The 71,001-nt window shown below is 52.7% G+C and overlaps 3 protein-coding genes across 7 annotated transcripts; 1 reads left to right on the top strand and 2 right to left on the bottom strand.

The window, feature by feature from the left end:
- Positions 1-5,257: 5,257 nt before the first annotated feature.
- LOC144953734 (uncharacterized) lies at positions 5,258-10,534 on the bottom strand. Of its 2 annotated transcripts, XM_078884319.1 has the most exons (3): positions 10,500-10,534; positions 9,690-9,857; positions 5,258-7,578 (listed from the first exon to the last, which is right to left on the bottom strand). In XM_078884319.1, the coding sequence occupies exon 3, from the start codon at positions 7,502-7,504 to the stop codon at positions 6,365-6,367; it is 1,140 nt and encodes a 379-aa protein (XP_078740445.1). In that variant the 5' UTR covers positions 7,505-7,578; positions 9,690-9,857; positions 10,500-10,534; the 3' UTR covers positions 5,258-6,364. The 2 variants fall into 2 exon arrangements, with proteins under 2 accessions (XP_078740445.1, XP_078740446.1); XM_078884320.1 differs by lacking the exon at positions 10,500-10,534 and having other exon boundaries at positions 9,690-10,484.
- Positions 10,535-11,325: 791 nt separating this feature from the next.
- On the top strand, positions 11,326-17,390 carry LOC144953736 (uncharacterized). Of its 3 annotated transcripts, XM_078884324.1 has the most exons (4): positions 11,356-11,372; positions 13,006-13,070; positions 13,213-13,278; positions 14,952-17,390. In XM_078884324.1, exons 3-4 carry the CDS (start codon positions 13,232-13,234, stop codon positions 15,970-15,972), a joined length of 1,068 nt encoding a protein of 355 aa, XP_078740450.1. In that variant the 5' UTR covers positions 11,356-11,372; positions 13,006-13,070; positions 13,213-13,231; the 3' UTR covers positions 15,973-17,390. The 3 variants fall into 3 exon arrangements, with proteins under 3 accessions (XP_078740448.1, XP_078740450.1, XP_078740451.1); XM_078884322.1 differs by lacking the exon at positions 13,006-13,070 and having other exon boundaries at positions 11,326-11,372; XM_078884325.1 differs by lacking the exons at positions 11,356-11,372; positions 13,213-13,278 and having other exon boundaries at positions 11,401-13,070.
- A 13,017-nt stretch (positions 17,391-30,407) lies between these two features.
- Positions 30,408-47,410, bottom strand: LOC144953727 (uncharacterized). Of its 2 annotated transcripts, XM_078884299.1 has the most exons (3): positions 47,367-47,384; positions 45,139-45,208; positions 30,408-32,213 (listed from the first exon to the last, which is right to left on the bottom strand). In XM_078884299.1, the coding sequence occupies exon 3, from the start codon at positions 32,183-32,185 to the stop codon at positions 30,770-30,772; it is 1,416 nt and encodes a 471-aa protein (XP_078740425.1). In that variant the 5' UTR covers positions 32,186-32,213; positions 45,139-45,208; positions 47,367-47,384; the 3' UTR covers positions 30,408-30,769. The 2 variants fall into 2 exon arrangements, with proteins under 2 accessions (XP_078740425.1, XP_078740427.1); XM_078884301.1 differs by lacking the exon at positions 45,139-45,208 and having other exon boundaries at positions 47,367-47,410.
- Positions 47,411-71,001: the final 23,591 nt, after the last annotated feature.

Here is a 71,001-nt window from a genome sequence, read left to right as displayed (position 1 = left end):
TGAAAGGCCGCAGGATTTCAGACAAAAAACGATCTAGTTTGTAGGTGGGGGAGTTGATAGTAACACAATTGGACGAAATGGTGTATCTTCTTTATGTATTTTTGGTAGGCCATATAATCTTGGTGGCCTGACCACAAGTTTCAACGAGAACTGTTTGGTTTGATCAATTAATGTGGTTGAATCAGAAATGATTTTGTTGGTTTTGATGACGAGGCTGTTGGTGGGGTCTCTTTTTATTTTTTGTATAGCTGCCATCGATGAATAGTTCTTGAATTTTGTTGTGTAGCGTATACCCAGTTACTTAATGTTAATAGCTCAGCTTATTGGAGAGTATATTGAGCACATTGATTATATTGATGTAGTTATTATTTCGTTTTTTCACACAGGTGTATTATATGGTAGTAGGGTATTTGCAGTTCTTTAGAAACTCCTCCTTCTTTGTTGTCCACACAATGCACGATCTTGATACGCGGTGGTTTGGCTGCTGCAGCTTCTTACGATTAAAATTTCCCTCCCTTTATTACTGCTAATCCTACTTCCTCCCTTTATCACTGCTAATCCTACATAATACACTAGCATAATATGAATTTGAGACCCCCCCCACCACCTACACAATCCACAAGGAGTGACTAATCCCATATCTGCATTTTCCATCAATATGCTTAATTCCAGTGTTGATATGTAAACTCCTTTGTCAAGGCGCTCTCCTCCCCCCGACCCAGCTTAAATATACGCTGCCAAGCTTGGCGGTGTTCATTGGGACACTGTCTTTCCGACAGCTCTGTTTCTTCACCTGATGACGGCTGCTTGTGTTGTGGCTGAAACGTCGTGAGAATTTTTATTGTATTATGTTTTATTATTTTATTATTTCACGAAAGCTTTAAATCGAAATAATAAGTTGCCAAACATTACAATAATAATTTTGCGTGCAGATAACAACTCCGCTTCATTGTTTACTATTACGAAACAAATACGTTGGCAAATATTACATTCATAATGTTTGTGTGCAGATAACTCAGGTTCATTGTTTACTATTGAGGAGGAGTCGATAATGGTTTGAAGCACTTCTTTAATTCACCAATGCACAGCTACACTCGTTCCACAACCCACCTCGAACACCCGTCCCACAGCGCCCTTTAACGCATCTTCAATACACACTCCCATCTGGCACGTCTTGGTCCGGGTGACGCCGTGTTTGCGTGGTGCGTGTGCTTGAGGGTGGCTCGCAGATCCCCTACACTATTATCAAATACGTTGGCAAAGATTACAATAATAATGTTTGTTTGCAGAAAACGTATTTTTCATTACTAGATTGCTAAATATTCCCTTTTTTTGCTGTTTTTTTTTACGCTGCGATGGTGTACTGCCAGTCTGTGCTGTGGACCGCTGCATGCTCATTAATTAACGTCAGTGCACTGGCACTCTATTATCTACACTGCTAGTTTGCCTTTTGGCCATTATGAGTATATGCCAGTCTATAATCTGGTGCCTGCTTCTTTACCACACTCAGTGTACTGCCAGCCTTTCATGTCGACTGTATCTTGCTTTTTCAGCTGCTGCCCGTATTTCCAGCTTTTAATGTCGACTGTAGCAATGCTTATGCCATTGAGTCGGCGACCTGCCAGTCTATAATCAAGACTGTAGCCTGCTTCTCAACTTACCTGTGCGTACTGCTGCTCTTTAATTTACACTTATTTCAGCTTATTTCTTCTATGCATTTCCATTGTTTTCATTGGTCACGTCACGCTATTTACTGATACGTACTGCTTCGAGGCTGATAGCTGTGCCATCATTGGGGATTGTTGTGCACGTCGATGTGTGTGTGTGGGTCCATGTGTGTGTGTGTAAGTCCATGTGTGTCTTACACACACAAGTCAATGTGTGTCTTAGTCGATATGTGTGTGTGTGTAAGTACATATGTGTTTGGGTCCGGCAAAACAACCCCCTACCTCCTCGTGGTGCCGGACGGGCAACTCTGTCGTGGACAGTGCTGTGGGGGGAGGACCAATGCCCATTGGCGTCTCCCCTCATGGCGTCTGTGACCACCACAGTGGCTAAACGGGGGCTCTGGACGGGTGCGAGGGGCTGGTAACCCCTCCACCTTCAATTCATTGCCACTAAACTAGGAATTAAACAAAAATATGTAACTAATAAGCTTGTGCCGGAGGCCCCGGGGGGACAGGCGTCTATGACGTCTCCCGGCCAAACCCCAATTGGCGGAGCTAGGAGATTGAATCTTCACCCTTGAGGCTCCTCCAGAAACAACGAAAAGCCAATACAGATGGCCACGTGGAATGTTCGAACGCTCACTGAGGAGGAGAGGCTGCCACTCCTTTGTCGGGAGCTGGACCGGTACCGCCTGGATCTCTGTGGCATTCAGGAGGTCCGGTGGACCGGATCTGGCTCTTGCCACCATGAGTCCTCTACTCGGGGCAGGAGACTGCCAAACAACAGGGTGTGGCTCTTCTTCTGAACAAAATAATTAAGGGGGCGTGGGAGTGTGGCGGTGAGGTGTGGGCTTGCCTTCCTATCAACCGGAGGCGAGGAGTGGTGGTCGTGGTTACTTATGCCCCCACCGAAAACGAACATCCGTGGAGGGATGCAGGCAAAGCCGATGAGTCGGATGCCTTCTATGATCTCCTGTCACAGGTGCTGGCTAAAGTGGTCACTCGGGACAGAGTCATCTTGTTGGGTGACTTCAATGCCCGAGTTGGTCGTGATGCTGGCACCTAGTCTGGAGTGATTGGAAGGCATGGGCCAGATCAGCTCAATAACAACGGTAGGAGGCTGCTAGATTTTTGTGCAGCCCATGGGCTGGTAATTACCAACACGCTGTTCCGGCATCGGCGCATCCAGACAACATCAGTGATGCATGCCGGGTCCCAGCAAGAACATCTGCTGGACTACATAGTGACGGACCAGCGGATGCGAGCCCATGTCCTTGACACCAGGACCTACCGTGGAGCTGATTTGCCCATCTGTAAGATGCGCCTGCTATTCTTCCACTCCGGTGGTCGGTGTACACCCAGGACCCCATTCCAACCTAAAATGGCCTGGTCTCAGTTAGCTAATGAAAATTGCAAGCGATAATTTCATCATCGCTTGCAGCTGGGGTTGGCATCGTCCCCCACTCCTCCTGATGTCGAGGGTAAATGGGTGAGGTTTAGGACTGTGACTCATGCAGCTGCAATGGCTGCTTTGGGTACGCGGTCCAGACCTCCCCAGAGACCCTGGCTGACAGAGGAGGTGTTCAGGATAGTTGAGAAAAAGCGACAGGCCCACTCTCATCGGCTACAGCATCCGACGCCAGAGAATGAGGAGGCTGACCGCAGCCTTCGCTCGGAGGTTCAGAGTCATAAGGCGCTGCAAGGATAGGTGGTGGTCGCGGGTTGCTGAGGAGATGGAGTCTGCCTCAGTGGCTACAGGGGCACCTCACTAATCAGTGTGCCGGGTAAGGTCCTGGCAAGGATTATTCAACATCGCCTTGCTAGGCACGCTGAGGAGAGGCTTGCGGAGCCCCAATGCGGTTTCAGGAAAGGGCAGTACTGCACAGATGCCATATTTTCTGTCCATCTGCTACAGCAGAAGTATAGAGCATTTCAACAAGACCTACATCTCTGTTTTATTGACCTGGTCAAGGCCTATGATACCATCAGTAGGCCTGGGCTCTCTGTTGTTCATGCTTTCAGTCCCTAACCCTCTGCTCACGATCATTAAGGACCCTCATGATGGTGAGCGTGACTGGGTTCAACTACGTGGCCGGGAGTCAGAGCATTTCCCTGTACACCTTGGGGTGCGACGGGGATGTCCTCTGGCTCCCACATTATTTAACATCTATTTTGACCACGTAGTTCGTGAAGCCTTCAATAGCTGTACCGAGGGAATCTCCATTTGGTACAGATATAATGGGAGGCTGATCAATGCCCGGGTGCGATCAAGGGATGGCTCCCTATTGGTCAACCACGTTATGTATGCCGATGATTTGGTAATTGCTGCTCATTCAGAGGAGGAGTTGAAGACGCTGCTGCTGAGACTGGAGCGAGCCACTAAGAGGTGGGGCCTTACCATCAGCCCCACCAAACCTAAGCACCTGCCTGAGTATTTTGTACTATCGGACACTCCACCCCCACAACGTGGACCCCCATAATGGAGCATCATCGCCGGTTGGAAACATTTAGGCTGGCCGGCCTACGATCCATCCTGGGTTTAACCAGGCTGGATTGTGCGAGGAGCTCACACATCCTTGAAAGATCTGGGAAAAGTCCCATCGGTGAGCTCCTCCGGCAGCCAAGGCTGCGTTGGCTGGGTCATGTTGCCTGCATGCCCAGCCACCACATGCCTAAACAGCTTTTGTTCGGCCGGATCGAGGGGGCTAAACGGGCGCGGCACAGGCTAGAGAAGAGATGGAGTGATGTGGTACAGGAGGACGTGGAGCTGAGTGGACTTGCCGATGACTGGTACCAGCGGTGTCAAGATCGGCCTCTGTGGAGGAGGCTCGTGAAGGACGCTAATGGGCAGTTGGAGGCAGTTGCCCTCCAGCAACAACGGAGGGCGGAGGAGAGACGCTCACGAGCTGAGCGCCGGATGGCTAAAACACAGCAAGTTGGCACAGTAGGGGGCACAGGTGGTGCATCAGCCAATCATCTCGGTCATCTCAGTCAGTCGACCCGTGGCACCTGGGTCTGCCCCGTGACCTCTTGCCAGCAGGCGTTCGACACTTCACGTGGCCTCAAGGTGCACATGGCCTCAAGGTGCACATGGCCTGGCACAAGCGTCGTGGTGACATCACCGCCACTTAGTGGTGAATGGCGGTTGTTGTTTGCGTCAATGTGTGTGTGAGGTCACGTATGTCTGTGTGTACATTGATATGTGTAACTCCATGTGTGTGTCTAAAGTCGCTGTGTGTGCGTGCCTCCATGTTAGTCAGTGTAAGTACATTTATTTGCGTGTCTGTAGGTCCATGTGTGCGTGTTAGTCCATGTGTGCACTTTATTCACTTGGTCAAGGCCTTTGATACCATCAGTAGGCCTGGGCTCTGGGTTGTTGTTTGTGCTTTCAGAGTCCCTGACCCACTTACTTTCCATTGTGAATACAGACACATTTGCTCAAAAATAGTACGCGCGCCCCACGCTTTCATTTAGTCAGTTACAACAAGAGTACATGAAACATATATATAATGCAATGTACTTGAACAGAAAATGTATATATTACTTTTTAGTACATTTCATGAAAGCGTGTTAAAAAAGTAAAAAAAAAATTCATTTTATCCGTTGTTTATCCACCAGCTTTCTTTCATTTTTATTAAACGCATCGGATTTTTGACGTTTATCCTTTTTTTGTGTGTTATTAGACGATGTGGTGTAGAGAAATGCACAGCGAGGCAGAGACAGGTCCCATTAGGTTCCTTATTTTAAAGAAAACTACGAATTGTTCTCGAGAGGAAGATGGTACCTACACTTCTAAGCTGACAGTTCGTGTCGCACAAACATCTGCAGTCACATGAATACAAGGGCATTGCTCATATTCATAGTACACAATCGATCTGTCCAGACATCCCATATTCTATACGTGACCCCGATACACGCAACTTGTTACATCGAGACTCACAGTCGGTTGATGGGTAATCATTCGTTCATAATGCTAAGATTTACAGAATCTGAGGAACCAGAAGTATATTTGCCGAGCAAACCCCATTGAGCAGAGATTTGTTTTAAGGGCGACTCGGGCCAGTAAGTAACATCAAAGCATTCCACCCAATTACAGATAAAACAAATAAATGTAATAATAGTAATTACGTTGTAAAATAGCATTCACACCTAAACGTTGGTAATTTTAAAAGAGAGTCAGTTTGAATGACAGAAGATGGCCGGATGGAGATTCCAAGAGACGAAACTTCTTAGGTGGTTCCCAAGGCTTTGGGGTAGCTACGTTAAATGAAAGGTAACCTCTGAGTGGATGACGCCGACAGCTGCACGTATTGTTGTAATGAGAAATGCCTGTAAATAAGGTGACCTCATTGGGAATTCTTTCAGACCTTTCCAGACCCACTTCAAACGTGCTGGGCCCTCAATCTGCTTTGTCCAAAAACTTCGATGATAAATTTGCCCCTTGAGAGCCTGAACAGACTTTTAAGACAAGTGTGGCAGCGAGCACCGATGAAGGCCGGCACGGTACACGAGGGGGTGGGTGGCCAGGACCATGCCCGTCCACCTTTGTCTTCCCAGTGGTGTTTAGGCACCACACCAGGTACTCATTTGAGGATGAGTTGACCTAGGGGAGGCCCAGGACCAATTCAGATAATTGTCACCGATGTAGACCGTGAAAGGGAATCAAACTCGGGTTCCCGCGCTCGTAAGACAGCACACTAACGACTGCACGATCCCTCCGCCAAAAACTCCACCCACACCTCCACATCCACAACCTTCTGGGGGTCACCTCGCCCTCCCTCAGAGTCCGAATGCTCCTCCTGCTTGACGCTGCCTCCATTCACCTGGAGGTCGGGGCCTGGAGTTGAGTCTTCATCTTCACATTCCACCTTCACTTCTTCACATTCCATCTTCACATTTTCACATTCCACCTTCACCTCTTCACATTCCCCCTTCACTTCTTCCCATTCAACCTTCACTGCTGGCCACGTTGCTAAACTCGGGTTGTCTTTTGGGTCTTGTTGCATGCGAGATGGGCTCGATTCCACCTCCTTCTCCACATGGATCTTCTCATGCCTATTTCGGTTGTCTAACCGTGTGAATAACTTCCCACACACAGTGCACTTGAAAGGCTTCTCACCTGTGTGTTGTCTCTGGTGAATGGTAAGACATCTTGAGCGTGTAAATGCTTTACCACACACAGTGCACTTGAAGGGCTTCTCGCCTGTGTGTTGTCTCTGGTGAATGGTAAGACATCTTGAGCGTGTAAATGCTTTCCAACACACAGTGCACTTGAAGGGCTTCTCGCCTGTGTGTTGTCTCTGGTGAACATTAAGAGATCCTGAACATGTAAACGCTTTACCGCACACAGTGCACTTGAAGGGCTTCTCGCCTGTGTGTTGTCTCTGGTGAACGTTAAGAGATCCTGAACATGTAAACGCTTTACCACAAACAGTGCACTTGAAGGGCTTCTCGCCAGTGTGTTTTATCTGGTGAATTTGGAGATGTGATGCCTGTCTAAATGTCTTCTCACACAAAGTGCACTTGAAGGGCTTATCACTTGAGTGTGTTTTCTGATGTTGAAACAAAATTCCTGAAGTTGCAAATGCCTTTCCACACACAGTGCATTTGAAGGGTTTTTCGGCTGCGTGTGTTTTCTGGTGAGCATTAAGAGATCCTGACCGTGGAAACGCTTTACCACAGACAGTGCACTTAAAGGGCTTCTCTCCTGTGTGTTGTCTCTGGTGAGTTCTAAGTAGTGGTAAACGTCGAAATACCTTCTCGCATATAGTACACTTGAAGGTCTTCTTGGCCATGTGTAATTTGTGGTTGAAATGAATGTGTCCAGTGTGGCTCATGTCGTATGGACACTGCTCGCATTGATTCCTTCTACCACTGGGCTGTCTTGAGTCTCTGCTTCATGTCATTCAACCTACACATTACACACAAAATATATATAACCAATATACATGACACACATTATAGAACACCTCCACATTATACACATCTACACCTTACACAATATACACACGCGTTACATACTGACACACAGTACACCCAGGGGACATGAGATGCACACATTACACACAATATACACAGATTATACACGCACACGTAGTATTATTCACGATGTACTTACAAAAAAATCAGCGGACTACCTGCTGGATCTCCTCACTGTTTCGAAGAACAAATATGACCTAAGGTCTTTGCTCATTTACCAGCTTCACATTCCTTATTGCCGTACAAATACTGGAGGAAGGGCCTTTTCTATTATTTTTCTATAAATATGTCAATGGGAGAGTGGTGAAAGGAGACTTGCAGCGGAGCAAAGAATCCATTCCCTGTGGAGAATACAAGATATATAGTCAATGCCAGTGAGTGGACTGCGGTCTGAAAGTCACCGTAAACGTGAACAAAATCAGTTAAGATACGAAATGGTTTATTACGTCCTTCCAATGATTGCTGAGCCAGAATCCATCTTCTCGGTTGAAAATGTCTCTGTGTGTATATGTGTGGATCGCCTCATGAAGGAATCTCTCATGGTAGCCAGATGGCTTGCAGAGAACCTCTGTCTTGGAGAAGTCAATGTCATGTGAGCCCACTGAAATGTAACAGTGATCTGCCACGGCTGAGGTGTTTGTCCTACCATGTTTCAGGTCTGCTTTATGTTCACGGATGCGGTCCGAGACATGTCGTTTGGTTTCTCCAATGTAACTGCTACCACAGAGGCAACTTAGTTTGTAGACGCCAGGGTACTGTATGTCTGGAACCACATCTTTTACAGACGGGACCAGATCACGGATTTTATGTACTGTGTTGAATCGGACCTGGATCTTGTGTATAATCAGGATTTTGGAGATGTGGTTCCAGACATTGTATTCTCCACAGGGAATGGATTCTTTGCTCCTCTGCAAGTCTCCTTTCACCACTCTCCCATTGACATATTTCGTTGCTTCCTTTTAGTATCTTTCACGCGATGGTCAATGGTATAGTGTATAGCAGATATAAATAGTATAAAATTGTAATGTTTAATGCAATATATAAGGTAATATACAGTATCGTAATTGTGTAGTGAATATACAGCAGTGTGGTATACAGTAGGGTGGGTAGAATAATACTTATGGCAATATTAAAGTCGAAGATATAGAGTGGTGTATAGTAATACAATATATAATTTAATGCTGGGTTTGTCTATGGTAGTATATAGTACGGGGTAGACCCATGTGATGTAAGAGAAAAAAGTTTAGCTGGAAGCATATTATATTTTTTGCGACATAGAATTGTAATGTATTACTTCCTGTTAGTAGCTCCGCTTATTGGAGAGTATATTTAGTATACTGATGATACTATGTAGTTTATACTTTAGTTTTTTAAGTGGTTGTTTAGTAACTGCAGCTACATACTATTAACATTCCTTCCCTTTGTTAATGCTACCCCCATCCCCTCCCTTTGATGCTGCTAATCCTGCATAATGCACGGGCTTAATATGACTTTGAAACCCCCCGCCCACCTTCTACGCATTTCCCATAAATATGCTAAATTCCTCTTGATATGCAAATTCTTCTGTCAAGGCACTCTTCTTCCCACCTCCCCCCTCAAACCCAGCTTAAATATACGCTCCGAACTAGGTGGTGCTTCATTCTTCACCTGAGGACGGCTGCTTGCGTTGTGGCCGAAACGTCGTGAGAATTATTTTATTATGTTTTATTTTTATTATTTTATTACTTCCCTTCTACGTGACTTTACCAAAAGAACCAAGAAGATGGGCTCCTAACATGGTTGAGCAATAAGGAGCCATCCCTCGACTGCACCCGGGCATCGATCACATGCAGTACACCCAGGAGCAATACATACATATTACACAGAAAACATATATACATATACACACAACAATAAACTATTTGACACTGTTGTGACATCACCACGTGCTTGTGCCAGGCACTGTGCACTTTAAGGCCATGTGAATTGTTGAACACCTGCTGGCTGGTCACAAGACAGACCCAGATACAATGGGTTGACTGAGATAATTGGCAGATGCATCACCTGTGTCCTCTACTGTGCCAGCTCGATGTGTTTTAGCCACCCGGCGCTCCTCTCATTTGTAGAGAGCGTCGCTCCTCTGCCCTCCGTTGTTGCTGGAGGGCGACTGCCTCCAACTGTCCAGTAGCGTCCTTCACGAGCCTCCTCCTCCAGAGGCCGATCTTGACACCGCTGGTACCAGTCGTGAACAAGTTAACTCAGCTCCACATCCTCCTGTATCACATCACTCACACATCGTCCTGTATAATATCACCTCATCTTTAGCCCATGACACACCCGTTTAGGCTCCTGTATATAACTTAACAAAAGCTGCTTGGGCATGCAGTGGCTGGGCATACGGGGCACATGACCCAGCCGACGTAGCCTCGCCTGTTGGAGGAGTTCACCGATGGGACTGTCCAGATCTTTCAAGGATTTGCGAGCTCCTCACATAAAGCAGCCTGCTTCAATCTAGGCGAGATCGAAGGCAGCGGCGGTAGTAACGTGGGCATCAGTAGCAGCTGTTGAAAGTTATCACTTAGGGCCTACAAGAACCTTGATCCGTCCCTGCAGCAACCACCACTACTACGAGCACTAAAACCACAACCAAAACAACAACTACGACCACAACTACGACGACCGCAACTACAACCACCACAACTACGACCACAACAACTACGACCACAACAACTATGACCAACACAACCACCACAACTATGACCACCACATAACAACCACCACCACAACCACCACCACAACAACACAACCACAACATAACCACCACAATCACCACCACCACAACTACGATGTCAGCACCTCTGCTCAGAGACTCACAGAGTCGACTCCCCGACGTCACTTCCTGGTTCAGGGGTCGTCTCGTGACGTCACAAGCACGTGACGCTCCCCCGCCCCTTTCCCCCCCCCCCCGCCCCTTTCCCCCCCCCCCCGCCCCTTTCCCCCCCCCCCCGCCCCTTTCCCCCCCCCCCCGCCCCTTTCCCCCCCCCCCCGCCCCTTTCCCCCCCCCCCCGCCCCTTTCCCCCCCCCCCGCCCCTTTCCCCCCCCCCCCGCCCCTTTCCCCCCCCCCCCGCCCCTTTCCCCCCCCCCCCGCCCCTTTCCCCCCCCCCGCCCCTTTCCCCCCCCCCGCCCCTTTCCCCCCCCCCGCCCCTTTCCCCCCCCCCCCGCCCCTTTCCCCCCCCCCGCCCCTTTCCCCCCCCCCGCCCCTTTCCCCCCCCCCGCCCCTTTCCCCCCCCCCGCCCCTTTCCCCCCCCGCCCCTTTCCCCCCCCCCGCCCCTTTCCCCACCCCCCGCCCCTTTCCCCCCCCCCGCCCCTTTCCCCCCCCCCGCCCCTTTCCCCCCCCCCGCCCCTTTCCCCCCCCCCGCCCCTTTTTTCCCCCCGCCCCTTCCCCCCCCCCGCCCCTTTCCCCCGCCCCTTTCCCCCCCCCCCGCCCCTTCCCCCCCCCCCGCCCCTTCCCCCCCCCCCGCCCCTTTCCCCCTCGCCCCTTTTCCCCCCCCCCGCCCCTTTCCCCCCCCCCCGCCCCTTTCCCCCCCCCCCCCCTTTTCCCCCCCCCGCCCCTTTCCCCCCCCCGCCCCTTTCCCCCCCCCGCCCCTTTCCCCCCCCCCGCGCGTTTCGCGGTCGATGACGTCACGAGACGACCCGTGAACCAGGAAGTGACGTCATGGAGTCGACTCCGTTGATCTATGAGCAGAGGTGCTGACATCGTAGTTTTGGTGGTGGTTGTGTTGTGGTGGTTGTGTTGTGGTGGCGCTTGTGTTGTGGTGGCGCTTGTGTTGTGGTGGCGCTTGTGTTGTGGTGGCGCTTGTGTTGTGGTGGCGCTTGTGTTGTGGTGGTTGTGGTGGTTGTGTGGTGGTGGTTGTGTTGTGGTGGTGGTTATGTTGTGATGGTGGTAGTGGTGGTTGTGTGGTGGTTGTGTTGTGGTGGTGGTTGTGTTGTAATGGTGGTTGTGTTGTGGTGGTTGTGTGGTGGTGGTTGTGTTGTGGTGGTGGTTATGTTGTGATGGTGGTAGTGGTGGTTGTGTGGTTGTGTTGTGGTGGTGTGGTGGTGGTTGTGTTGTGGTGGAAGTGTTGTGGTGGTTGTTGTGGTTGTTTTGTGGTGCTGTTGTGGTCATTGTATTCTTGTGGTTGTGTTGTGGTGCTTATGGTAATGGTTGTTGTGTTGTGGTGGTGGTAGTGGTGGTTTTGTTGTGGTGGTATTGGTTGTGGTTTTTGTATTTGTAGTGGTGGTCGTGTTGTGGTGGTATTGGTTGTGGTGTTGATATGGTTGTTGTAGTTGTGCTACACATCTCATTTGTAACAAATGATGGCTCAACGAAAGTGGCTTATCACCTGGAATTGTATAGCACCCACAAACTTTAAAATGTTAACTACCTCGCCTTGTATGCAGGAGGTCGTGGGTTCGATCCCGACCCTGATGCCTGCTGTATATTTGGAGTTTTCACGTCACTCATCATCACTACGGTGGCTAGGAGATGTTAACTATTTCGCCTGGTATGCAGGAGGTCGTGGATTCGATCCCAACCCTGATGCCTTCTTAATTTTTGGAGTTTGCGGTGTCTCTCTCTCTCCGTGGTCCCGTGGATGTTTTCTCTGGGTTCTCCGGTTCTCCCCCCCTCTACATTTAGAAACAGGCATTGAGATTATTTAGATGATTTGCCTGCTGTAATTGTCCACGTGATACGCCACTTTTTATCTATAATTTGTGATAGCCAGGTCGCTTATACATCGGTGAGCTTCGCCTGGTAGGATTGGGATGGCTTAGTTTTATCTGTATGTGTGTGGGTGATTTGTTTATCTTTATTGTACTGTGCGCTAATATCGTGTTTTTTGTATTGTGTTGTAACGTTCTTACCCCGTGCCCATACTGGACATCTGTGAAGAAGTGATTTACATCTCATCAGATTGCTCCTGCAGTATAAATACAACATTCTGATTCTGTTGTGATTGTTGTGGTGCTTGTGGTTGTTATTGTGGTGCTGGTTGCTGTGGTTGTCGGTAGTTGTAGTGGTTGTGGTGGTTGCGGTTGTTGTGGTGGTTGTAGTAGTTGTGTTGTGGTATTAGTGGTTGTCGTGGTGGTTGCTGTGGTTGTCGGTAGTTGTAGTGGTTGTGGTGGTTGCGGTTGTTGTGGTGGTTGTGGTAGTTGTGTTGTGGTATTAGTGGTTGTTGTGGTTGTTTTGGTGGTTGTCTACCCAGCTGAAGCCTCGCCGTCCAGGCTGTGACAGCGACTCGCTAGAGCGTGGGGCTTCTCCGCCGCTCTTCACTGATGGCGATTCTCTCTCTCTGTCTCATTTGTCCTCGGCCTGGCTCATTGCTTCACCTCACTGAAGGGACGACACTCGGCCGAGTCCTTCGCTACGTTCCTGTCCCTTCGCTGTGTCGTCGTTCTACACTGGTCCGTCTATAAATCATCCGCCCTGGTTGCCACGCGATGTTGTGCCAAACCTTCAATATGTAACTTGGATTTACGTTGTACAGTTGTTTTTCCCTTAACTTACGTCAGCGGTTCATGTCTGGCCTACTACTTCTCTGTGCAGGGCTGGCTATTTACTTTGGATGAATTATCCTCGTTCACTTTGTCTCAAGCCTGCTGTACCTCACCGGTGAGATCCTCACTTTCAGGACTATCCTTGACAAATCTTTGCAACAGTGGGGGGCAGTGTTGCCGCTGCGTTTGTTATAATTCACTTGGGTAGTTTGCAGGCAACTACATTTTCAGCATACAGATGCTATTTCAATTGCATTTGGGTTTTTTTTGCATGTATTTTTTTTAATGGACGGAAACCCGTTAAAACAGGGGCAGAATATGCAAACTCTGCGCAGAAAGGTTCGGGCAGAAAGGTTCAGGCAGAAGAGTAATTCCTGTGTGAAGCCCATTGAGCTAAAAAGTTCCTTTTCAAGGGAAACTCGGTCGACAGACAACATCAAAACATTACACATTAGCACCCACTCACTTAATCACTGACTCACCTACTCACCCACTCACCCATTCACTTACCCACCCACCCACTCATCCACCCACCCACTCATCCACCCACTCATTCACCTGCTCACTCACTCACCCACCCACTTGCCCGAACAGTTTGTTAAGGCTATACGGGGGGGGCGGGGGGGGGGGCTTTGTCATTGTGTATATATTATTTCTAATGTGTATGTATATCTGCTGTGTGTACTACATGTGTAATGCGTATTGTGTGTAATGTGTATATATCTGCTGGGTGTACTGCGTGTGAGTGTAAAATGTGTGTATTGTGTTAGTATGTCTGCTTTGTGTACTGCATGTGAGTGTATAATATCTGTAGAATATGTGTAATGTGTGTTCATATGCTTGGTGTACAAGTTTCTGTACTTGGGCAGCATGATTTTGACCAGCTCCGGTTTGCAAATCGAGGTCTCAAGCCAAATCAATTGAGTGGCATTATCTTTTCATCAGCTGCACAACGCTGTGTGGAAGCTACCTGGTCTTTCACTCCATACATAGTTTGAGGTCTTTTTGGCCACAGTTATGCCCTCCCTTATCTATGGTTGCAAAACGGGGAGCCCTCTAACTGAACATCTGTGACAGTTTGTAATTTTCAGGCTAGCCTGCCTATGATCCATCCTGGGTTTAACCACAATGATTCATGTGAGGGGTTCAGGGATCATTGAAAGATCTGGACACAGTCGCATCAGTTTTGGTGAGATGTTAACTACATTGTCTGGTATACAGAAGGTTGTAGATTCAATACCTGCCTTGATACCTATATATTTGAAGTTGGTTTTGTTGTCCCCGTGGTCAAGTGGATTTTTATCCGGTCCTACAGTTTTTCCATCCACATTTAGAAACGTGCGTTTAAAGTTTTTGGCTGCTATACATTTCCACATGATGGTAAGCTGCTTCGTTGAGATATTATTTATGGCCAGGTCGCTTGTTAAAAAAAGCTACGTATCTCAGCGGATCTTACCTGGTAAAATATTAATAGTTTGTAGTTTTAAAAAGTAATAATTGAACTCCTCCGGAAAGCGAGTCTGCATTGGCTGCGTCATGTAGCCCGCATGCCCAGCCACCGCATGCCCCCAAGCAGCTTATGTTTGGCTGGGTGTACTGCATCTAAGTGTATATTGTCTGTGTATATTGTGTTTAATGTGTGTATATATCTGCTGGGTGTACTGTGTGTGGGTGTGTAATGCATATGCATATTGTGTATATTGCGTGTAATGTGTAGGTGTTGTATAATGTGTATGTATCATGTATATTTCGTGTAATGTGTGTGTATATATTGTGTGTAATGTGTAGGTTGAATGAAATGGAGCAGAGATGCAAGAGACAGCCCGGTGCTAGAAGGCACCAATGCGAGCAGTTTCCATACGGCACGGACCACACTGGACACATGAATCTGCACCAGAATTTACACATGGCCAAGAAGCCCTTCAAGTGCACTTTGTGTGAGAAGACATTTAGACAGTCATCACAACTTAAAATTCACCAGAGACCGCACACAGACGTGAAGCCCTTCAAGTGCACTGTGTGTCAGAAGGCATTTCGACGGTTATCCCAACTTCAAAGTCACCAGAGAACACACACAGGCGAGAAGACTTTCAAGTGCACTGTGTGTGGAAAGGCATTTGCAGATTCAGGAAATGTTTCACAACATCAGAGAACACACTCACGTGATAAGCCCTTGAAGTGCACTTCATGTGAGAAGGCATTTAAACGGTCATCACATCTTAAAATTCACCAGAGAACACACACAGGCGAGAAGCCCTTCAAGTGCACTGTGTGTGGTAAAACGTTTACACAGTCAAGATCTCGTAACGTTCACCAGAGACAACACACAAGCGAGATGCCCTTTAAGTGCACGGTGTGTGGGAAGACATTTGCAGGGTCAGACAACCGAAATAGGCATGAGAAGATCCACAAGAAGATGGAGGTGGAATCGAAAAGTGAAAGTGCTGTATTGAGCCCATTTTGCATGCAACAAGAAGCAGAAGATAACCCCAGTTTAGCAACGTGGCCAGCAGTGAAGGTGGAACATGAAGAAGTGAAGTGGGAATGTGAAGAATTGAAGGCGGAATGTGGAGAGGTGAAGTTGGAATGTGAAGATGTTAAGGTGGAATGTGAAGAAGTGAAGATGAAATGTGAAGTGAACGCAAATTATGAAGATGACTCAACTCCAGGACCCGACCTCCAGATGGATGGAGGCAGCGTGAAGCAGGAGGAGAATTTGGACTCTGAGGGAGGGCGAGATGACCCCCAGGAGTTTGTGGATGTAGAGGTGTGGGAGCAGTTTTTGGGGGAGCGATCGTGTAGTGGTTAGCGCGATGTTATGCGAGCCCTGCAACTAGAGTTTTACTCCCGTCCATGGTCAACATCGGCTATGATTATCTGACTCGGTCCTGGACCTCCTCTAGGTCAACTCAGCCTTAAATAAGTACCTGTTGCGGAGTGTAAACTTTTCCACCGGGGAGACAAAGGTGGTCAGGTGTGGTGCTGGCCACCTACCTCCTTGTGTACTGTGCCGGCCTTCATAGGTGCTCGCTTACAGCATTTGCTTGAAAAGTCTGTTTAGGCTATGAAGGACATATTTTTCTTCGAAGTTTTTGGACAAAGCAGAGTAGGATGGCCCTGCACGTGTGGAGTTTGGGAAGGTCTTTAACCAGGAGCAGGACACAAATAATTCCCATAGCAGTCACCTTATTCACAGGTGTTTCCAGTGACAACTATGCATGCAGCTGTCAGCGTCATCCAACCAGTAATGAATTTTTAAATCCTTTATATTAAGTTCACTTGCTTGCACGCTTACGACCGTGCAAATCTTTCGGTCGTTTTTTAACCCACTTCCCGTGATCCAATTGAGCTGACATTTTGCACACAGACTCGTTGTGCGTGACAATTTATTTTCGTGAAAATTTTTTTCCAAAATTTTCCACTTTTTAGGAATTTTTTTTTCATATTTAATTTAAAATACCAATGTGATAAAAATGAAACTCTTACTCAAGAAAAACAGAAATGAATAATAAAATAAAACCGATGCCACGCATATAAAGGATTTATAGTGAAAAACTTTGTTTTTACGGGTTCATTTTTTATTTAATGTAGATGCCGCAAAGTCTTTGAAACCAGCTAAGAAGTTTCGTCTTTTGGCATCTCCATTCAGCCATCTTAGATCCTCATTCAAATTCTCTTAATTAAAATCACTAATGTTGAGGTGTGAATATAAGTTTACAACATAATTGCTATTATTATGTTTCTTTGTTTTAACTGCAATTGTGTGGAATGCTTTGATGTCTGCCAGGCTGAGTCGCCCTTGAAAAACATTTTCTGCTCAATGAACTTTTCTTGGGAAATACACTTCTGGTTCTTATGATTTCGTAAATTTGATGGCTTTAAAAAAATATCTAGCATCATGAACGGATGATTATGCATTAACCGATTGTGAGTCTATAACAATGTGCGTGTATAAGGGTCACGTTTAGAATATGGGATCTTTGGTACAGATCGATGGTGTGGTATGAATATGAGCAATGCCTTCTTGTATTCATGTGACTGCGGATGTTTGTGGGACGCAAAGTGTCAGCTTAGATGTATCATCTGCATCTCAAACAAATAATTGTTTCTCTATGAAATAAATAACCCAATGGAACCCATCATTGATTTAAAGGTTGCATGCATCTAAACACCACTCTTAAGTAAAAGTTCAACAGAAAGGAAAGCGTACAGCAATCCCAAACACTCTCGAGTTGAGTTATATTGGTTTTGCGGTTTCGCGCAAATTCTATTGAGGTGCCAAGTTTGGCGATCGCTCACGACTATGGCTCGACCGTTCGTGGTTGACAGCGAGATTCCTGTACAGAATGCGTAACGACTGCACTGCTCGCGATGCTGCTGCTGCTGCTGCCGTGGAAAAACACGTGGCGCCATCTTGTCGCCCTGTCTCCCAAGCGTCCCATCGTTAGTTGGTCCTATGTCGCGTGTTGTTCCCAGCCACCAGTGAGGTTCGGCCGCCTGTGATATTTCTTCCTGTACGTGTCCAGTAAGTGTACACTGCAGGAAAATACGTGTCCGGTTTTGTGTATATGTGCACTCTTTTGTGTATGTACACTGCTGTGTATGGATATTAGTGTATGCCCACTCGTGTGTGCTTTAACACTGTGAACTCTACCACTATTAGCTATAACCTATACACTAACACACTATCAACGAGTTACACCATGAATAGATCCACAATAAACAAAGGTGTGGGATTACAATCTCATTAGAATGATTAGAATCCCATTGCTGTCGTATTAGAATCACACTACTCGTATGTGTAGTGGTGTAAACTCACACGGATACGAGATTCTCTGTAAGGACTTGCCAGTTTATTGACTATTACACTTACGTACAGAATCACCGGATCACACCAGAGGTAGGTACTTGGTCCTTCCCGTGGACCGTCCTGGTACCCGCTTAACTCCTCGGCCTATCCTGACCCCCACTAAATCCCACTCCGACTCCGGGCAAGGGTCTTGGTGCCGAGCGGCGTGTCTTCCGTTCCCTCGAGTCTTCCGTTCTCTCGGCTCCCCACAACGACCCCGACCCTCTCCCCAGCTCTTTCCTGCTGATGCCCTCACTTCCACTACTCTACATCAATCCCCCCCCCCCATAAAAACAGCCGTCTCGGCTGATAACACAACTTTAGGCCTGGCAAACAACCCGCAACGCCAGCACCCCGCAATTTGTAATTATGACCAACAAGAGAAGGAGGTCCGGAGTGCCAAGGGGGAGGTGATGTCTGAGATGGGGAACAACACTGAAGACAGGCAGGATGGCGGGGCGGGAAGGCCCCCTCCCCAGGGCGGCTGGCGAAACGATGTCAGCGATTGCTGGTGGCCGGCCGGACGGCCTCTGGCAGTCAGCGAAACCGAGCGGCCCTGGAGCGCGTGTGCGCTGCAGGTCCGCTACCATGGGCGGCGTCCAGTATCGGGTGTGGCGAGGCATCTGCTGATGCAGGTCCCGTTGTCGTGGGCCCCATGCACGGGACAGCAGGACCGACTTGGAGAGGTTCTGAGGGCGTACAGGCAGGTGGATTATTCTGCATAGCGTCCTGGGCCGGGCGACCCGGCTCGTGGGACGCATCACAAACCGGCCGCTCCGTGAGTGGGGATGGACTAACTGAACGAGGTGGCACATACCTCTTTAACCTAGAGGGGTGGACTATCCATTGGCGGTGACCGTATCGAATGCGCACACACTGTGGCCTGCGGGCCTCCATGATGTCAACGGGACCTTGCCAAGGGCAGTGAAACATAGGTGATGTACCGACGGGCACTTGCGGGCAATAGAACCAAGCCTTGTCCCCTGTGACCCATGGAACCCCTGAAGCCTGATGCCTTGGTAGGCGTTCGTTAGCCGCTTGGCGACTGGCCGAATTGTTAATGGCCGCCTGTCGAGCATCGTGCAGTCTGTTGAGCGTGGCTCTCATTAACGCCGGCACGGCGGATTTCTTAAGAGGCGGCTGCAGACCCAATTGCACCTGCATAGGGGGCTTCGATTCTCTCCTGTACATCAGGTAAAAGGGTGAAACCCCGTTGAGGCATGAGGAGCCAGCCTATACGCGGCAAGGACGCCCAGAATCAGCAAGTCCCAGTCTGACTGAGACTCGTTGACATGGTGGCACAGCATGGACGTGAGAGTGCGGTTGAGACACTCAACCATCCCGTCGGTCTGAGGGTGGTAGGGCGAGGTTCGAACCTTCTTGGTGCCCAGGAGATCACAGACCTCTTTGAGCAGCCTTGAAGAAAAATTTCCACCTTGGTCGGTCAACAGCCACTCTGATAGATGTGGCCGATTGGTCTGGCAAGGGCCACGCCATGGGCCAACGTGTAAGGTATTCGACCCACACCAGAAGATACCTATGGCCCCTTCCGGAAGTTGGAAAGGGTCCCAAAATATCGAGGGCCACCAGTTCGTTAACGCGCGAAACTTGGATGGACTAGTGGGGGTCGGTCCCGCGCAACTGGGGTCTTCCGGCACGCACAGTCATGACTTCCTTTTACAAATAGGGAAACGTCCCCTTCCATGCCTGGCCAATAGTGGTCGTGCTTGAGGGTCAACATGTTTTGTGGACCCTCAGGTGCATCAACTTTTCATGAACCAACCTAGTTAATCTCCCTCATAGAACAACAGGAACCACCAGACAATATTTATCGAGCTCAGGGTCCCTGCGCATGAGTAGGCCGTCGTGTAGGGCAATTGGCGGAGTGGTCGGCTGAGAGGGGGTTTGACCGTCAGGCCTAACCCGGTGTCGCAGCTTGAGCAGAGAGGTATCCTGCATCCGCAAGCGTGACCACTCCTCTCTTAGGATTCCTAAGCCGAAGTTGATGGGCAGGACCTCGGTCGTCCTAACCAAACTGTGCCCCGACGCTACTCGTATCCCTACAGCGACTCGATCCCGTTGAGCACACACACCCCCCTCTCCTGAGGCTGCCTAGAGAGGCCATTGGCATTTCCGTGCTGAGTACCCTTCCTGTGCATGACCTCGAATGAGTACTCTTGGAGCACTTTGAGCCACCGGGACAGCTGGCCCGAAGGCTGATAAATGTGCAATGAATATTGTAGTTCCGCATGGTCAGTACGAATGGTAAAGCGTCGACCGTATAAGTAGGGTCTATACAGTGGCACAAAAAAAACAATGGCCAACAGCTCTCTGTGGGTGACGCAATACCGCTGCTCGGTGGGTGACAATACTCGACTCCCAAATGCCACGACTCGCTCAACACCATCCACCACTTGGGCCAACACCGCCCCTATGGCCGTGTCGCTGGCGTCAGTGTCGAGCACAGACGGCCGTGAGAAGTCTGGATATCCCAAGGCGGGCACATCTGTCAGGGATGGCCGGAGCGCGACAAAGGCCTCTTCCTTCTCCGTGCCTCAGCGAAACTTGTCCCTTTGCGGTGAGCGCGTGGAGAGGCTTTGTGACTGTCGCAAAGTTGCGCACAAAGCGACGGTAGTAAGATGCGAAGCCAACAAAGCTTCGAACCTCAGCGACAGATGTAGGGGTCGGCCACGTATGGACGCACAACGTTTTCTCTGGGTCCGTGGCCACACCTGACGCGCTAACAATATGGCCTAGATACTTAACGGAGGGGTGCAGCAAATGGCATTTCTGGGGTTTGAATTTCAACCCAGCAGCACACACTTTTGTGAAGACTGATTCCAGCTGCAGCAAGTGTTCATCAAATGTATGGCTGAAAACAATGACGTCGTCTAAATAAATCAAACAAGATTCCCACTGGAGACCTGCCAAAACCATCTCCATAAGACGTTGGAACGTGGCAGGGGCCACATGGGGGCCCGTAGGAAGCCTATTAAAATGGAACCCCTGAGGTGTGCGGAACGCGGTTTTGGGTTTGGATGCCTCGTCCAATGGCAATTGCCAAAAGCCCGAAAGCAAATCCAGGGTCTAAAAGAACCGCACGCCTGAGAGGACATCAAGCGAATCCATCCGAGGCAGGGGATAGGCATCTGCCACGGAAAGCTTGTTTAACTTACGGAAATCAACGCAGAAACGAGACTCCCATCCCGTTTCTTGACCAGAACGATAGGGGCTCCCCACGGGCTATTGGAAGGGGAGATAATGTCCACCGCCAACATGTCATCCACGGCTGAGTGGACATGCTCCTTCTCCCTTGGGCTAAAGCAATGGGCATTTAAGCAAATGGGTGCCACATTCTCCATCTCTATGTGATGTTCTAGCAAGGACGTGCGGCCGATGTCGAATTTGACTAAACACGTCGGTGAATTTGTTGATGAGTGTTCGAAGCTGGCGCCGCTCTGGGGACAGGAGAACGTTTTCATGACAGAGTGCATCCACCCAGGACGTGTCGTATTTTCCCTCAGGCAGCACAGCCACTGCCCACCCCCCCTCCAACGTGGCCTTGACCGGTGGGAGGGCCGGGGACGCGTTTGCCACAATGGTGCCCGCCGGGACTGTTACCTGTGTAGGGCTGTTACAGAGAGCCCGTTATGCATGGCAGCCTATGGTAAACAAACACAGTAGGCGGGGCTACATGTGTGCACAAGCAGGTGCCCTCTGCGACGTCCGCGCCAGACACCCTGGGGGGTCGATTCGGTCGTTATGATCCCCCGGAGCCCCACCTCTCGGGGAGGGGTTGGGTATAAAAGGGGATTGTATCGAAGGGCTCGGGAGTGATGTTTAGCTAAAGAAGAGGAGGCGGAAGACGTCTGAGATAGAGCCCTGGACTCCCCCTGGTACGCCGTCCTTATCAGGACCGGGCCGGTTCAAGCCGTCTACAACATCCATCGTCGTCACCAGCGCTTCCACGCTGTTACAACTGCGGCATCCGGGGCCACGTCGCCTCGGGGTGCCGCTCTCCTGGGCAGCGCAGGACGACACCTCAACGGGACGCCGGCCCTCGTCACAAGCTCCACCATCATAATCCGGCGAGTCGCGGCACCCCTCACGTTTGGCCCACGCACACGCCCGTCGCACACTTAAACACCGCAGCGAAGGGGGGGCCAATATCGCGTACCATGGCACCAACACGCACCGCTCTGGGTACTCAGATTGAACCCAGCCAGTGGTCCGTGTTGGCCCATCGGGTTGTAGCCGCGTCGTCAGGGTCGTCGGCCGTTGTGGGTCACATCGATGGGGTCGAGGTGCGCATCCTGGTCGATACAGGAGCATCGGCGACCATTATTTCGGAGTTGATTTATAACATTCTCCCTGCCCAAAGCCGTCCTTTGATGCCTGTTAACGTGCCATTCTTTGCTGCTAACGGGGGTTCACTTGGCATCATCGGACAAATTCGAGCCCAAATTTGTGTCGGGGATATTAAATTATCTGGGCCGATTTTTGTTTCCTCCTCGCTGGCGGTTCCGTGCCTGCTGGGGACGGATTTCCTGGCCAAAATGCCGATTAGGATATTAATCGACCAGGGATGCATTGAGCTCCCATCGGGCCGACGCATGGCGTTTTTGCCATCCCCCGCTACGAGCCGGACGGCGTTCGCGACGGTGCCGGCGTTCGTAGATAGAACGGTGCGCGTTCCTCCGGGGGCGCAAATGTTAATTCCTTTGAGACTTCGGCGGCCCTTCGCTAAGGGCATTGGGGCTCAAGGGGTTTTGCTGGGACCGTCTAGGGCCGGGGTCAGTGGACCTAATTTACTCCCGGCCCAGACCATAGTGAGAGGGGATGGAGAACCCTTCATCGCGGTCCTCAATGTGGGCTCGCAGACGGTGGTGGTCCCACAGGGGACCGTGCTTGCTCACGCAACGCCGGTGCCCTGTGAGGAACCCGTCGCGAGTCATGTCGGCGCTGCCCCTGCACCGCGACCACATTCAGACAGCGATGAAGGGTGGCTCGAGGCGCTTTGCGCGGGATCGACGGACCTGTCAAATTTAGAGCGCCAACGTCTTAAGACACTACTGAGGGAATTTTCCGACGTTTTCAGTCGGGATAAATACGATTTGGGCTGCACTCATCTGCTGCGTCACCATATTGATACGGGTGACAGCGCGCCAATACGCCTAAATCCTTTTCGGTTGAGTCCCGCCGAAAAGGACCATGTCAAATCGGCTGTTGATGACATGCTAGCCGCCGACATAATTTCTCCCTCCAACAGCCCTTGGGGAGCGCCGATCGTCCTGGTTAAGAAGCAGGACGGTTCGTTGCGGTTTTGCGTTGACTTTCGGCGCCTTAATAAAATTACGGTTGCCGACGCATACCCGCTCCCACGGATGGACGAATCGCTTGACGCCTTGGCGGGAGCGCGATTCTTCTCCACATTGGACTTACTTTCGGGATTCTGGCAGCTTCCTCTGGACGATGATTCAAAGCCTAAAACTGCTTTCCGTACTCCGCACGGCCTGTTTCAATTCAACCGGTTGCCGATGGGCTTACACTCAGCGCCGGCAACTTTCCAGCGGTTGATGGAATTGGTTTTGGCTGGATTGCAATGGGAGTCGTGCCTGATTTATTTGGATGACGTCATTGTCTTTGGCAAAACTTTTGAGGAACATCTCCAGAGGTTGCGGGCGGTTTTCCTAAAGATGCGGGCTGCTAATTTGAAATTTAAGCCCCAAAAATGCCATTTGTTACGCGAGTCGGTGCGTTATTTGGGGCACATCGTGGGGCGCTCAGGTATTTCTACCGATCCCGCCAAAACGCAGTGTGTAAGCTCCTGGCCGACTCCCACCTCAGTGGGAGAGGTTAGGAGTTTTATTGGGTTTGCGTCGTATTATAGACGCTTCGTCGCAAATTTTGCGACTATCGCCAAACCCCTACATGCTTTAACATCTAAAGGGGTTCGGTTTTGCTGGGGTCAGGAGGAGGAGGCTGCTTTTTGCTCCCTTCGGGATGCTTTGGTAAACGCTCCTCCCCTGATTTACCCTGATTTTTCAAAACCGTTCTTGCTCGACACCGATGCGAGCAACACGGGTATTGGGGGCGTGCTCTCCCAGGTGGTTGACGGCGTGGAACATGTGGTTGCGTACGGCAGTCGGGTGTTGTCTCCAGCGGAGCAACGGTATTGTGTCACCCGTAGGGAACTGTTGGCAATTGTCCATTTCGTCCAACAGTATCGCCCATATCTGTACGGTCGGCATTTCACCGTCCGCACAGATCATGCGGCACTGCAGTACGCCCTGAGGGTTCAACAGCCATCGGGACAATTGTCCCGATGGTTGGAGGTCCTCCAGGATTACGATTTCCAAACCACATACCGTAAGGGCGTTCGCCACACCAACGCGGACGCTCTGTCACGCTTGCCAACCACCTCCAAGTGTGCATGCCTCCTGGGGTCTGGACGTTGCAGGCCTCCAGGGGACACATCGGTACCTGTCTTGGCGGCCGCCAACGACGACGATGCAATGGTTCCTAATTCGATCGAACAACAGGGCAAAGATTCCCTGTTGGGGTTGCCCGTCATTGAATGGGGGCGCCTCCAGATGGAGGATGTCTCCCTCCTCGGGTGGCGACGTCGCGTTGGCGGTGCGGCGGGGGGAAAAAGAGGTGGTTCCGACGCATGGGAAATGTGCCAAGGTCTGCTAATGCATTGGGACGGGAAGTCACGTCGACATCGGCTGGTTGTCCCTACTGGGTTGCGGGGTAGGGTGGTATGGGCCGCTCATGAGCGCCTCCTACACCTGGGGACCCAAAAGACTCTCGCCTTGCTGCAACTTGATTTTTACTGGCCTGGCATGACGAGGGATGTGGGGGATTTGTTGGGATCGTGCCCTCAATGTGCACAACGCAAACCGCCGGCACGGGAGTCTAACCCGCCCTTGCAATCGATCAAAGTGTCCAGGATAAACGAGCTGGTCGCTCTGGACATTTTGGGACCATTCCCCGCCACCCCCAGAGGGAATAGATATTTGTTGACGGGTGTCGAGTATTTTACACGCTGGCCTATGGCCTGGCCTTTGGCCAACCAGTCGGCAGCAGCCATCGTGGAGGCCTTTGTTCAGGGTTATGTCCTGGACAAAGGTGCTCCGGAGAGGCTGCTGACCGACCAGGGCAGAAATTTTTCCGGTAAACTACTCAGACAAGTCTGCGATCTCCTGGGCACAAAGAAAATTCGGACCTCCCCATATCACCCACAAACTGACGGGATGGTCGAACGTTTGCATCGCACCATCTCGTCCATGTTATCACAACAAGTTTCGGACTCGCAAACGGATTGGGACCTACAAATTCAGGGGGTCTTGGCGGCGTACCGGATGGCACCCCATGCGGCTACGGGGTTTTCTCCCTTTTACCTCATGTACGGCCGAGAACCAGACCCGCCTGTTCGTGCCCAGTTGCGGATCCCCGTGCCGCAGGGAAAAACTAATCTGGCTGACCACGTTAAATTTAATCTGGACAAATTGACCGAGGCACGGGATGCTGCAATGCAAAACTCTGACCTCCGTCAGAAGGCAAATGAGCGCCTCAGATTGAGTCGAGCGCACATGCTGCAGTGGAAGCCGGGGGACAAGGCATGGTTGCACTGCCCCCAGGTGCCACTGGCAACCTCCTCTAAACTTGTGCGGCCGTGGCGGGGCCCTGTGGAAGTGGTGGAGGTGTTACGTCCGCAGTGCGTGCGCATCAAGTGGGGGAAGCGGCGATGGTTCGTGCACCCCTCCAGATTAAAACCCTTCGCTGCGGTACACGACCCCACTTCACACGCGCGTGGCCAAACATGTGGGGGGTCGGCCGACTTGCTGGGTCCGTCTCTGTCGCTCTCACCTGATGCCTTGCCGGCTGTGCCACCTTCAGGAGCATCAGGAGTGACGGGCTCACGCCCGATCACCCCTCCTGCAGATACCGAGGGTCACGCGGAGTCAGAGGAATGCTCACCTCAAGACGGACAGTCGCCACCTGATGGTCCGCCACGCGGGGTTACCCCGTGTGAGGGGCCCGCTGCAAGGACGCGCGCTAAAATGCGCAAACTGTTGTGAGGCCGGAAAATGTGTACATAGCTGTTGTGTTTATTGGCTGTTGTGTGGATGGTGTGTTTCCCGCTCCTCGGATGTACATATGTTGGGTTCACCGTTTGTTGTGTGTGCGGGGTGGGTTCCCTGCTGGTTGTATATAAGCTGTTTTTTTTACGGAATTCGTATTTATTCGGGGGGGTGCGACGGGTTGTTTCTCATCTTGTTGTTGTGTCTTGTTCTGGTTCCTGTTATGGTTCAAAAATAGTGGGGCACACGTCAGGGGGTGAAGGCACCTTTATTGTCAAATTTTGTATGTTGGCAGCCGGGACGGCTGCATGCTATGTGGGGGGGAGTGATGTAGGGCTGTTACAGAGAGCCCGTTATGCATGGCAGCCTATGGTAAACAAACACAGTAGGCGGGGCTACATGTGTGCACAAGCAGGTGCCCTCTGCGACGTCCGCGCCAGACACCCTGGGGGGTCGATTCGGTCGTTATGATCCCCCGGAGCCCCACCTCTCGGGGAGGGGTTGGGTATAAAAGGGGATTGTATCGAAGGGCTCGGGAGTGATGTTTAGCTAAAGAAGAGGAGGCGGAAGACGTCTGAGATAGAGCCCTGGACTCCCCCTGGTACGCCGTCCTTATCAGGACCGCGCAGGCTCGAGCCAGTGGCGTGGTACCAGAGCCAGAGCCAGTGCTGGTCTGGACTCTGGGTACCGGGCCCGACTGACCAGTGTCGGGCCAAGATAGCCTCCCCTAGCCCATTAGTGGAGGACTCAGAGGCAGGCTAGGGTTAGCTAGAGAGGTGTGTCCTCAGATAGACGGGTGAGGGGGCCGATACCCCCTCAAATGTGTATGTCACAACGTTGGTGTTAAATAAACAAGTGTGCCTCCAACTCCGGTGTGAACGAGTCGTGAGCGTTACTACACCTGCGAGGGCCCCGCATTGAGAATTTGTAGGAATGGCTCTTGATTTTCTGCCACAACCATAAGGGCACCCAACAAGGGAGGGTGTTTGTGAGAAATAGTTGGAGGGCGTTAAGAGGATGCCCGCCTCCAGAGTCAGAAATTGTAAGTTCCCGCGCAGCCTCAAGGGTATGAGCATCTGTGATCACGGCGGAATAGTCAAGGAATCCCTAGTGAAAGCACGGACACTAGTGACACTATACTTAATTTGGAGCTTTCGTGACTGCAGGAATTACTCTTTGGTTCTTTCGGTAAAGTCACATATAAAGAGAAAATAATAATAAATTAAATACTAGCATACGACGTTTCAATTGCAACACAAGCAATCATCATCAGGTATAAATGAAATAGAAACACAAATCTAGCATACTTAGAAATGTAATGTAATACAACAGAGAGTCGGATAACATAACAGTCATCACCTTACCTGGTTGATTACGTTCTTCCTGAGAAGGCTAAATTTGAGAGAGAGATAAAACACAGAACCAGAGACATATAGACAGACATATAAGTAGAGACATATCACAGAGATACATAGAGAGAGACATACATAGGCACACAGAGAAACCACGTCTCTGTGTCGAGGCCTTAAATAGAGAGAGGGAGCGGGGGCGGAGAGAGAGGGAGGGGTTAGAGAAATTAGCATGTCAATGAGTGGCACGCTGCAGAGGGAGATGGACAACAGCCGAGACACACAGAGAGAGCAAAACATAAGAACGACAAAACGAGTGGAGACAGAGAAAGTACACTAAATAAAATAAACCTAGCAAAATTTCGAAATATAATGCAATGCAACACAGAGGGTCGGTCATCACACAATTAACGCATAGCCTGGTGGAATATTAGTTTTCTACACACAAACATTTTTATTGTAATATTTGCCAACTTATTTGTTTCATAATAGTAAACAATAAACCTGAGATCTTAGCGAAAGATTAAATAAAATTGTACTTCACATTGCCGTGGTGAGGCCTAGTCCCATGCAGAGCCCGCGGCCTCGCCTAGATTGCCAAGCCGGAGGAGGTGACACATTGCCAGGCTGGGGGCTGGGCCGCTCTCCCCACCCGCGCTGCAATAATGCCATCTAAGCGCTCTAATATTAATATCTACGGACTTTATAGCAGTAACTGCACGCATTGGGGTGGGGGGAACATATGACTGTGAAGAATGAACCTCAGTGTTGTGTGTATATTTTTAAGCATTGTTAACGCGAATGAAATTTTTATCGATCGTGTGTGCGTTGCTCGGGGCGCAATTGCGTGCTTTGTCCCGCAGCGGGCGGCAAAACTACATAAATAAATAACGAAATATCGCACAAAATCGCTAATTAAACTAATTTTATGGTGACGGATGTGAAAAATGAATAGTGTCTGCCAACCGCAGGGCTTACGGCGTGGTACCGGGCAAATTTTTTTCGTAAACCCCACTGTTAGAGAGACAAATCCCTCGCAAGCGCGTGAACACACAGACAGACAAAAAATGAATTTATATATAAGCGCACTACTTTAACTGTGATGAACGCTGCACTTTGTCGTTTTCATGCAGGGGGCGCTGTAAACCTACGCGCCTCCTGCATGAACGACGGAGGCGCAGGGACAGACGTTCGATCACGTTGGAATTGATCTGCAGACGGCGGTGTTCTCGCACGGCCAGCTCTGTGTTGCCTCATCTCAATCCCGCGATCCCAACCAGGTGAAAGTCCGCATCGAACCGAATCCCCGGCAAGGCCATCTACTTAACGACGAGAGAAAATTCACACGAAATGTCGTTTTCAATGAATAAGCTTTTAATGAAGAAATACAATGATCTAATTCAAAACATAATACAATTAAAAGTTGTTTCATTTTAAAACTTCAAAACGGAGCATCGGGAGCTTGCGTGAATGCGTCGTCCGTGGACAATGTTTTTCGTGACTTTCCTGGCCCAAGGCCGTAAATGGTTGTGAGGGGCACCGCAGGCGGTCAGGCTTGCTTCAACCCCATGGTTGTGAACATCCAGACGTTAATCAGCAAGGACCATTTCCCGTCCTAATTCGACAAAATCTACGTCAACACGTAATACAAAATTTAAATTCGTGTTGTAGAGAATGTATCTCCACTACGTGTAACTTTTGAGTGGTATGCCTTGTAACTGATGAATGATCCGAGTGTGCTCCCTATTTCAAAGACAATGAGTTGCTCCAGAGGCAGATGCTTCCTGAAAAAACAAAAGTACCCTTTGACCTGTATCACAAGAACAATGAGTCTCACCTGAGTGATCTGTACAGGTTACTTGCAAAACACACACTTGGTCCTAACATCACTTATTCAATGTTTGACCCTTATAGACAAAATGTTACATGTACGCACACCATCATACAAGTATTCATTCTAAATTATTGACAGGCATATTAACAAAATTGAATTATATTCAAAATTGAATTACTGCACTGAAATATACTGCATTAGGTTACACCCTATTAACAAGTAGCTATTTTAAATGATACCACCGTCTGCTTAACAGTGTTTGTGTAGTGGTGGTGTTGACGTGCGCCGACTGTGACAGTGATGGATCACGGGGCGGCGCGGGGTGCGGGGTTGGGCACGCGTTGTGGGCGTGGTGTGGACGCGTGCGCCGGGAGTGACAGATGACGGGGCGGCGCGGCGTGGGTGGTGAGGCACGATGAGATGTGGGAAAACAGGATCGTAGCCAGCGCCGAGTGATTGGTCGAATAAGATGGGTGCTCGCAGTGACGTCCGCAGGTGGGGTATAAAGGGGGACGCGCGAGAGCACTCGGGGAGAGTTACCCAGTTGAAGACCCGAAGACGGAGCTGAAGACCTAGTGCCCCGAGACCCCTAGTCCCGCCGTCCTTGTGGGGACCGGGGCCCTGTGTGGCTCGGAGGCGAGGCTGTGGGACCCGGGGTCCGACGCCCACGAGGGTCGGGCTGGGGACCCACAGTCAAGACGGATACCCCGGGCAGGGAGTGTCCCGAGTAGCTCAGTGGCGTTAGTCGCCGAGTAGCTAAGTGGGTGTTGGTCACCCGAGTAGCTCAGTGGCGTTAGTCGCCGAGTAGCTAAGTGGGTGTTGGTCACCCGAGTAGCTCAGTGGCGTTAGTCGCCGAGTAGCTAAGTGGGTGTTTGTCACCCGAGATACTAAGTGGGTGTTTGTCACCCGAAATACAAAGTAGGTGTTAGTCACCTGTGAACGAGTTTGGTAAAATAAAGAGTGTGTTACCCGTGAAGTCGTCTCCCGCCGAGTTACTACATTACATATGTACAACATACTATTGTGTCATTCAATACGAGTCGGCCATTGCATGCTGGTGTCTGGGTCAAAATTGATCAAATTCTAAACATTACAAACTTGACAACTGAGATGCCACATCAACCATCGCCCCCTACTGACAGGCTCTTGTCCACATGCAGGCCGGTGCAGGGCCACCACCTTGTCCCACACAGGGGCAGCTGCTACTTGGGGATGCTCTTCGAGTGGTTGAGACGAGATACGATACAAAACTCCGAATTGCCGGGGCGATTAAGCAAGCACCATATAAATACAATTGATAACATAGTGAATGCTTGGGAGCTTATTGGCTCTCGCTCCTGGTTAGAGATCTACCCAACACACAGGTCCATACAGACTTGCCGCTCTTACTCTGCAAGTTGAACCTAAGAATTGAGTGTTCAACTTCATTCTTGTCATTAAAAGCCCGTCACAAAGGTGCGTCCTATTGGAGCGACATCGTCACTGGCTTACACATCTACCGGGTCTCCATTTGACTTTGTATTGTCTCGGAGGAAGTCCACCCACACCTCCACTTCCACAAACTGCTGGGAGTTGCCTCGCTCTGCCTCACAGTCAGAATTCTCCTCCTGCTTCACGTTGCCTCCATCGATGTGAAGGTCCGATTTTGGAGTTGAATCTTCATCTTCACATTTTACCTTCACTTCTTCGCTCTTCACCATCACTTCTTCACTCTTCACCATCACTTCTTCACGTTTCACCTCGATACCTTTAAAAGCGTCCAAGCTGGAATTGTATTCCGGTTCTTGTTTCACGAGGGATGGGCTCATTGCGGCACTTTGACTTTCGCAAGCTGATTTCAGACTCCACTCCTTGTGGATCTTCTGATGCTTGTGTGTTCTCTGGTGGTTTTCATGATGAGCTGAACGTGCAAACGCTTTCCCACACACACTGCACTTGAAGGGTTTCTCTCCCGTGTGTGTTATCTGGTGTCTTTCAAGAGCAGATGACTGTGCAAACGCCTTCCCACACACACTGCACTTGAAGGGTTTCTCTCCCATGTGTGTTCTCTGGTGTTTTTTAAAAACAGATGTACATGCAAACGCCTTCCCACACACACTGCACTTGAAGGGTTTCTCTCCCGTGTGTGTTCTCTGGTGTGCTACAAGAGTAGATAAACGTGCAAACGCCTTCCCACACACACTGCACTTGAAGGGTTTCTCTCCTGTGTGTGTTCTCTGGTGTCTTTCAAGAGTAGATAACTGTGCAAACGCCTTCCCACACACAGTACACTTGAAGGGTTTTTCTCCCGTGTGTGTTCTCTGGTGTATTACAAGATTAGATGAATTTAAAAACGCCTTCCCACACACAGTGCACTTGAAGGGTTTCTCTCCCGTGTGTGTTCTCTGGTGTACTTGAAGAAATTGTTTAAGTGCAAACGCCTTCCCGCACAGAGTGCACCTGAAGGGTTTCTCTCCCGTGTGTGTTTTCTGGTGTGTTACAAGAGTAGATGAATTTGAAAACGCCTTCCCACACACACTGCACTTGAAGGGTTTCTCTCCCGTGTGTGTTCTCTGGTGTACTTTAAGAATTTGTTTAAGTGCAAACGCCTTCCCGCACAGAGTGCACCTGAAGGTTTTCTCTCCCGTGTGTGTTTTCTGGTGTGTTACAAGAGTAGATGAATTTGAAAACGCCTTCCCACACACACTGCACTTGAAGGGTTTCTCTCCCGTGTGTGTTCTCTGGTGTATTACAAGAATAGATGAATATTCAAACGCTTTCCCACACACACTGCACTTGAAGGGTTTCTCTCCTGTGTGAGTTCTCTGGTGCCTTGTCAAATGTGCAGGACGATCCGTGCTGTTGGCACGCAGGTCGCATTGTTGCCTTTTTGCACCGAGCCACGCCGAGTGCCTTTGCTCCATCAGACCAAGTCTGCAGAGGAAGCGTTAGCTGCAGACAGAAAAAAAGTTATATCCACGTCAGTATCGATGCACAGAGGAATGCATATTTACACAGTAACACATGACTTAGAAGTCAACACTTATTCATATATTCATGATATAGTGAAAAAGATTCCCAAATTCATCACACGGGCTGTTTTGGCACACAATGAGAGGGCGAATGGTCATAAACATGCCAGGAAGCCCTGGAATCTTCAAAATGAATGTTAAACCTAAAACTCCGAGCACACAATTTTGGCTGTCTAGCTACAAAAGGAATACAGTAATCCCTTGCCACTTCGCGGTTCAAGTTTCGCGGCCTCAGTGCATCGCGGATTTTTCAGACAAGGCACGTGATTGGTTCCCGGCGCGAGATCGACGAATGAGAGCACGAGTGGATGTACAGTATCCCGTGAGCTGATTGGCTGCGCATCATCGCATCCTCTCCCAGCTTATTCCCTTGTTGTATCTCGCCACTCTCGTTCATACTGTCAACTGTGTCTCGCGTATCCTAGTGTTGTGTTCGAAATTAACTGGTGAGTGTAGAACACCATAATACGTATCGTATGAGAGAGAGAGTGAATGTATAATATTAAGGTTTTATAATTAAATAGATTTAAGTAAAATATATATAAAGTATAAATATATTTCGATTTAAATCAGACTTACGCGCACCGAACTAGATCAGTTAGAAAAGACACTCTACAAATCACACTTATCTTTGAGTGCAACAATGTCCACATCGGATTGGGAACATGTAGAAAAAATGACTGCCTCTTCAGCTGCTGCTATGTCGACTAAATGTAAGGACAACTTGACTTCCAAATTCAACCGCCTCTCAAACAAGAAACCGGACCCACACATTGAAAAGCTAGATGTTAACAAAGTCGTAATTAATCACAGTAACAGTTCTATTTCTGAAGGTCTGAAATCCATTTTAGCTAAAGGACTAAACTTTGCAGTCACACCTAGACACATACCAGTTAATGATATAATTGCTCGAGTAGATGTAGCTCTCAAGGGCCTGAGTCACATCGCTGCAGACGTAGCAAGATCTGAAATCTCTGCAACCCTCAAAAACGCTAAGATGCCAGCTAGTGTGATGCCGCCGCCACGTAGCCGTTCAGCAGGCGCCTCATCTACGACCTCGCCACCACCAAGCGACGGAGCCGACCCCACGTCCCCCTCACCTCACCTCACATGAACACACCCGCACGCACTTTCCCCCACCCATAGAGCTGGAAGGGGAGGTCACCTGATCGACCGGTTTTTATCCGAGAAGCCCTTATCGGGATTGACTTTCACGGTTTCCGGCGACCAAGGAATTGGACGACCTCCCCCGACGCTACGTTGCACCGCGGCGCTGCGACCGGCCTTAAGATGGTATGGTCGCGGCAAGGGGCATTCGGCCACTGCGGTTGAAACGCATCCCCCACACACACCGCCCACGTATCGACGAGGCAAGCAGGGGAGGGACGGGACGGCATGATTAGCAGGACTGCAGGGGCTCTTGCGCGTAGTCGCTGATGGTTGGGATAATTACGCTTGAGCGCGCAGGCACCATTGTTAGGGAAGGTAAAGGATTAAGCTGAGAGTATGAATAATCAGGAGAGCGGAGGCACGCGGGGAGCCCGTGCACAAATTCCCACGGCGGGCCTTTGTGATGGACGTCGCCGCATAATCTGCAATAATAAAGGCATGCGTGAGAAAGGGATTAATTAGAATTTATGCCGAGCACGCAGCACATTGATTAGCATATGCGCCGCGCATGAGCGGAGAGTATTCGGGGAGTCCGGAAGAGAGGATAAAAGGGATCGTAGCAAGGTAGAGAGATCTCACTTCTCTTCAAGAGGCCCGCGTGCAAGTCGGCTCCCAGCTCTGCCCTCCGGACGTCCGCGTGACGTGTCCAGACGAGCATCGAGGAAAAGCCACAGGACGCCGAATACTTCGAACCGTGAGTAGCAAGGTGAAAGGGTATCGTAAGCCGATAAATAGGGAATAGGTCCAGGGGTAGGAGAATAGGCCAGCCTCGTCAATTCATACTGACTCAACCAGTTCCAGGTAGCAAACAATAAATCATTAATAGAGTGGGTGTCGCGTCTGTGCAGGTGTGTGCGCTCGTAGTGTGGGGGAAGGGGTCGGTGCGTCCGCAGGTCCCTGCTCCGTCTATCGCCGCAGGGACTCGCGCAGTGTGAGGGCAGCGTCATTCGCCCTCCGACCCCCATTTAATAGTGCGTGATTCGTGGAGAGACAACGCAGCGTTTACAGGTGAACGAGAGCGTGCGGCGAGCTATGCCTCTCACACGGGCTCGCGGAGGGACGGACCAGGGAGGGGAGCCGTCAGGCGATGAGCCCAGCGACGGCAGCAGCTGCTCGCAGAGTAGCGAGGGGTCGGTGAACGGCAGAGCCCCGGCCATAGGCACGGATCAGGGAGGGACTTCGGGGACCCGCGGCCCCAACAACATGGTGTCAGAAGTCGTACGAACCCTCACATCTTCACGGGAAGGTGGCGCGCTACTCCACGCAAAGGTAAGGCATGTGTTCACCGGCCAGGGGACCCCTACATGGAAAGCGTTTTCCCGCAATATCATAGGGGCTAAAGAGCTTAATGGCTGGTCGGACGCGCAGGCGTTACGACATCTTACGTTGAACCTAGATGGGCGAGCAGCCGACTTTGTAGAGGCACTACCCGAAAGCGCGCAGACCCAACTAGAAGAACTAATGCATAGATTATATCTGCGTTTCGGCACGCGCAACGCGATATGGGCAAAGACGGCCTTAGAGGCGCGTCGACGCCAACCTGGCGAGGACTTCCGAGACTACGCTGAGGACGTACAATCACTAACCCGGATCGCTCGTCCAGAGTTCGCGAAGGAGGTCATTGACGCACTAGCTGCAGACAAGCTACTCAGGTACCTAGCTCGCACCGCGTGGTGGCAGCCCAAAAGGGGTAGCGCAGGCCTCCCCTTCGATACCCTAGTCGAGCAAGCACTGGAGTGTGAGGAGCTCTCCAGCGAACGCGCGCAGCTCCGAGGGTCGGGACAGGAGTACACCGTGGCGAGCCTGATCCCTGACGAGGATGAGGAGGAGCCCGCCAGCCCAATAAGGAGACGAGCAAGAGAGCCCCAGAGACCCCGCGAGACAACCCCGGGGTGGGTAGCCGGGTTACAGACCGGCATGGGAGATATTGCTGGCCGGGTAGACCAAATGAACGGTAAGGTAACCCAAGTAGGTGAGAGGGTAACCCAAGTAAACGATAAAATGAGCCGAAATATTTCCAAGCTACAGTCTACCGTTGAGACTGAGATGGGGGAACTACGCTCGACAGTAGGGGGGCTGGCCGGGAGGGTAGCCCAATTAGAGTCCGATGTGGGACAAATGTGTACTGGGGGAAGGAGAGGGAGCGGACAGGGGACCCGCTACGGAGCCGCCCCCCCTCCCCGGGCATGTTATATGTGCGACTGCCGAGGGCATCTAGTGAGAGACTGTCCTGAAATCACCCGAGCTAGGCAGACGCGGGGGTTAAACTCCAACGCCCCCTAGAGAGCGGACCAACTAGGGGTGCAATCGACGCGGTCCCGATACAAATAGACGATAATGAGAATAATGGCGAGCGAGTGATCTCCACACAGGTTCCAGCAACAACGCCCACAGGAACGGTGACTCCTGGCGACTGGCTACGGGAGCTGGTGGCGGGGATCACGGGGGCCACGTCGCTGGTGGAAGGGGAGGTAAACGGAATGCGTACCCGAATCCTGCTGGACACGGGGGCGGTGGCCTCGCTCGTGAGCGCAGCGCACTGCAGCGTGATCGAGGTTGACGTGCGTCACCTGCAGGCACCGGACCGCGCGCTGCACACGGCGAGCGGAGCCGGAATGGGGCTGCTGGGGAGAGCCACCCTAGAGGTCCGCATAGGCAGTCAGGTGTGCACCCAGGAGTTCTACGTGTCGAGTGCGTTGTGTCACTAGTGTATCGCAGGTACCGACCTCTTAGAACAGCTGGGACTCAACGTGCAACCCCGCCAGCGATGCGCCACCATGGAGAGCAACGGCGAGCGGATACCGTTCCTGGGACGAGAACCAACGCGCCCCCGCTTCGCACCTGTGACCGCTATCCTGGCGACGGCAGTCACCATCGGGCCGCTCACCGAGATGCTGGTGCTGGTGGCAACATTCCCCACCGACCCCGCGCTCCGACCATCAGGGGAGGTAATGCTAACTCCTCACCCGGAGTTGGCAAAACGGTATGGGGTCGTGGGATCCGCCACGTTGGTAAACGCAGATGGGGACCGATTGTTTATGCGGATGTTTAACCCCCACAGTACCCCAGCGTTACTGCGACGGCGCACCCCGATAGCCAACGTACACCCCCTGCACGCACGCCACTCTAACGACTCGGTGTTCGCACTCTGGGCTGAGGACCCCGGTCGTCCTGAGGGTGACCAGGACCTGGCCTGGCGAGTCGGCCCGACTCCCCGAGCCGAGGTCGTCCCCCTGCTCGACGCGTTACATGTGCCATGGACGGATTTACCTAAGGGAGAGGCCGATCGGCTGCGCGAGTTACTGCGGGAGTTACTGCGGGAGTATGCCGACGTATTCAGTAAACACGACTCGGACGTGGGTCGAACCGACCTTGTTAAGCACCAAATTGACACCGGTGCAGCCAGACCCATCAAACTCCCTGCGTACCGAGTGGACGCACCCGAACGCACACAGATCAAAGAGGCGGTTGGGGACATGCTTCGCGATAACATAATTCAGCCCTCGGCGAGCCCCTGGTCAGCCCCGGTGGTACTAGTAACGAAAAAGGATGGGTCAACCCGATTCTGCGTTGATTACCGTAAACTGAACGCAGTCACGCTCGGCGACGCCTTCCCCATACCCCGCATCGACGACACTTTTGACAGCCTCGCCGGACCGCGATATTTTTCCACCCTCGATCTCGCGTCCGGGTACTGGCAGGTGGAGATGGCGGAGGAGGATCGGCCAAAAACCGCATTCACCACCCTGATGGGACTATTCAAGTTTCGAGTACTCCCGTTCGGACTCACCAATGCGCCCGCGACGTTCCAGCGGCTGATGGAGTTGGTGATGCGGGGTTTGCAATGGGAACAGTGCTTGATTTACTTGGACGATGTGATCATGTTCAGTAGATCTTTGTCTGAGCATTGGTCCAGGCTACGAGAGGTGTTCCAGTGACTGCGAGCGGCTCATCTCAAGCTCAAGCCACGTAAGTGTTACATCGCACAACGCGAGGTGGGGTACCTCTGGCATCGCGTCAGCGAGGCAGGCGTGCGTACCGATCCGGAGAAGGTACGCGCCGTAGTGGAGTGGCCACGGCCAAGGAATCTGACAAAGATCAGATAATTTTTAGGGCTCGCCACATATTATCGTCGATTTGTAAAGAGATTCAGCGAGATTGCACGCCCCCTCACCCAACTCACCTCCCCTAAGCACCCCTATCAGTGGACGGAGGCCTGCCAGACGGCCTTCACCACTCTCAAAGACCACCTCACCCACGCCCCCACCCTCGTTTTCCCCGATTTTACCACCGATTTTATTTTGGACACCGGCGCCTGCAGCAGCGGGCTGGGCACGGTGTTGTCACAGGTACAGGATGGGATGGAACGAGTCATCGCGTACGCCAGCCGGACCTTGAGTGGGGCTGAGCTGAACTATTGCATGACCCGCCAAGAGTTATACGCCGTGATTTTCGCATGTAAGCAGTTCCGGCCGTATTTGTACGGCAGGAAATGTCGCGTACGCACTGACCATTATGCTCTGCAGTTCCTTCTTACATTCAAGGAGCCGCGGGGGCAGATGGCCCGGTGGTTGGCGCAGTTGCAGGAGTACAACCTGCAAATCGAGTATCGGGCTGGCCGGACGCATGCAAACGCGGACGCCTTGTCGAGGCGGCCCACGGTGTACGCCGAGACAAGGGCGGAGGAGGCCTGCCCGTGTTTCACGGGGGGACGCTGCCGGCAGGCAACGGACCCCCAAGAGGCCGCGGCCACTGACCCCCCCCCAGCGAGAGAGAGTGCAGTGTGCGCCACAGAGACCCTCACAGGTGGCACCGAGGATCCCGTCGACTGCCCGGCAAGCGCGGGACCCACGGCTCGGGACCCGGCGGATTACCCCGCCCCGATCGGACGGATCCAGGAGGACGTCGGCTGCGCCTTCCCGGGCCTGAACGACGAGCAGCTGAGACAGACCCAGCAGCGGGATCCCGATCTGGCGGCGATGGAGGCGGCACTGCGGGAGGAAAAGAGCGCCCTACCAGGACCCTGGAGTGGTTTGTATGGCCAGTTGTGTGTGCAGAACGGGGTGGTACGGGAGTTAACCGAGGCCGGCCAGCCGGGGTGCATCTGTGTTCCTACCCAGGTACGACCCCAGCTGCTACGGCTGGTGCATGACCACCCACTCGGGGGCCACGATGGGGAACGACGCACTCGAGAAACCCTTCGTTGCCAGTATCTCTGGCCCAAATTGGCACAAGACGTGGCCGCCTGGGTACAGGGCTGCCGCGCCTGTCAGCAGTGCGAGTCGAAACCGGCACGATACCAGGTACCCCTAAGGCCGTTCCGCGTCAGCCGCACGAATCAGCTGGTCGGGATCGACCTACAGGGGCCATTCCCGCGATCCCATCGAGGCAACCGGTATATCCTAGTTGCAGTAGAGTATTTCACCCGCTACCCCGTGGCAGTGGCCATCCCTGATAAAACGGCCTTGGTGGTGGCCCGGGCATTCGTGGAACATTACGTACTTAAGCACGGGATCCCAGAACGAGTCCTCACCGACCAGGGTAGCGAGTTCGAGGCCGAGCTGTTCCAGGCACTGTGCCGAGAATTCGGAATCCAGAAGGAGCGAACCACAGCGTACCACCCCCAAGCGAACGGTATGGTGGAGCGCATGAATCAGACCCTAGCGGGGAAACTCAAACGTATGGCGGCCGCAAATCAACGGGATTGGGACGAACACCTCCCCTACGCCCTTTTCGCCTACGCCACCACCGTACGTACACACGTCGACGGGACAAACCCCGTTTTTAATGATGTTCGGCCGTGAGTCTCGTTTACCCGCAGATCTGCTATTCGGCATTCCTTCCCCCCAGCCGGAGGAGGGAAGCCGCCCCGTGGAACACCTGTTGGAGACCCTGCGAGAAGCCCGAGGCTGAGCATACTCGCAAGGGGAAGCCACGCATCGGCGGCAGGAACAGGGCACCCGACCCCGCATGGAACCCCCCTTATTCCTGACAGGCGCTAAGATATGGCTACACACCCCTCGCGTCGGGGCCGAGCAGGTGGGGAAACTGACGACCTACTGGCGGGGACCCTGGACCGTGGTGCGGCAGATCTCCCCCTGGACGGTACTAATTTATGGCGGGGAGAGGGGTCGAGAGACGGTGGTCAACGTCCGCCGCTTAAAACCGTGGAAAGCAGCCCCGGCGAGAGAGAACCCCGTCACCCGAAGGCCCCGAAATCCCGGGGTACCTGCACCCCTCGTGTTGGGGGGCCTCACACACTACATGGGCCCCACCGGGCCCACGAGACGCCCCGATCCAGTCAGGAGACGGCGCGGACGACGGCCCCTAAACCCTTCCGCTGCTGAGTTTGTGCCCCAGCCCGCAGGTGCCGGAGGACGGGGAGAGCCGCTGGAGTGGAGGAGGAGGCCGCCGCAGGAGCTACAGAGGACGGAACCACCCGCCCCGAGACCAGCCACAAGGTCCGGACGGATCCCCCGGACCCCGCAGCGTTTCCTCGTGGGCGCGGCCCAAGCAAGGTGCTCCAGTCAACCCGGGATGGGGACTGGCACCTCGGGGGGCTATGTGATGCCGCCGCCACAAAGCCGTTCAGCAGGCGCCTCATCTACGACCTCGCCAACACCAAGCGACGGAGCCGACTCCACGTCCCCCTCACCTCACCTCACATGAACACACCCGCACGCACTTTCCCCCACCCATAGAGCTGGAAGGGGAGGTCACCTGATCGACCGGTTTTTATCTGAGAAGCCCTTATCGGGATTGACTTTCACGGTTTCCGGCGACCAGGGAATTGGACGACCTCCCCCGACGCTACGTTGCACCGCGGCGCTGCGACCGGCCTTAAGATGGTATGGTCGCGGCGAGGGGCATTCGGCCACCGCGGTTGAAACGCATCCCCCACACACACCCCCGACGTATCGACGAGGCAAGCAGGGGAGGGACGGCATGATTAGCAGGACTGCAGGGGCTCTTGCGCGTAGTCGCTGATGGTTGGGATAATAACGCTTGAGCGCGCAGGCACCATTGTTAGGGAAGGTAAAGGATTAAGCTGAGAGTATGAATAATCAGGAGAGCGGAGGCACGCGGGGAGATCGTGCACAAATTCACACGGCGGGCCTTTGTGATGGACGCCGCCGCATAATCTGCAATAATAAAGGCATGCGTGAGAAAGGGATTAATTAGAATTTACGCCGCACACGCAGCACATTGATTAGCATATGCGCCGCGCATGAGCGGAGAGTATTCGGGGAGTCCGGGAGAGAGGATAAAAGGGATCGTAGCAAGGTAGAGAGATCTCACTTCTCTTCAAGAGGCCCGCGTGCAAGTCGGCTCCCAGCTCTGCCCTCCGGACGTCCGCGTGACGTGTCCAGACGAGCATCGAGGAAAAGCCACAGGACGCCGAGTACTTCGAACCGTGAGTAGCAAAGTGAAAGGGTATCGTAAGCCGATAAATAGGGAATAGGTCCAGGGGTAGGAAAATAGGCCAGCCTCGTCGATTCATACTGACTCAACCAGTTCCAGGTAGCAAACAATAAATCATTAATAGCGAATCGTGGCCTCGTGTGATCTCGGTGAGCAGTGTGAACGCGTGTGGTACTGTGCACACAGCGGCTCGCCTCGTGGGAGCGCTGCGCAGAGCGGCGCGAGAGTGGGTGTCGCGTCTGTGCAGGTGTGTGCGCTCGTAGTGTGGGGGAAGGGGTCGGTGCGTCCGCAGGTCCCTGCTCCGTCTATCGCCGCAGGGACTCGCGCAGTGTGAGGGCAGCGTCATTCGCCCTCCGACCCCTGACCCCCATTTAATAGTGCGTGATTCGTGGAGAGACAACGCAGCGTTTACAGGTGAACGAGAGCGTGCGGCGAGCTATGCCTCTCACACGGGCTCGCGGAGGGACGGACCAGGGAGGGAACCGTCAGGCGATGAGCCCAGCGACGGCAGCAGCTGCTCGCAGAGTAGCGAGGGGTCGGTGAACGGCAGAGCCCCGGCCATAGGCACGGATCAGGGAGGGACTTCGGGGACCCGCGGCCCCAACACTAGCAACATCAGCAAAGATGAGCGTTTTGAATTAGCTCAATTAAAAAAGAGGGATGACATTGTTATCCTCTCAGCTGACAAAGGCAATACCACTGTCATCATGGACAAAACAGAATACAACAACAAAATCCAAGAACTACTCAACGATGGCAGCTATACAAAAATAAAAAGAGACCCCACCAACAGCCTTGTCTCAAAAACCAAGCAAATAATTTCTGATTCAACCGCATTAATTGATCAGACCAAACAGTTCTCGTTGAAACCTTCTGCAGCCAGGCCACCAAGATTATACGGCTTGCCAAAGATAGATAAAGAAGATACACCTCTTCGTCCCATTGTCTCTACTATCAACTCCCCCACCTATAAATTGGCTCGTTTTTTTGTCTGAAATCCTACGGCCTTTCACTGGAAAAACCACGTCTGCGGTACTAAACTCTACTGACCTGGTATCGACAATCAAGGGGATTGCCCTGTCCCCAGACGACCTGCTTGTCAGTTTTGATGTGGTTTCCTTATTCACCAAGGTTCCTGTACCTGACACCATCGCAATCATTGAAGACTTGGTTCATCAAGGACTGAATGCTGGGGTACCCCCCCTGGTGAGACACTGCTTAACCAATACATACTTCACCTGGAATGGAACTTTCTACAAGCAAACTGAGGGCACCCCAATGGGCTCCCCCCTATCTCCGGTTGTAGCCAACATCTTCATGGAGAAATTTGAGACTGACGCCATCCAGACTGCCACTCTACGCCCGACCTTATGGAAGAGATACGTAGACGACACTTTTGTCATCTGGCCACATGGCCGGCCTGCTCTAGACCAATTTCTCGACCACATCAATTCCATACACCCAGCCATCAGATTCACCATGGAAGTCGAAAAAGATGGCAAGCTACCCTTTATGGATGTCCTAATTAAAAGGAGACCTGATGGTTCAATGAGCCACTCTGTCTACAGGAAAGCCACCCATACAGATGCTTACCTAAAACCGGATTCCCACCACCATCCATCCCAAAATAATTCCCTCATCAAGACTCTATACCATAGAGCCCAATGCATCTCCGACCAGGAACACATTGTCAGTGAACTCAAACACGTACGCCAAGCTCTTAAGGCTAATGGTTACTCCGACTACACAATCCGCAAAGCCATCACTCCAACCATCAAGAAGCATCCTGTTGAGGAGCCTTTCAAGACCATCACCTTACCCTACATTGCTGGGGTCACAAAAAAGATCTCCAAAATCCTGATTAAACACAAGATCCAGGTCCGATTCAACACAGTACATAAAATCCGTGATCTGGTCCCGTCTGTAAAAGATGTGGTTCCAGACATACAGTACCCTGGCGTCTACAAACTAAGTTGCCTCTGTGGTAGCAGTTACATTGGGGAAACCAAACGACATGTCTCGGACAGCATCCGTGAACATAAAGCAGACCTGAAACACGGTAGGACAAACACCTCAGCCGTGGCAGATCACTGTTACAACTCAGTGGGCTCACATGACATTGACTTCTCCAAGACAGAGGTTCTCTGCAAGCCATCTGGCTATCATGAGAGATTCGTTCATGAGGCGATCCACATATACAAACACAGAGACAATTTCAACCGAGAAGATGGATTCTGGCTTAGCAATCATTGGAAGGACGTAATAAACCATTTCGGATCTTAACTGATTGTGTTCACGTTTACGGTGACTTTCAGACCGCGTTCCACTCACTGGCATTGTATTGTCCGCAGGGAATGGATTCTTTGCTCCGCTGCCAATTTTTCCCCCCACGACTCACCCATTGACACGACGGTCAATGGTACAGTGTATAATAACAAATAGTATAACATTTATATGCTTAATACAATGTACAAAGTAATATATAGTATCGTAATTGTATAGTAAACATATAGCAGTGTGATACACATTAGGGTGGGTAGAATAATACATAGTGTTATATTAAAATGTATAAGATATAGGGTGGTTTATAGCAATACAGTATATAATTTAATGTTGGGTTTATCTATGGCAGTATATAGTACGGTGTATGCTCGTGTGATGTAAGAGAATAAAGTTTAGATGGAAGCATATTATATAATTTTTACGACGTAGAATTGTAATGTATTACTTGCTGTTAGTAACTCAGCTTATTGTAGAGTATAGTAAGTATACTGATGGTGCTATGCAGTTTATACTCTAGTTTTTTATGTAGTTTATACTTTAGTTTTCTACGTGGTTGTTTAGTAACTGCAGCTACATACTATTAACATTCCTTTGTTAATGCTACTCCCTGCACCCTCCCTTGGTGCTGCTGATCCTGCATAATGCATGGGCATAATATGACTTTGAAACCCCCCCGCCCACCTCCTACGCATTTCCAATGAATATGGTAAATTCCTCTTGATATGCACATTCTTTTTGTTAAGGCGCTCTTCCACCTCCAACCCAGCTTATATATAAGCTCCTAGCTTGGCAGTGTCTCATTCTTCACCTGAAGACGGCTGCTTGCGTTGTAGCCGAAACGTCGTGAGAGTTATTTTATGTTTTATTTTCATTATTTTATTACTTCCCTTCTACGTGACTTTACCGAAAGAACCAAGAAGAAGTATAAATATACATATTTTAAACATTCTGGTACCCACACACACATATACGGAAATTCCTAGGGGGGCCAATCCTACTTCGCGGATTTTCACTTATCGAGGGGGGTTCCGGTCCCCATTAACCGCGATAAACGAGGGATCACTGTATTTATGAAAGTTAAATTTAGCTGACATAGCAAAAGGTGTTGAAAAGAATACTATTTGTGTTATGCAAAAATGCATAAATTAATGTTCAATCGCAACTTAGAGGTGTGAAGCCAGCCAGGCTCACGATGTCCTTGAATGCTGGAATGAACAGATCTGACTTCAGCTGCATGTGTGTGCTGTGTTAACTTCTTGACTGTTTCCATTCTTATAAAGTTCCAGAGGAAAACAAAAACAAACTATTGTTGTGATACAGCATAACCTCCGTGTTCAATAGAGTTAATAAACTTAACTGCAAACACAAACTTTACACTGTCACACACTGGCATGGTTAAGAGGTGTGTCTAGACCCATGCCTAGCCACCTTCATCCACTCACTATTAATGCTTCCTGACTCCACAAAGTAATTCAATGAGGATTAATCAACATCACCGAGGCTGGGTGTCTCTCTCGCTCCCCGTGGTTAGATGTTAACTACCTCTCCTGGCATACAAGAAGTCGTGGGTTCATCCCAACCCTGACGCCTGCTGTATATTTTTAGTTCGTGTGTCTTTCTCTCTTCCCGTGGTCGCGTGGATTTCCCTCTGGATCCGCCGGTTGTCCCCACTCCACATGCAGAAAGTGAACACCGCCACGTGTCCAGAGTGAACACCGCCACGCGTCCAGAGTGAACACCGCCACGCGTCCAGAGTGAACACCGCCACGTGTCCAGAGTGAACACCGCCACACGTCTAGAGTGAACACCGCCACGCGTCTAGAGTGAACACCGCCACGTGTCTAGAGTGAACACCGCCACGTGTCCAGAGTGAACACCACCACGCGTCCAGAGTGAACACCGCCACGCGTCCAGAGTGAACACTGCCACGCGTCCAGAGTGAACACCGCCACGCTGTTGACAAGCCTCACCTTGTTATTGTTGTTGTGGGCAGGTCGCTTCTGAAAACAAGAGTGGTACAGCAGCTCAAGCGGGCGTGGCCTGGTATAAAATGAAAAAAAAACTGCGAATATTTAAAATAAAACAAAGTTACAAAGTAGCGAGCCAGGTGAAGAGAAATTAAAACTTAAGCAAGATACTCTTTTGTTCTTTCGGTAAAGTCACGTAGAATAAATAAATAAATAAAATTATAGTTTCAGTTTCATTTATTTGGTATAGCCCCGTGAGACATTCGGCTCTTGAATCAGATGCAACCGCAACAAACAAAAACATGAACGAGAAAACATCTTAAAGTGACTATGTGACTGTGCAAACATAAAATCCAGGGAAAAACAGCTAAATATTCCACAAAAAGCACCGTACACCAACGCTGTGTGCAAATAGCATACGACGTTTCAATTGCAACACAAGCAATCATCATCAGGTACAAATGAAAGAGAAAAAAACCTAGTAAACTTAGAAATGTAATGCAATACAACACAGAGAGTCGGCTAACATAAGTCAACACCCCAACAGGTTGATTACGTTCTTCCAAAGATTTCTCAATTTGAGAAAGACAAAACACAGACACTGAGACACAGAGACACATAGACAGACACATAAGCAGAGAGAGATGACAGAAAGACACAGAGAGAGAGACACACACATAGACACACAGAGAGAGATGACACAGAGACACAGAGAGACACACACACAGAGACACACAGAGAGATGACACAGACACACAGAGAGAGACACACACAGAGACATGACAGACACAGAGAGAGACACACACACACACAGAGACACACAGAGAACATCGGGGGAGACCAAATCTTGCAGGGAGTCTGGGGTCCCCCCCCAGAAAAATATCTAAATTTGAAAACTCATTTCCTGCCATTTCCTCCCTAAAATATTTGTAAAAGTTCACTAACACATGGGATGGAATTTTTTTCTTTTATACAATAATGTCTAATAGTGTATTGTATTACATTGCTGTTTTTTCTTTTTTACCTTTTCTTGTTTCATAGTATGTAATGGCAGAGATTATGGATTCATAAAGTACAACGCAATCATATAAACAGAAATCTATGCATTGTTATATGAAGACAAGTCCAGATTTCGTGGCCAAGGTTTAGCAAATTGTTCTTTTTATTAACAGAGCATCGCAATTATTATTTACAAATATTTTACAGAAATATATTGGAGGGGCATATTTGATTATTATAATTATTATAACATATTATGATTATTATAACATGTTATAATTATTATAACATATTATACTTATTATAACATTATAATTAATATATAGTATATTTATTATAACATTATAATTACGGCCTTGTGTCAATGAGAGATTTGGAATGTAATGCAACACAGAGTCGGTCAACACACCAACTAACGTACTCTTAGGTTGTTTCGGTAAAGTCACCATGTAGGTAGAAAATTAAATTAAAATTAATAAAAGTAAAAATAGAAATAAAATCATAAAAAATCACGCCTCACTTGATGCAGCAAATCTGGCTGTGACGGTCCCACCTGATGACGGAGACTTGTGTTGCCTCCGAAACGTCGTGATTTTTTATTTTATTTCTATTGTTACTTTTATTAATTTTTATTTAATTTTTCACCTACATGGTGACTTTACCGAAAAAACCTAAGAGTATGAATCACTGCAGTCACGAAAGCTTCAAATCTAGAGTTAACACAACTAACGCATCGCCTGGCTGATCGCGTTCTTCCACAGGTTGCTAAACTATCTTCTTGGTTCTTTCGGTAAAGTCACGTGGAATGGAAATAATAAAAATATAAAAAATAAGACCATTTTTTTATTTCCATTCCACGTGATATAAAACATAATGAAATGTTATGTTTTATTTGTATGATTTTGTTTTATGTTTATTATTTTATTATTTCCATTCTACGTGATGACTTTACCGAAAGAACCAAGCAGATGAATCACTGCAGTCACGAAAGCTTTAAATCGAAATTGCTAAACGAAGCGAAAGAATTGAAGCGAACGCGATCAGGCGAGGGCAGGAGGCAAGGCCCCGGGTTGTAAAGTTTCAATCTGGACATCGCTTCCATGCTCGCTGCTACTCAAATAACATCCCTACGAGAGAGAGAGGCTCTACCTCGGTAAACAACAACCACAACCACCACAACAACAACCACCACCACCACAACAATCACCACAACCGCGATGAGAATTTCTCACCTCGGATTTCAGTTCCCGCGCGGAGCGGAAACTTTCCGTTACCTCGTGACGTCACGCGGAAGCAGCAGGTGACATGACGTCACTAGCGAGGTACACCTCCCTCTGGCGTTTCACGCCGATGAGGTCATGCTTAGTGGTGACGTCACAGAGCGGGGTTGGAGTTTAAGTTGATTTAGATTCATTTTCCATCGCTCCCTCCCTTGAACAGAGACCCCTTGGGTGTGTGAGCTCAGCTCAACAACGTGGACATTGTTGTGTGTACACACTGTGTGTACACTGTGTGTGTGTGTACACTGTGTGTGTGAGCTGGACCGGTACCGCCTGGATCTCTGTGGCATTCAGGAGGTCCGGAGGACCAGTTCTGGCTCCTGCCACCATGAGGGGTGGACAGTCCTCTACTCGGGGCAGGAGACTGCCAAACAACAGGGTGTGGCTCTTCTTCTGAACAAAAGAATGAAGGGGGCGTGGGAGCGTGGCGGTGAGGTGTGGGAAGCTGTAAGCCCCAGGATACTTTGGACTCGCCTTCCCATCAACCAGAGGCGAGGAGTGGTGGTCGTGGTTACTTATGCCCCCACCGAAGACGAACATCCGTGGAGGGATGCAGGCAAGGCCGATGAGTCAGACGCTTTCTATGACCTCCTGTCACAGGTGCTGGCTAAAGTGGCCACTCGGGACAGAGTCATCTTGTTGGGTGACTTCAATGCCCGAGTTGGTCATGATGCTGGCACCTGGTCTGGAGTGATTGGAAGGCATGGGCCAGATCAGCTCAATAATAACGGTAGGAGGCTGCTAGATTTTTGTGCAGCCCATGGGCTTGTAATTACCAACACGCTCTTCCAGCATTGGCGCATCCACACAACATCATGGATATGTAGTGGTGGTGTTGACGTGCGCCGACTGTGACAGTGATGGATCACGGGGCGGCGCGGGGTGCGGGGTTGGGCACGCGTTGTGGGCGTGGTGTGGACGCGCGCGCCGGGAGTGACCGATGACGGGGCGGCGCGGCGTGGGTGGTGAGGCACGATGAGATGTGGGAAAACAGGATCGTAGCCAGCGCCGAGTGATTGGTCGAATAAGATGGGTGCTCGCAGCGACGTCCGCAGGTGGGGTATAAAGGGGGACGCGCGAGAGCACTCGGGGAGAGTTACCCAGTTGAAGACCCGAAGACGGAGCTGAAGACCTAGTGCCCCGAGACCCCTAGTCCCGCCGTCCTTGTGGGGACCGGGGCCCTGTGTGGCTCGGAGGCGAGGCTGTGGGACCCGGGGTCCGACGCCCACGTGGGTCGGGCTGGGGACCCACAGTCAAGACGGATACCCCGGGCAGGGAGTGTCCCGAGTAGCTCAGTGGCGTTAGTCGCCGAGTAGCTAAGTGGGTGTTGGTCACCCGAGTAGCTCAGTGGCGTTAGTCGCCGAGTAGCTAAGTGGGTGTTTGTCACCCGAGATACTAAGTGGGTGTTTGTCACCCGAGATACAAAGTAGGTGTTAGTCACCTGTGAACGAGTTTGGTAAAATAAAGAGTGTGTTACCCGTGAAGTCGTCTCCCGCCGAGTTACTACATTACAACTGGCGTCAGAAGTAAACCTGTCTTCAAGAAGTATGGACACGAGGAAGACTACCCGTACCCACGAGCGAGGTCGGGACGACGACGGCGTACCGGGGACACCAACCTCGGGAGGAGAGGACGAGGAGTTGCCGCCGATGCAGCACTTCGCGGTGATGGCCGACGCTCCGCTTGCCTCCGACACCAGCCTCCAAGATGCGCACTCCCGGTTGGCGGAGTTGCTACTCGCCGCCGCCGCTGTCTTGGCTGACATCTCCGTTCCGGCGAGCGGGAAAACGGCTGCGGGGTTGGTGGAGGAAGCGACGTTGGAGGAATCCCGCCAAAAGGCGCTTCGCGCCAAAAGTCTGGAAGTTGCCGCCGTTTTTGGGGGGCCGCCATCGATTGGCGGGAAACACGGACGCCACGTGGCCGGACACCTCCGCTCAGCGCAGCCCACGTCATCAGCGCGCGCCGGAGCTCTCCATTTTGCGCCTGACAACCGAGCCGACATTTTACACAACTACAGCGGAGCGCGGGAAAATCTCTCCGACGTCGACGACGATCGGGTCCTCCAGCAAAGATTGCCCGCGCTGTCGGCGTTCAAGGCGGATGGGGGCGACTGGGGAGCCTTCCAACGAAGGTTCCTCGCTCATCAGGAGATGTCGGGGTGGTCCGACACCACTGCCCTGCGTGCGTTGCCAGCGATGCTTGACGACGACGCGCTTGCAGCCTTCACATCTGCTGCAAGGTCGTCCCGCTCTACGCTCCAGGACGCACTACACCTGATGGCGAAGGTGTTCGGACCGCCCTCCACGTGTCGCCACCAGTTCTACGATTGGCGGAAGGTGGCTGGAGAAACGACGCTCGCCTATCGCACGGCACTGCTCGCCTTGGCGGACGCAGCTTTTCCCCGCATGGATAAGGAGGGGAAGGACGCCATGGTGACGGAGCAGCTGCTGGCGTTGGCCCACGAGTTGGGGGTCCCCATCAATGTGGCGGACGAGATGGATATCTGCTCCCTGGCGATCGCCACGAGCATTCACGCGTACGAGGTCCTCAAACGCAAGCCGGGGGTCGTCTGCAAATGGGCGGGGAACGCGGCACTGGCCGCCACGATCGCCGAACCTCAGCCAGCTGCGGATCAGGAGCAGGCCTTCGCTGCATCGCGTCCGGGGGAGTGGAGAACGGGAGGTCGTTCGCCCACACGTTCACCCCGCAAGCTGGAGCAACCGAAACCTACGACGTCCGTCGTCTGCTACAACTGCGGCCTTCGGGGTCACGTCGCAGCCGGGTGCCGGGCCCCGCGTCAGCGCGCCACAGGACCACGTCGGGACGACGACCAGGGCCACAAGTCATCCCAACAAAACCCGGCAAGTCGCGGCACCTCACACGTTCGGTCCACAAACACGGCACATTCGGGTCGCCGCTTGGCGGTGGGGGGTTCGCGGCTGGGTGCCGGGGGTTCACTTCGGCGAGGGGGGTCCGTACGCGGCCCGCAAGCAGTCGAGTGGTCCGAATTGGCCCACAGGATCGTGGCTGCGTCGGCCGGGTCGTCCGTGGTAACGGGGTTTATTGACGGGGTTGAGGTCCGGGTGCTTGTGGACACGGGTGCGTCGGCCACCATCATCTCGGACCTTATTTATAACATTCTTCCCGTCCAAAGTAGACCCCTTCTGCCAGTAGACGTGCCATTTTATGCGGCGAATGGGGGATCCCTGGGGATCATCGGCCAGATTCGGGCGACTATTTGCATTGGTGACATCAAATTGGCGGGCCCTATTTTTGTATCATCATCGCTGGCCGTTCCCTGTTTGCTAGGTACGGACTTTTTGTCCAAAATGCCCATCAAAATTCTTATAGATCAGGCCTGCATAGAGCTTCCGTCAGGTCGGCGGGTTGCGTTCTTGACGAGCCCTACCAAAATGCGCACGGTTTGTGCGACGGTGCAGGTGTAGTGGTGGTATTGACGTGCGCCGACTGTGACAGTGATGGATCACGGGGCGGCGCGGGGTGCGGGGTTGGGCACGCGTTGTGGGCGTGGTGTGGACGCGCGCGCCGGGAGTGACAGATGACGGGGCGGCGCGGAGTGAGTGGTGAGGCACGATGAGATGTGGGAAAAGAGGATCGTAGCCAGCGCCCGGCGATTGGTCGAATAAGTGGGTGCTCGCAGCGACGTCCGCAGGTGGGGTATAAAGGGGGACGCGCGAGAGCACTCGGGGAGAGTTACCCAGTTGAAGACCCGAAGACGGAGCTGAAGACCTAGTGCATCCGAGTAGCTCAGTGGCGTTAGTCGCCAAGTAGCTAAGTGGATGTTGGTCATCCGAGTAGCTCAGTGGCGTTAGTCGCCGAGTAGCTAAGTGGATGTTGGTCATCCGAGTAGCTCAGTGGGCGTTAGTCGCCAAGTAGCTAAGTGGGTGTTTGTCACCCGAGTACTAAGTGGATGTTGGTCATCCGAGTAGCTCAGTGGCGTTAGTCGCCGAGTAGCTAAGTGGATGTTGGTCATCCGAGTAGCTCAGTGGGCGTTAGTCGCCAAGTAGCTAAGTGGGTGTTTGTCACCCGAGTACTAAGTGGATGTTGGTCATCCGAGTAGCTCAGTGGGCGTTAGTCGCCAAGTAGCTAAGTGGGTGTTGTCACCCGGGATACTAAGTGGGTGGTTGTCACCCGAGATACAAAGTAGGTGTTAGTCACCTGTAAACGAGTTTGATCAAATAAAGAGTGTGTTACCCGTGAAGTCGTCTCCCGCCGAGTTACTACATTACAACTGGCGTCAGAAGTAAACCTGTCTTCAAGAAGTATGGACACAAGGAAGACTACCCGTACCCACGAGCGAGGTCGGGATGACGACGGCGTACCGGGGACACCGACCTCGGGAGTAGAGGACGAGGAGTTGCCGCCGATGCAGCACTTCGCGGTGATGGCCGACGCTCCGCTTGCCTCCGACACCAGCCTCCAGGACGCGCACTCCCGGTTGGCGGAGTTGCTACTCGCCGCCGCCGCTGTCTTGGCCGACATCTCCGTTCCGGCGAGCGGAAAAACGGCTGCGGGGGTCGTGGAGGAAGCGACGTTGGAGGATTCCCGCCAAAAGGCGCTTCGCGCCAAAAGTCTGGAAGTTGCCGCCGTTTTTGGGGGGCCGCCACCGATTGGCGGGAAAGACGGACGCCACGTGGCCGGACACCTCCGCGCAGCGCAGCCCACGTCATCAGCGCGCGCCGGAGCCCTCCATTTTGCGCCTGACAACCGAGCCGACATTTTACACAACTCCAGCGGAGCGCGGGAAAATCTCTCCGACGTCGACGACGATCGGGTCCTCCAGCAAAGATTGCCCGCGCTGTCGGCGTTCAAGGCGGATGGGGGCGACTGGGGAGCCTTCCAACGAAGGTTCCTCGCTCATCAGGAGATGTCGGGGTGGTCCGACACCACTGCCCTGCGTGCGTTGCCAGCGATGCTTGACGACGACGCGCTTGCAGCCTTCACATCTGCTGCAAGGTCGTCCCGCTCTACGCTCCAGGCCGCACTACACCTGATGGCGAAGGTGTTCGGGCCGCCCTCCACGTGTCGCCACCAGTTCTACGATCGGCGGAAGGTGGCTGGGGAAACGACGCTAGCCTACCGCACGGCACTACTCGCCTTGGCGGACGCAGCTTTTCCCCGCATGGATAAGGAGGGGAAGGACGCCATGGTGACGGAGCAGCTGCTGGTGTTGGCCCACGAGTTGGGGGTCCCCATCAACGTGGCAGACGAGATGGAGATCTGCTCCCTGGCGATCGCCACGAGCATTCACGCGTACGAGGTCCTCAAACGCAAGCCGGGGGTCGTCTGCAAATGGCCGGGGAACGCGGCACTGGCCGCCACGATCGCCGAACCTCAGCCAGCTGCGGTGCAGGAGCAGGCCTTCGCTGCATCGCGTCCGGGGGAGTGGAGAACGGGAGGTCGTTCGCCCACACGTTCGCCCCGCAAGCTGGAGCAACCGAAACCTACGACGTCCGTCGTCTGCTACAACTGCGGCCTTCGGGGTCACGTCGCAGCCGGGTGCCGGGCCCCGCGTCAGCGCGCCGCAGGACCACGTCGGGACGACGACCAGGGCCACAAGTCATCCCAACAAAACCCGGTGCCTCGGGCTTGACGGCTGCTGACCGTCGAGAGCCTGAACCCCGGGGCACGCACGAGTCCTCGATGCCTGGCCGATGTCTTCCTGAACCGCCGGCACCACCGGACGTTCAACCGCGTCTGGTGCCGTACGACGGACCGGCAAGGCGGACTCGGGCTAGGTCTCAACAATTTTCATGAAGACGTTTTTTGCTCTACACCGAGCTCGCCCGGTGTTCCCCTCTGCCGGGGTAATGTCCCGTTGTAGGGACGCTCGGAAGAAAAGGGGACACTGCACGAGTCGAAAGAAAAAAAAAAATTTCCCATTTATTTTTTTTTTTGCATACACATTGCTATTGTCACTCGCCGGTTTGTATATATTGTTCTATTGTCGCGGTGGCATTGGTTGAGGGTTGCGGATGGTAGTGTTCGCGTCGTGTTGTGTTGTTAGCTTAGTTGTTGTTCTTGTTGTTGTGTTGTGTTACGGGGCACACAGGGGGGGTTTGTATATTTTTATAGCAGCCGGGGCGGCTGCGAGCTATGTGGTAGGGGGTGATGTAGTGGTGGTATTGACGTGCGCCGACTGTGACAGTGATGGATCACGGGGCGGCGCGGGGTGCGGGGTTGGGCACGCGTTGTGGGCGTGGTGTGGACGCGCGCGCCGGGAGTGACAGATGACGGGGCGGCGCGGAGTGAGTGGTGAGGCACGATGAGATGTGGGAAAAGAGGATCGTAGCCAGCGCCCGGCGATTGGTCGAATAAGTGGGTGCTCGCAGCGACGTCCGCAGGTGGGGTATAAAGGGGGACGCGCGAGAGCACTCGGGGAGAGTTACCCAGTTGAAGACCCGAAGACGGAGCTGAAGACCTAGTGCATCCGAGTAGCTCAGTGGCGTTAGTCGCCAAGTAGCTAAGTGGATGTTGGTCATCCGAGTAGCTCAGTGGCGTTAGTCGCCGAGTAGCTAAGTGGATGTTGGTCATCCGAGTAGCTCAGTGGGCGTTAGTCGCCAAGTAGCTAAGTGGGTGTTTGTCACCCGAGTACTAAGTGGATGTTGGTCATCCGAGTAGCTCAGTGGCGTTAGTCGCCGAGTAGCTAAGTGGATGTTGGTCATCCGAGTAGCTCAGTGGGCGTTAGTCGCCAAGTAGCTAAGTGGGTGTTTGTCACCCGAGTACTAAGTGGATGTTGGTCATCCGAGTAGCTCAGTGGGCGTTAGTCGCCAAGTAGCTAAGTGGGTGTTGTCACCCGGGATACTAAGTGGGTGGTTGTCACCCGAGATACAAAGTAGGTGTTAGTCACCTGTAAACGAGTTTGATAAAATAAAGAGTGTGTTACCCGTGAAGTCGTCTCCCGCCGAGTTACTACATTACACAGGCGCTGGCAACTCACACTGTACGGGTGCCCCCGGGGATCGCAAATGTTAGTACCCCTTCGGTTCAGGAAGCCACTCGAGGTGGGTGCGGAGGCACAGGGGGTGCTGTTGGGGCCGTCTAACAGGGCCAGAAGGGGCCTCGACTTAGCGGTTGCTCAAACCATGGTGAGAGGGGACAGTGAGCCGTTCGTAATGGTCCTGAATACGGGGTCGCGGCCGGCCGTAATTGCGCAGGGAACGGTGCTGGCTCACGCCGCGCCGCTACCCGTTGAGGAACGGCTCGTGGCTCAAGTAGATTTCACTGTCAAGTCGCATCCTCCAAGTGATGAGGGGACTGAGTGGTTGGACTCGTTGTGTGCCGGTTCTGCTAACTTGTCCGAGGTGCAATTGGGAGCATTGAGGGGTTTGCTACTCGAGTTTGCTGACGTGTTCAGCAAACATAAGTACGATATCGGCTGCACTGACCTGTTGCGCCACCACATAGCTACAGGGGACGCGGCCCCTATTCGTCAGAATCCCTTTCGGCTCAGCCCAGCCGAGAAGGAGCATGTGCAATCGGCGGTTAATGATATGTTGGCGGCCGATATCATTTCGCCCTCTTCTAGTCCGTGGGGTGCTCCTATTGTCCTAGTAAAAAAACAGGACGGGTCCTTGCGGTTTTGTGTCGATTTCCGCCGCTTAAACAAAATCTCGATGGCGGATGCGTATCCGCTCCCCAGGATGGATGAGTCGCTGGATGCCTTGGCGGGAGCACAGTTTTTTTCCACACTCGATCTGCTTTCTGGATTTTGGCAATTGCCACTCGATAACGAGTCTAAACCTAAAACTGCATTCCGGACACCTGGTGGCCTATTTGAATTCAACCGTTTGCCCATGGGCTTACATTCCGCTCCCGCCACGTTCCAGAGACTCATGGAATTGGTTTTGTCGGGCCTCCAATGGGATACCTGTTTGATTTATCTCGACGATATCATCGTCTTTAGTCGGACTTTTGAGGAGCACCTCCAGCGACTGAGAGCGGTGTTCCTCAGGATGCGTTCCGCTAAGCTTAAATTTAAACCGGCTAAATGTTTTCTGCTTCGGGAATCGGTCAGGTATTTGGGCCATATCGTGAGTCGTTCAGGGATCTCGACGGACCCTGCTAAGACGCATTGCGTCAGCTCATGGCCAACGCCAACCTCGGTCACGGAGGTTCGCAGTTTCATTGGTTTCGCCTCCTATTACCGTCGTTTTGTCAAGCAATTTGCCACCATAGCCAGGCCCCTGCACGCTTTGACGGCTAAGGGTGTGCGGTTTCACTGGGGGGCGGAAGAGGAGGCTGCGTTCTGCTCCCTTCGTGACGCCTTGGTGCAGGCTCCCCCCTTGTGTTACCCCGATTTCACACAACCGTTTTTGCTTGACACAGATGCCAGCAACACGGGTATCGGGGGGGTGCTCTCACAGGTGGTCGGGGGGGTTGAACGGGTGGTCGCCTACGGTAGTAGAGTTCTTTCCCCCGCCGAACAACGCTATTGCGTAACTCGTCGTGAATTGTTAGCGATTGTGGTTTTTACACAGCAATTCAGGCCGTATCTTTACGGCCGTCATTTTACGGTCCGTACGGACCATGCGGCTCTACAATACGCTATGCGCGTGGCACAGCCATCGGGCCAATTGTCCCGATGGTTGGAGGTCCTTCAGGACTACCAATTCACGACGATTTACCGCAAGGGATTGCGACACTCAAATGCGGACGCCTTGTCGCGGTTTCCTCCGTGCACGGACTGCACATGTTTGTTGGGATCGGCGCGGTGCAAACCCCCGGTCGCCGGCACCCCGGGAGTTGCGCTCGCCGCCACTGACACCCCAGGAGTCGACGCCCCCACGGGGAGGGATTCGCTGTTGTCGTTGCCCCTCATTGAGTGGGGCCGTCTCCAAATGTCCGACAGCTCCCTACTTACGCTACGTCGGAAAGTTGGCGCTCCCGAGGTAGGGGAGGCGCGGGTCGGTTCCTGGGTGTGCAGACAGGGCCTTTTGATGAAGTGGGACAACATGTCCCGGCGTCACGTGCTCGTTGTGCCTGTTGCTATGTGGGGTAGGGTCGTTCTGGCAGCTCATGAACGGCTCATGCATCTGGGTTTTCACAAAACGCTCGCCCTAATCCAGCGAGACTATTATTGGCCGGGGATGGGTAACGACGTGGCGAATATTCTTAAGGGATGCGTAGGGTGCGCCAAAAGGAAACCGCCACCATTGGCAGCTAATCCACCGCTGCAATCCATTCAAGTTTCGCGTATAAACGAATTGGTTGCGTTGGACATCTTGGGGCCCTTTCCTGCTACACCAAGGGGAAATAGGTTCCTGCTGGTTGGCGTGGAATACTTCACCCGATGGCCTATGGCATGGCCGCTCGCCAACCAGTCGGCTGCGGCGGTGGCGGACGCCTTTGTCCAGGGTTATGTTTTGGTCAAGGGCGCCCCCGAACGCTTGCTGACGGATCAAGGAAAGAATTTTTCGAGCGTTTTGTTGCGCGAGGTGTGCGACCTGTTGGGTACAAAGAAAGTGCGTACTTCCCCCTACCACCCGCAGACTGACGGGATGGTTGAGCGTCTGAACAGGACGATTACGTCTATGTTGTGCCAACAGGTCTGCGACGATCAGGTTGATTGGGACTTACAGGTGCCGGGGGTACTCGCGGCCTATCGAATGGCCCCTCATGCGGCGACGGGTTTTCCCCATTTTTTCTTATGTATGGGCGGGAGGCCGATCCGGCCATGGACGTCCAACTGGGGATTTCCCAGCCACGTGCAAAATCTAAATTGGCAGACCACATCAAATTAAATATCGCCAAATTGACTGAAGCGCGGGAGGCGGCGAGGTTGAATTCGCGGTCGCGGCAAATTGCGAACGAAAGATTGCATGAGCGGAGGGTGCATACGCATGATTGGAAACCAGGCGATAAGGCCTGGCTGCATTGTCCACATGCACCGTTGGCTACGTCCCCCAAGTTGTTGAGACCTTGGAGGGGACCGGTGGAAATTGTGCGGGTTGCACGACCCCAGAGTATACAGATTAAATGGGAAAAACGCCGTTGGTACGTGCACCCCTCCCGACTGAAGCCCTATGCGGCACTGTGTGACCCCGTTCTGTGCCGTAACGACCGGGCGTGTGATGTGACCGTCGACTCGGGGAGGGAGGTGTCGCAGGCTGATCCTCACGTGTCTCCACCTGACCCACCCCCAGGTGCCTCGGGCTTGACGGCTGCTGACCGTCGGGAGCCTGAACCCCGGGGCACGCACGGGTCCTCGATGCCTGGCCGATGTCTTCCTGAACCGCCGGCACCACCGGACGTTCAACCGCGTCTGGTGCCGTACGACGGACCGGCAAGGCGGACTCGGGCTAGGGCACAACAATTTTCATGAAGACGTTTTTTTCTCAACACCGAGCTCGCCCGGTGTTCCCCTCTGCCGGGGTAATGTCCCGTTGTAGGGACGCTCGGAAAGAATGGGACACTGCACGAGTCGAAAGAAAAAAAAAAAAATTTCCATTTATTTTCCTTTCTGCATACACATTGCTATTGTCACTCGCCGGTTTGTATATATTGTTCTATTGTCGCGGTGGCATTGGTTGATGGTTGCGGATGGTAGAGTTCGCGTCGTGTTGTGTTGTTACGTTAGTTGTTGTTCTTGTTGTTGTGTTGTGTTACGGGGCACACAGGGCGGTTTGTATATTTTTATAGCAGCCGGGTCGGCTGCGAGCTATGTGGTAGGGGGTGATGTAGTGGTGGTGTTGACGTGCGCCGACTGTGACAGTGATGGATCACGGGGCGGCGCGGGGTGCGGGGTTGGGCACGCGTTGTGGGCGTGGTGTGGACGCGCGCGCCGGGAGTGACAGATGACGGGGCGGCGCGGCGTGGGTGGTGAGGCACGATGAGATGTGGGAAAACAGGATCGTAGCCAGCGCCGAGTGATTGGTCGAATAAGATGGGTGCTCGCAGCGACGTCCGCAGGTGGGGTATAAAGGGGGACGCGCGAGAGCACTCGGGGAGAGTTACCCAGTTGAAGACCCGAAGACGGAGCTGAAGACCTAGTGCCCCGAGACCCCTAGTCCCGCCGTCCTTGTGGGGACCGGGGCCCTGTGTGGCTCGGAGGCGAGGCTGTGGGACCCGGGGTCCGACGCCCACGTGGGTCGGGCTGGGGACCCACAGTCAAGACGGATACCCCGGGCAGGGAGTGTCCCGAGTAGCTCAGTGGCGTTAGTCGCCGAGTAGCTAAGTGGGTGTTGGTCACCCGAGTAGCTCAGTGGCGTTAGTCGCCGAGTAGCTAAGTGGGTGTTTGTCACCCGAGATACTAAGTGGGTGTTTGTCACCCGAGATACAAAGTAGGTGTTAGTCACCTGTGAACGAGTTTGGTAAAATAAAGAGTGTGTTACCCGTGAAGTCGTCTCCCGCCGAGTTACTACATTACAGATACATGCCGGGTCCAAGCAAGAACATCTGCTGGACTACATAGTGACGGACCAGCGGATGATGTCCTTGACACCAGGACCTACCGTGGAGCTGATCTGCCCTCTGACCATCGACTAGTCATCTGTAAGATGCGCCTGCCATTCTTCCACTCCGGTGGTGGGTGTACACCCAGGATCCCATTCCAACCAAAAGTGGCCTGGTCTCACTTAGCTGATGAAAGTTGCAAGCGAGAATTTCATCATTGCTTGCAGCTGGGGTTGGCATCGTCCCCCACTCCACCTGATGTCGAGGGTAAATGGGCGAGGTTTAAGACTGTGACTCATGCAGCTGCAATGGCTGCTTTGGGTTCGGAGAGCCGTAAGGCGCTGTCAGGATGGGTGGTGGTCGCGGGTTGCTGAGGAGATGGAGTCTGCCTCAGTGGCCCGCGATCACAAATCACTATTTAACTCCATCAAAAAAGTAACCTGCAGCGCCACACCTATTACCATCATTAGAGGAAAAAACGGTGATCCAATCTCCGACCCCCAGGAACAGGTTTGCAAATTTGCTGAGCATTTCTGTGAGGTCCTGGGGGAGGGAAAACCTCTCAGCCAGGAAAACATCATGGCACAGAGTGGGGATAACCCTGCTGAGGCTGCGGTGCCTCAATTATTGGAAGAGGTCACCCCCTGTGAGTGGCTGGCTGAGGTGCCAGCTGTTGAGGAAGTACTGAGGGCGATCCGGAGTCTGAGACCAGGGAAGGCACCGGGCAGAGATGATCTCCCAAGCGAAATGCTGAGGGAGGGTGGCGTTTGTGCACAGACTGCCCTCTATGACATCATAACAACAGTCTGGACCACTGGACGGGTTCCGCAGGACTGGAAGGATGCCCTGGTGGTCCCCCTCTTTAAGAAGGGGGACCGTACCGACTGTACTCCTCAGTGTGCCGGGTAAGGTCCTGGCAAGGATTATTCAACATCGCCTTGCTTGCTAGGCACGCTGAGGAGAGGCTTGCGGAGCCCCAATGCAGTTTCAGGAAAGGGCGGTCCTGCACAGATGCCATATTTTCTGTCCGTCTGCTACAGCAGAGGTGTAGGGAATTCCAAAAAGACCTACATCTCTGCTTTATTGACCTGGTCAAGGCCTATGATACCATCAGTAGGACTGGGCTCTGGGTTGTTCTTCGTGCTTTCGGAGTCCCTGACCCTCTGCTCATGATCATTAAGGACCTTCATGATGGTGAGCGGGCCCGGGTAAAATTACGTGGCCGGGAGTCGGAGCCTTTCCCTGTACACCTTGGGGTGCGACAGGGATGTCCTCTGGCTCCCACATTATTTAACACCTATTTCGACTGCGTAGTTCGTGATGCCTTCAATAGCTGTACCGGGGGAATTTCCATTTGGTACAGATATAATGGGAGGCTGATCGACGCCCGGGTGCGATCAAGGGATGGCTCCCTATTGGTCAACCACGTTATGTATGCCGATGATTTGGTAATAGCTGCTCATTCAGAAGAAGAGTTGGAGACGCTGCTGCTGAGACTGGAGTGTGCCACTAAGAGGTGGGGCCTTACCATCAGCCCCACCAAAACTAAGCACCTGCCTGGGTATTTTGTACCATCGGACACTCCACCCCCACAACTCCCAATTGGTGATGGGGCAGTTGTGGAGAGAGTAGAGAGTTTCCCATACCTGGGCAGTGTGCTTATGACCGGCTCCAGTTTATCAGCAGAGGTCTCACTCCGAATCAGTCGAGCTGCAATATCTTTTCATCGGTTGCGTAACGCTGTGTGGAAGCTACCTGGTCTGTCGCTCCGCACGAAGCTTCAGGTCTTTTCGGCCACGGTCATTCCCTCCCTTCTCTACGCTTGCGAAACGTGGACCCCCCTAGTGGAGCATCTTCGCCGGTTGGAAACATTTAGGCTGGCCTGCCTACGATCCATCCTGGGTTTAACCAGGCTGGATTGTGTGAGGAGCTCACAAGTCCTTGAAAGATCTGGGCAAAGTCCCATCAGTGAGCTCCTCCGGCAGGCAAGGCTGCGTTGGCTGGGTCATGTAGCCCGCATGCCCAGCCACCGCATGCCTAAACAGCTTTTGTTCGGCCGGATCGAGGGGGCTAAACGGGCGCGGCACGGGCTAGAGAAGAAATGGAGTGATGTGGTACAGGAGGACGTGGAGCTGAGTGGACTTGCCGATGACTGGTACCAGCGGTGTCAAGATCGGCCTCAGTGGAGGAGGCTCGTGAAGGACGCTACTGGGCAGTTGGAGGCAGTCGCCCTCCAACAACAACGGAGGGCGGAGGAGTGACGCTCACAACAACGAGCGGAGCGCCGGGTGGCTAAAGCACAGCAAGTTGGTACAGTAGGGGGCACAGGTGGTGCATCAGCCAGTCATCTCGGTTATCTCGGTCAGTCGACCCGTGGCACCTGGGTCTGCCCCGTGACCTCCTGCCAGCGGGCGTTCGACACTTCACGTGGCCTCAAGGTGCACATGGCCTGGCACACGCGTCGTGGTGACGTCACCGCCACTTAGTGGCGAATGGTGGTTGTTGTTGTTGTTGTGTGTACACTGTGTGTGTGTCTGTACACACACTGTGTGTGTACACACTGTGTGTGTACATTGTGTGTGTACATTGTGTGTGTACATGGTGTGTGTGTTCAGTACACACTGTGAGGGGCACAGTCATCTCTGTCGACCAATGGCATCTTTTCACCAATTTATTATTTTCCAACTTTTTAACTTTATTAATTATTGTATATATTATTGTTCGTTTTCTATCTGCGTTACTTTACCAAAAGAACCAATACTATGGTAGGGCATTCTCTGTTTATTGCAGAGGTTCAAGGTTCAAATCCGACAGGCACACCTGGCTACCCCAGTAACATTCGCAAAAATATGCGCAATCTGCTTAACGGCAGATGTAAAACAAAGCGTTGTGTCATTCACAATACACAGGTCACTGCATGTTGGTGTCACGGGTCAACATTGGGGTAATGCCAAACATTATCCAGAAACTACACCATGGAGATGGCGCGTCAATGATCGCCCCCTACCGACAGACTCGTGTCCACGTGCAGGCCGGTGCAGGGCCACCACCTTGTGCCACACAGGGGCAGCTGCCACTTAGGGGGCACCTTTAGATTGTTTGAGATGAGATTCGATACGAAACACCGAGTTGCTGAGGCAATTAGGCAAGCGACTTATGAGTGGAAATATGATGTTGGTAACGTAGTGAATGCTTGAGAGCTTCATTGTCTCTCACTCCTGCCGACAGATTTACCCAGCCTACTGCTCTACAGATACCATCCGCTCCTACCAGAGGTCGCAAATGGGTTTTGATTCCTTACCCGTACCCGTACTCAGCCGCACCAGGGTCGCAAATGGGTACCCGTACCCGGGTACCCGTTCCCTACCCGTACCCTACCCGAAATGAGTGACAAACGGTGACTGACCAGTGACTCACGGCCTACCCGTACCTGGCCGGGTACGGGTAGCCGGGTATCGGGTAGGGTACGTGTATCGGGTACCCGGTTGCGACCTCTGGCTCTTACTCTGCAGGGACAGCTACGCATGGTTCGAAATAAGTTGTAGATACACACAGACTCACGCAGAGACCTATAGATTAGCACGTTTGGCTATGTATGGTGTGAAAGAAGTTCCAGATACACAGAAACTCGGAGCAAGTTTGAGTCGCCTGTAGTCGTGGGCCGTGGAAGTTGAACAGGCGCGTGTTGCTACTGACAGTAGTTGAATATGGTTGGATAGACGCAGATAGAGACAACAACCGCCATTCGCAACTAAAGGGTGGTGACGTCACCACAACATTTGTGCCAGACCATGTGCACCTTGAGGCCACGCAAAGTGTCAAACGCCCACCGGCAGATCACGGGGCAGACCCAGGTGCCACGGGTCGACTGAGATGACTGGCTGATGCACCACCTGTGCCCCCTACTGTGCCAACTTGCTGTGCTTTAGCTACCCGGCGCTCAGCTCGTTGTTGTGAGCGTCGCTCCTCCACCCTCCGTTGTTGTTGGAGGGTGACTGCCTTGAGATGAACTGTGTAGACTCGTCCTAAGCCATCAGATTCACCGTCAGCAGCACGCCGCTTCCAATGTTTTAGCAGTCCATGTGAAGTATTTGAAAATGACGGCAGGAAACTCCTTGACGGGAACACACTTCTTTTATTAAATCTTGACTTGTAACAATACAACGCGTGGCCTCTCTTCTTCACACCGCACTTCTCTTGACTCAGGATTCTGTGCTGCCGGCTCTCTGTGCCTCGTGTAGACTCCGCGCCTCGGCTACACTCCTCTCTCGCCTCGTGTAGACTCTGCGCCTCTGCTACACTCTCCTCTCTCTCGCTGGCTACACCGTATGCATACTCGGCTCGTGCAGACCGTTCTCTCTCGCTGGCTACACCGTATGCATACTCGGCTCGTGCAGACCGTTCTCTCTCGCTGGCTACACCGTATGCATACTCGGCTCGTGCAGACCGTTCTCTCTCGCTGGCTACACCCTATGCATACTCGACTCGTGCAGACCGTTCTCTCTCGCTGGCTACACCGTATGCATACTCGGCTCGTGCAGACCGTTCTCTCTCGCTGGCTACACCGTATGCATACTCGGCTCGTGCAGACCGTTCTATCTCGCTGCTACACACTATACATTACTCAGCTCGTGTAGACCTTTCTATCTCGCTGGCTACACACTATACATTACTCAGCTCGTGTAGACCTTTCTATCTCGCTGGCTACACACTATACCTTACTCTCTTCTACTCTCCATTTCTCTCCTCTCCGGGCTCTATCTCTACACCTTCGTCTTCATTCTTAGATGGTTCCACTTCTGCCCCTTGCTCCTCTGTGCATCACCTTATATACCCCTTCTTCCCGGGAGACGGAGCGGATGCGGACCTCAACGTCGGCACCGCTCCTCCGTTACCCAATCCCCACGCGCTATCCCCCCGATCCGGTTCCGCTCAGCGCGTGTTTCCACTCTCCGACCAATCACACCGCGCTGCTACCCGATCACTCCCTCTGGGCGCGTCACCGGCACACAGCCAATCAGCAGCACTACCCCCACCCGCGCACTGACGCCTGCTCCTCCCCGTCAGCGCGCGTCACCACACACACACCCGTACATACGCGCTGGCACACGACATATACACCCAGCGCGTATCACCACTACATCACCCCCTCCCACATAGCTCGCAGCCGGCCCGGCTGCTAACAACAACCAACCACGACGATAAAACGACAACCAACAAAAAAAACCCCATAACCCCCCGAGTGTGCCCCGTAACATAACACAACAACAACAACAACAAGAATAACTATGTACAGATTGACAATGAACGCGAAAAGTCAACAATAACACGATACGAGCAAATACGAAACGAACGCGCCCCACGTCCCTGCGACTACACGCAGTGACGAGGCGCTCCAGCTGCCCCGACTCCTCACGAGGCAGGTCATGCAAAGTAGCACGACCTGGCGCGAGTCCGTCTGGCTGGTCCATCGTATGGGGCGGGACACTGACGACCGTCCGGCGGTTCCGGCCGCTCCAGACGGCGCGGAACGGGCCTGAAAGGGCCGGCCCCGCCGCGGAGATCCGGCCGCCGGTGATCGGCAGCTGTCAGTTCCGAGACACCTGGGAGCAGATCAGGCGACAATACGTGTGGATCAGGCAGAGACATTTCCCCCTCTGGGTCGCCGGTCACGTCACACGCCCGGCCATCACGACACAAGGGGAGGCCATATGGAGGCGAGAACGGTTTCAGTCGGGAGGGGTGAACGTACCACCGGCGCTTTCCCCACCTTATCTGAACGCACTGGGGCCGTGCAACGCGCACGACCTCCACGGGTCCCCTCCACGGTCTCAACAATTTAGGCGACGTAGCCAAGGGTGCCTGAGGGCAATGCAGCCAGGCCCTGTCACCTGGTTTCCATTCGTGCATGGACACCTTCCGTGCCCGCAACCGTTCATTAGCAATTTGGCGAGCCCGCGAATTAAGCCGTGCGGCCTCCCTCGCCTCTGTCAGCTTATGAATATTAAACTTAATATGTTCTGCCAAATTAGAATTAGTTCGTGGAGCGGACAGGCCAAGTTGCGTTTCTATTGGCGGGTCAGCTTCCCGACCGTACATCAAATAGAATGGGGAAAACCCCGTAGCTGCATGGGGGGCCATTCTATACGCGGCAAGGACTCCCGGGACCTGCAGGTCCCAATCTACATGTGCCTCGCACACCTGCTGGCACAGCATGGAAGTCAAGGTTTTGTGGAGTCTCTCCACCATCCCGTCAGTCTGCGGGTGGTACGGGGAGGTACGCACCTTCTTGGTACCCAACAGATCGCACACCTCTTGCAACAATTTACTCGAAAATTTTTTACCTTGGTCGGTCAGCAGGCGTTCGGGAGCCCCTTTGTCCAGGACATAGCCCTGGACGAAGGCATCCGTCACAGCCGCTGCCGACTGGTTAGCGAGAGGCCACGCCATAGGCCATCGGGTAAAGTATTCGACCCCCACTAACAAATATTTATTCCCTCTCGGCGTGACTGGGAAGGGCCCCAAAATATCGAGTGCCACGAGCTCGTTGGTACGCGAGACCTGAATAGATTGCAGCGGTGGATTAGCTGCCACGGCCGGTGGTTTACGCCTGGCGCACTCAACGCACCCCTTCAGAATATGCACCACATCACTTCCCATTCCCGGCCAGTAATAGTCACGCTGAAGCAGGGCAAGCGTCTTGTTAACTCCCAAGTGCAAGAGGCGTTCGTGTGCCGCCAAGACAACCCTCCCCCTCACAGCGGAAGGCACCACGAGTGCGTTCCGCCGGGACAAACTGTCCCATTTCAATAACACGCCCCGCTCAAGTACATAGGAGCCGGTACGCTCCTGGTCCCCCTCGGGACCCCCAACCTTGCGGCGCAATGCTAACAGCGAGCTGTCCGCCATCTGGAGGCGGCCCCATTCGCTGAGCGACAGCGAGAGCAGCGAGTCCCGACCCTGAGAGGCAGTGGAATCATCCCCACTCGGTGCGCCCGCTGTCGCAGCCAGTGCCCCTATCTCCCCCGCAAGCGTCGGTTTACAGCGCGCCGATCCCGACAAACACGCGCATTCATCACAAGGCAACAACCGCGACAAGCAATCGGCATTCGTGTGTCGCAACCCCTTACGGTACGTAGTCGTAAACTGATAGTCCTGGAGGACTTCCAACCAACGCGACAACTGGCCCGAGGGCTGGGCGACCCTCAATGAATACTGTAGCGCCGCGTGGTCCGTTCGGACTGTAAAGTGACGACCATACAGATATGGCCTAAACTGCTGCACAAAAAAAACAATGGCAAGCAGTTCGCGACGGGTGACACAGTAGCGCTGCTCCGCCGGAGACAACACCCTACTACCGTAGGCGACAACTCTTTCGACACCCCCAACGACTTGGGATAGCACCCCCCCAATGCCCGTGTTGCTAGCATCCGTGTCCAGCAAAAAGGGACTGGCAAAATCGGGATAACACAAGGGTGGGGCACCCACCAAGGCGTCCCGGAGGGAGCGAAACGCGGCCTCCTCCTCCGGTCCCCATTTGAACTTCACTCCTTTCGCCGTTAGAGCGTGCAAGGGTTTTGCAATAGTGGCGAAGTGCTCAACGAACCGCCGATAATAAGAAGCAAACCCGATGAAACTACGCACGTCGGAAACGGACGTAGGTGTCGGCCATGAACCGACACAATCCGTCTTCGCGGGATCGGTGGAGATCCCCGAAGAATCCACAATGTGACCCAAGTATCTAACGGACCTCCGAAGGAGGTGACATTTGGCCGGTTTAAATTTCAACTTAGCCGATCGCATTCGCAAGAACACCCCTCTCAATCGCCGGAGGTGTTCCTCAAACGTTTTACTGAAAACAATGACATCGTCCATATAAATCAAGCATGTATCCCACTGCAAGCCCGACAAAACCAGCTCCATAAGTCGCTGAAACGTCGCTGGAGAGGAGTGAAGTCCCATGGGTAACCGGTTAAACTGGAACAGCCCCCCTGGAGTCCGAAATGCTGTCTTAGGTTTCGACTCTTCGTCGAGCGGCAACTGCCAAAACCCCGATAACAAATCAAGAGTCGAAAAATATCGCGCACCAGACAATGCATCGAGGGACTCATCCATCCTGGGGAGCGGATACGCGTCAGCCACAGAGATCTTATTCAGGCGACGGAAATCAACGCAGAATCGCAGGGACCCGTCCTGCTTCTTAACCAGCACAATAGGCGCTCCCCACGGGCTAGAGGAGGGTGAAATAATATCGGCTTCTAGCATATCGTTAACAGCCGACTGAACATGTTCCTTCTCCACGGGACTCAGTCGGAAGGGATTTAGCCTGACCGGCGCCGCATCGCCCGTTTCAATGTGATGGTGCAACAAATCCGTGCACCCAATGTCATACTTATGTTTACTGAATACATCAGAGAATTCAATGAGCAACTCGCGCAGCGCACCCAACTGCGCCGCCGACAAATCGTCCGAGGCGGCACATAACGAATGGACCCACTCAAGGTCTTCCCTTGGCTCAACGTTCCGCGCGGGGCTCGAGCCCACCTGCGCAACCAACCCATCATCCCCAGGAACCTGCGCCGCGTGAGCCAGCACGGTGCCCTGCGGGATGACAGCTGGTCGCGACCCCGCGTTCAAAACCATCACAAACGGATCCCTGTCAGCCCTCACCAAAGTGTGAGCCACCGATAAATCAAGACCCCCGACAGCCTTGTTAGAAGGACCCAAAAGCATACTCTGTCCCGAAGCCTCCCTCACCCATGGTTTTCGCAACCGGAGGGGAATCAACATCTGTGAACCCGGGGGCACTTGCACTGTCTGCGTCGCCACCGCTTGTATCGTAGCGCACGCCGTCCGAATGTCAGTAGGGCCCGTCAAAAATGAAATCCGGCGACCCGATGGCAGTTCAATGCATCGTTGATCGATAAGAATTTTAATGGGCATTTTAGCCAAAAAGTCAGTGCCCAACAGACACGGAACTGCCAAGGAAGACGAAACGAAAACGGGTCCCGATAATTTGATATCTCCAATGCAAATGGACGCCCTAACCTGACCGATAATGCCCAACGATCCCCCATTAGCGGCGTAAAATGGCACATCCACTGGAAGCAGCGGACGACATTGGACTGGAAGAATATTATAAATGAGGTCCGATATAATAGTTGCCGATGCCCCCGTGTCCACTAACACCCTAATCTCAACCCCATCAATAGATCCCGTAACAACGGACGAACCCGCTGAAGCAGCCACAATTCTATGCCCCAATTCCGCCCATTCAATGTCTCCCTGGTCCCGGCCGAACCCCCCTCGCCGAACCGAATCCCCGAACCTTAACCGGCCCTCCTCCGCCGCAACGCGGCGTCCCATGTGTGCCGAATAAACAGGCCGAGCGTGTGAGGTGCCGCGACTTGCCGGGGATTGTAGAGATGACTTGGGCTCTCGGTCGTCGTCCAGCCGAGCTCCCATGGCGCGCTGCCGCGGAGCGCGGCACCCGGACGCCACGTGGCCCCGGAGGCCGCAGTTATAGCACGTGACGAGGGTCGGAGTAGATCTTGGTTGCTCCGACTTTCGGCCCGATCGCAGAGGCGACCGGGCCCCCGGTCTCCAGTCCCCTGGTCGTCCCGTGGCGAACGCCTCCTCTCGTGGGCTGACGACTTGGGGTTCGGCGACCACCAACCCCGGGGCTGCGACGACAGCAGCGTTGCAACCAACGCCTTGCTTCCGTTGTAGGGCCTCGTGCGCTTGAATACTCGTGGCGACTCTCAAAGAAGAAATATCAATGTCGTCAGCTGTGTTGATAGGGACCCCCAGGTCCTGCGCCAACTTGAGCAGCTGCTCCAAAACCATCGCGTCTTGGCCCTCCTCGTCCATCCGAGGGAACGCAGCATCAGCAAGAGCCAGCAACGCCGTGCGATAGGCCAGCGCGGTCTCCGTGGCCGCTTTCCGTCTTGCGTAGAACTGATGGCGGCATGTAGAGGGAGGCCCGTAGACCCTGGCCAACAAACCCAGCGCATCCTTCAGCGTGGAGCGGTCCGACTTCCGTGCAGCCCTGAAGGCCGCGAGCGCATCGTCGTCCAGCATGGCGGGCAATGCCCGCAGCGCCGTAGCATCGGACCACGCTGACATCTCTTGATGCGCCAAAAACCTTCGCTGAAATTGGCCCCAGTCTCCGCCTTCCGCCTTGAAGGCTGACAACGTGGGCAGGCGCTGCTGAAAAATGAAGTCATCCGCCTCGTGGTTCCTCTCCGCCTGTCCGTCGGTGTCTAAGATGGCGGCTCCAGCAGCAGACGTAAGATGGCGGACCCCCTCGCGCGCTGATGAAGTCGATGCGCGCGCTTGGGAACCCACCACCACGTGGCGCTCGCCGTTCCCGCCAAAAGCAGGCCCAGGCGCAATGGCGGGAATCCCCCATTCGTTTTGGCGGGAATCTGCGGGGCGACCTTGTAAAATGTCCCCCACCGTCCCCGCTCCTCCCGACGAGCTGATCTCCGCCAAGATGGACGCGGCGGCGAGCAGCAGCTCCGCCAGTCGGGAGTGCGCCTCACGAAGCCCGGCGTCTGTCCCCGGTCGCTCGGCCGGCGCCGTCGACGGACCCTGCAGCGTGGGCAAGTCCTCTTCCTCACCCCCCGCCACCAGCGGCTCCGAGTCGTCCAGGTCTTCCTCGCGGTCAATCCCGTGGGTCCTACGGGTCTTCCTCGTCTCCATACTTGGAAGCCCGTTTCACTTCTGACGCCAGATGAAGTATTTGAAAATGACGGCAGGAAACTCCTTGACGGGAACACACTTCTTTTATTAAATCTTGACTTGTAACAATACAACGCGTGGCCTCTCTTCTTCACACCGCACTTCTCTTGACTCAGGATTCTGTGCTGCCGGCTCTCTGTGCCTCGTGTAGACTCCGCGCCTCGGCTACACTCCTCTCTCGCCTCGTGTAGACTCTGCGCCTCTGCTACACTCTCCTCTCTCTCGCTGGCTACACCGTATGCATACTCGGCTCGTGCAGACCGTTCTCTCTCGCTGGCTACACCGTATGCATACTCGGCTCGTGCAGACCGTTCTCTCTCGCTGGCTACACCGTATGCATACTCGGCTCGTGCAGACCGTTCTCTCTCGCTGGCTACACCCTATGCATACTCGACTCGTGCAGACCGTTCTCTCTCGCTGGCTACACCGTATGCATACTCGGCTCGTGCAGACCGTTCTCTCTCGCTGGCTACACCGTATGCATACTCGGCTCGTGCAGACCGTTCTATCTCGCTGCTACACACTATACATTACTCAGCTCGTGTAGACCTTTCTATCTCGCTGGCTACACACTATACATTACTCAGCTCGTGTAGACCTTTCTATCTCGCTGGCTACACACTATACCTTACTCTCTTCTACTCTCCATTTCTCTCCTCTCCGGGCTCTATCTCTACACCTTCGTCTTCATTCTTAGATGGTTCCACTTCTGCCCCTTGCTCCTCTGTGCATCACCTTATATACCCCTTCTTCCCGGGAGACGGAGCGGATGCGGACCTCAACGTCGGCACCGCTCCTCCGTTACCCAATCCCCACGCGCTATCCCCCCGATCCGGTTCCGCTCAGCGCGTGTTTCCACTCTCCGACCAATCACACCGCGCTGCTACCCGATCACTCCCTCTGGGCGCGTCACCGGCACACAGCCAATCAGCAGCACTACCCCCACCCGCGCACTGACGCCTGCTCCTCCCCGTCAGCGCGCGTCACCACACACACACCCGTACATACGCGCTGGCACACGACATATACACCCAGCGCGTATCACCACTACACATGTGAAGTATTGGAAAATGACGGCAGGAAACTCCTTGACGGGAACACACTTCTTTTATTAAATCTTGACTTGTAACAATACAACGCGTGGCCTCTCTTCTTCACACCGCACTTCTCTTGACTCAGGATTCTGTGCTGCCGGCTCTCTGTGCCTCGTGTAGACTCCGCGCCTCGGCTACACTCCTCTCTCGCCTCGTGTAGACTCTGCGCCTCTGCTACACTCTCCTCTCTCTCGCTGGCTACACCGTATGCATACTCGGCTCGTGCAGACCGTTCTCTCTCGCTGGCTACACCGTATGCATACTCGGCTCGTGCAGACCGTTCTCTCTCGCTGGCTACACCGTATGCATACTCGGCTCGTGCAGACCGTTCTCTC

Source organism: Lampetra fluviatilis, chromosome 81 (genome assembly GCF_964198595.1).
Source record: "Lampetra fluviatilis chromosome 81, kcLamFluv1.1, whole genome shotgun sequence".
Taxonomy (NCBI): domain Eukaryota; kingdom Metazoa; phylum Chordata; class Hyperoartia; order Petromyzontiformes; family Petromyzontidae; genus Lampetra; species Lampetra fluviatilis.
This window is presented reverse-complemented; position numbering and strand designations above follow the sequence as displayed.

Bases quoted from the DNA above. Each gene is read 5' to 3' on its own strand.
- LOC144953727 (XM_078884301.1), bottom strand. From the start codon at position 32,185: ATGGAGCAAAGGCACTCGGCGTGGCTCGGTGCAAAAAGGCAACAATGC.
- LOC144953734 (XM_078884319.1), bottom strand. From the start codon at position 7,504: ATGAGCCACACTGGACACATTCATTTCAACCACAAATTACACATGGCC.
- LOC144953736 (XM_078884322.1), top strand. From the start codon at position 11,341: ATGGAGTCGACTCCGTTGATCTATGAGCAGAG. The intron at 11,373-13,212 runs GTGCTGACATCG...TTCTCTGTGCAG, and splicing joins CCGTTGATCTATGAGCAGAG to GGCTGGCTATTTACTTTGGA. The intron at 13,279-14,951 runs GTGAGATCCTCA...TGTAATGTGTAG, and splicing joins AAGCCTGCTGTACCTCACCG to GTTGAATGAAATGGAGCAGA.